Below are 70,842 nucleotides of genomic sequence, written 5' to 3'. Positions count from 1 at the left end.
GTACACATACACACCAGATGGACAAGGGCATACGGGTACAGGACAAGGGCATAAGGGTACAGGACAAGGGCATAAGGGTACAGGACAAGGGCATAAGGGTACAGGACAAGGGCATAAGGGTACAGGACAAGGGCATACGGGTACAGGACAAGCTTATTATCACTTATTTTATCCTAGCTCGCTACTGCGTGCAGCTTGGTTCTCTAGAAGTTCAACCTTTGTAGAAGTTTCTCCACCAGGTACTATTTACGGAGAGTTTATCGTGTAAAGTTCAAATCCAATCCTGGATAAGCTCCAGAGCTGGAAAGTACATGGCTGCATACTTCAGATATTGCAGAGCTGTTCATACAAATCAACCAGTCCTCCGTCACACTTTATGACTGTGCAAAACAAATTTCAACGATGGCGGCTACGCTCCCTGCAGTCGTAGCTCAGTGTGACATACTATTCTATTGGCATTTGAACACGAAGACAGCTTAGTAGCGCTCTTACATCTATCATGGACTGTCTGCCCAGGCTGTTGGAGCTTGACACCGACATAGCTGTCTGGTTGGGGTAGTGTGACGACATAGAGTGTTGCTGCTGCATTGGTTGTGACATCGGCGGTGGTGGCGGCTGATGCTGATGCTGCTGCTGCATGGGCTGCGAGGGAGGTCGGTCTAGCATCTGCTGGTGCATGTGCGTCGACGGTGGCCGATCTCCCAGCATGTGCTGTGGCGCACCGTTGTGCATCTGCTGCTGGGTGTGCTGATGCTGGTGATGGTGCTGCTGGTGGTGCTGCTGCTGATGGTGATGGTGGTGATGTTGGTCGTGATACATGCTAAGATTGGCTGTCTGGTGGTCATCGTCCTTGGATGGCAAACTGATCGGATCGTCGTGAAGAGCACTGCCATGGCTTCCTAGTGGTGGGCAACAGTAGTGTGAATCGTCAGCAACCAAACACATTGGATGCGTTTAGCAACAGGTGTACGCAAAAGCCCGCACAAGCACCCACTCACACCCACACGCACACACCCACACACACTTGTGTGTGTTTTTTAAGTGCATGCAGCATGCATTGAATCCAGACACTGCATGCACGGACTACAGTAAAACCGGGCGCCGTAGACCGGAGGGCCCGGGCTCAAGGCGCAGCCTGGCATTGTTCTAAAAAATTTCAGATTATAGTCGTTTTGTTCTTATTCCGCGATCATGGAGAGCACCATGCGATGCAATCACACCATGTATAAAGCAGTACAGGTGTTCTTAGATCTGCAGATCTAGCCTGGATTGTTCTTCAATTCGTGTCATTCTCCAGCCTAAGTGTTCGTCGGCGAAGTGTTCTACGGCGCCCCTGTATGTGCACATGGACCAGTTCTCCATATTGTACGGTTATACAGTGAGTGGCACTGGCATCTTGTTAGGGCTGCAGTGGACTAGGCTGCACATCTACAATACACAACAAGGACACGCTATTAAGCAAATAGACACATGCATGCATACCCCTGCACACAGAGATGGAGTCACGGTTCATAGTGTCGAGCGCATACCGGTATGAAGGATCATAACGTGTCAGGCATGGACAGGTTCAATCATTGCTTTGTTTATCAGTATAGAGTGCTTTCCAGATTGTGCCATGGTGTTTGCACGTTTACTGACACAGGCTGATCAGAACTTCTGAAAGACTGGTATGCGACTCCATCTCTTAGAGCGGGGAACTGCATCTACTCGAACATCCCCAGTGCGTCCTTGTCATGCATGGTAGATTCTGACTACAGGAAACAAAGCTCATGCGTGTACTTCAAAGCCTTTGCAAAAACACCGTTGCGTGGCTATGTGCCAAGGCTGCATCAAATCTGTGAATCTTGCTCTGCACTTGTTTAGTCATCTCCTCTTCATTCGCTTCTCCAGAATGGTGTCATTGTCATTATGCCATATGCCTGTTCTCTCTGGTTGCCACTTTAAATAGATACAAATCCGAGATACAACGCTTGCTTACGTTCCAAGCAGTCTGGTGACGGCGAGCTAGGGTGGCTGCCATGCATGCTGTTCTCCGTCGTCATCATCATTCCAGGACCAGCACTACCCATGCTGGCAGCCCGGTTGTGACCACCACCTCCACCACCACCACCTCCACCACCACCGGTGGATTCACTGTACGTCGGATCGGCACCGAAGAACGATGCCTGGCCGCTTGCCTGAGCGCTCATACTGCTGGCTCGACCTGACTGTAGGTGGTCGCTACTTCTGAAGCTGCTAGGCCGTGCCCACTGTATTGGAATAAGCGAACACAAACCGACATCTCAGTTGAACTTCAGCGTTTTTATCTCCTAGTATGCTCCAGTACATAAAAAATTAATAATTATTCTCTTTAATGAGCACATACAGTGTTCAAAGGAGGAAGAGCACTATCACTCGAGACGTGGAAGGATGAATGGATTATATTGCATGGCAAAGTTCACAGAGCAAATGACCTCTATGCCATTGAAACCAACCATTGTCCACTATTTAGAGGGAATCGCTAAGGCGACTAGTGTTCTCCTTACCGAATGTGTACTTGGCATACCGGACGCGTTCGAAGTGCTGAGCATCGGCGGGAAGTCTGGCTGCTCCGGACCCAGGTGGTTGGTAGCCGAATCTGGTATTACTAACGGTGCCGGGCGACACTTAGATGGTGAGAGAGCATCACTTGACACTGAGTGATGGGACGTCAGCTGACTGTGAGATCTCTTCGTTGCCTGTAGTGTTTGACAGAGAGACAAAGCACATAAGCAGTTATGAGAGTGGCTACAGTTGCCTACCCTATGCTTTGGCATCGAATAGTTATGTGTGTATGTCTGTCTGTATGTCTGTCTGCGTGGATGCGTGTGTGCATGTGTGTGTGTGTGTGTGTGACTTGCCCATCTGGGCAGTCATGCTGCTAGTATTAGTAGTGTGTGTGTGTGTGTGTGTGTGTGTGTGTGTGTGTGTGTGTGTGTGTGTGTGTGTGTGTGTGTGTGTGTGTGTGTGTGTGTGTGTGTGTGTCCCATATGGTGCAGTGGTATGTGCAGCGATTTCCAATCGATAGGTTGCGGGTTCGATTCCCGACGATTATGGTCACACACGTCTTTCTTCTCTTTCTCAGACTCTTCCTGTCTTTTCTTTCATTCTCCTGGGTGGTTACCAACAGCCAGTGCATGCCGGAGTATGTGGTATGATGTGTGTGCGGGAAAAAGAAAAAGAAAAAAAGACCAAAAAGTAGGGATTCACTGGCCAGAAAAAGCCACTTCATAGCTGTGTGGTGTAGACCAGGCTGAATAGTGGCGGCCAATTCTTCAGCCTTGCAAGCTGTTGAATGGTGCAATCCCAGCACAAGTTGCTATGGCTTCTGCAGTAGCATCGCTATCATCGCCTCCGGCGATGGGCGTCCAATGGTCCAATGGTGTGTGTATGTACATGTGTGTGCGTGTGTCTGTCCATGTGTGGTGTTTTGCTTGTTATCCCTGCTTACTCTTGGTGCTGGCCATCGCGGCTCGGGAGGAAGATTGGTTGGTGTTTGGCAGTGCATACACACTCCAGGGGTTGTCAGCCGCTCATTCAGCAATGAGAAGATGTCCTCCTGAAGAAAAGCAGGCAAACCCAAAGAACCAGGCCACTCCGGTGAGTCCTAGCTGCCACAGTATACCGTATACGCATGAAGTGTGGATTGTGAAAAATTCAACAGATACTCTCGTTCAAATCACCTTGATGATACAAATTTCCTACTCCAAAGTAGATTTGACATATACTGCAACAATCTCTCCTTCTCTTCTCCTCCATGCGCTCTCAGCCGAAATGGCTACCCTCGGCAGCCATTACACACTTTATTGATAGATTTGACATCTCTGAAACTGTGATATACGAGAAGAACATGCATGCATGCACCAGGGATAAGGATGCATGCATGGGTGTAACTAGATTGTCCAGGGCTCTGATTTGCCAAGCAGTGCCCTGAAGCCGGTCGTCCGCAGTCCCACTCCGCGGTCTTATAGCTCACCGTTGTGACGACCGTGTGGATGGGAAGTGACAGCGCTGCACGGAGTCGATCAGTGACGCACTCCATGTTTGGTGCGGGCTCTACGTGACCAAAAAAACACCAACGCGTGGACACAATGCACGAACGCATCGTAATATAACTTAGATAGTTTGTGCTTGAATGAAAACGTCCATTCACACCGGGGGCATTATAGGTACTGTACAGTGGAATTGAAAAGTGAATGTTGAGTGGTTGTGTTTCAAGGCAGAGATGTAGCCAAAGCAACAGCATGAGGCGCAATCCCCACCCCCTGCTCCACTCCTCCTCTCCCCCTTCACGTCGTGGCCGCCCCTTTTTCAAAATCGACCTTGCCCTAATCCAATGCATGATTTGACTTACCAACATCCCTATGAAAGATGCACTGTGTGTGTGTGTGTGGACATCAAGGACTAGACTACTGTGCTGACTCACTGCTGTCAGTGGAGTAGAAATTACAATAAGGGACCTACATTACCGCTGCAGATTTGTAGAGCTATACACAAACCGCCCAGCCGTCCCTCTGCCGTTTCAAGCAAGCTACGACCCTGCAAAGGCTGTGTCTTAATGTAGAAGAGTGTCCATGACTTGTCACTTTGGCAATGGTTTTCTTACCCACATAGTGGAAGTGTCCTGGCTGTGTGGTGCAGCTTTGTTTGACTTTGTTACCCTGTCTCTGCATCAGTGTGATCTCCACCTTGCCCTCTTGAATCACAGAGGGTGTGTTCACCAGCAGAATACGACTGTTGTACATCTGAGTGGCGAACAAGCGCAGTTGTTCCCACACGTGCATGTGCACACACACACACACACACACACACACACACACACACACACACACACACACACACACACACACACAAGAACACACACGCATGCACGCACACACACACACACACACACACACACACACACACACACACACACACACATACACACACATACACACACATACACACACAAACACAAGCACACCCGACGAGTCAACTACAGCCATCCATCCACATCTTTCAGTACAATGTCTGATGCATGCAGTGACGAATACAGGTCAGTTGACATCCAGTCAGGTAGCAGGTAATAGGTATCAGGTAACTGGGATCTGTACTTGGGCTTACCTCTGCTTCAAGATGATGATGACCAAACACAACTTGCATGGTCTTTGTGAAGTTTTCGCCGATAATGGCAACCCTCTGTCCGCCGCTTGTCCAGCCTTCCTTTGGCCATACCAGCGCTATGCTGGGAACATTGGCTGCACACACAGAACAGTAACACCACCGCAGCAACAGGCTGATCAAAGACCAGTCTAAAACTGAATGTATTACACGGTCATAAGTCAATCAGAGGCAGCTTGGGCATGTCCACTAGGTCTAGGATGCTTTGTGTCATGCATTTCAATGCAAACTGATAGATCCCGGGGTAGAAATTACACTTCTATCGTGGGACTGCTTTAAAAAAACTTACCATCAGGAGAATGTTCTCCAGTCCCAGTGTTGGATCCAGCTTGTGACGCCCCACACGTACCTGCCAGGAGGAAAGAAATCAAAGACATGATAGTGATGGTAAAGAATGCAGCCACCGCAACACAATCAACGTAACGTACGTCCTTTCTGCAGACGTGACACACAAGTTGAATCTCCAAAGACTATGATAAGCTGCTCAATGGTTGTATTTGTAGACTGTGTTTGTATTTGCTGTGACGTAGAAGTCTTCGGGAGCACTGCAACAAAGGGTTCAAGTTGCTAATGACAGGGCAAACTCGAATGTCTGCATCCAAATTCTGTGTAGAGTGATGGCTTATGCAGACATTGCCCTGCGGAATCATCAACCAACTCTCTCTCTGGCTTTGAAGAGTCTCCCCGGGCAAGTCGGTAAGAGAATATGATGCTTTTGGAGTTGTCACAGTACATTCCATTGTTGTTTGTATACCACAATCTTAGCCGGGATGATCATGATCATAGACCTCCTTTCATGTAGTTCATCCTACTTGTGCTCGAAGACAGACTGGCTTCTCTTGCAGCCACGGAATCGATTGGTACGTTCACAAGGGTAGTAAAAAAATAAGCACTCAGCTCGCACCTGACTAAAGTAAGCTAACGCATCACACTGCGTAACACGATACACCAAGCATGTATGAGCTAGACAAACAGTAATCAGAGCAACAGTGCCAAAGCCTGCCGCAGTATGCATTCTATCAATTTCACCGTGCAATGCATACGGTTTTCCTCACTGTCGGCCACGGCATTGCTGGATGGCGACTGCTTGGCGACCACGGGACGGCCATGCTTGGAGTTGTTATGAACAAATATTTCCTCGGAGATACCGAGCTGGTGATTCTGAGCCTCTGTGGAGTTTTGTCCAGTGCTGAGCATGAGCTGTGAGGAAAGAAAAGTTCAAAACGGCCACCATCATCATTCTTTTGTGTGTTCTCAAGAACGCTTAGAGTGGCCTATGATGCCAGTCAATCCTCGGTAGTATAGTGGTAAGTATCTCCGCCTGTCACGCGGAAGACCCGGGTTCGATTCCCGGCCGGGGAGGACATTTCTTTTGCTCTTTTTGGGTAGCAAAAGTTTTTTTTTAAATAGAGTAAAATATGAAAAAAAGTGGAGGATATGGGGTTCGAACCCATGGCCTCTCGCATGCAAAGCGAGCGCTCTACCACTGAGCTAAACCCCCATCTACGAGAGAATAAATTGTAAATCCATCCATCATCTTCATCGAGGATAGATGAACTCAACTCCGATCTGAAATGTACTCGTGTTGATGGTGCACAGCATGACTATTCTGCATAAGGCAACTGCTGAGACTGCTCTCACTTGCATGTACACCCTGAATTGACCTGTAACATAGAAGCTTGAAATTGCCGGGTGTCTATTCCATTGATTTGTCTTGTGCAACACAATCATCGGAATGTAATTAGGATCTCTGCAGTGTAAATGTACCTTGAATCGACGTCCTTGCTTAGGGCTTCCGGGTGTGCGCAGGCAGTTCTGGTTGCACTTGACATAGAATATCAGACTGCACCTGGACAAATGGGATACAATTTCAACGGGCCGCATGGTGATCAGAAACTTGTTGTCAAAATGTTATTTCTATATCACAAATGTAAGAGAATGAACACATGGAGAGCCCAAAGGCAAAGAGCCAGCAGCCTGGTCGCAAGCATATCATCATGTACTATGAATTGCATTTGTGAACGATCGCCGGTATAGGTGATTATGCACGTGTGCTATGTCTGTTTGGGATGCCAGATTCACACGGTACTCACTCTCCATTTTCCTTGTGGATGGTGGGGTCAGAAGGTGCTGCCGTCTTGTTTCCGCATCCGGTAGCATTGTTGCTGCATCGGCTGCAAGGTGACAAAGCCGCAAAACACAGAAAAGCTGGCACCTGTTCAATGAGCCCCGGCACAGCACCATGATTCTGTTCACCCATCACTGGCTTATGTGTCTTCACTGGTATCAGATCTTGGATGTGCTGAAGCAGGTATGCAGGTTTTTGCTAAAAAGCCGCTGGATAGCAAAATTATACTGTTTCAGAATGAACTCGGATGGAGAGCCAAGGATAAATTTATACTGAAAAGAAAAGGACCAAGGAACTACGCATTCCTTGGAGTGCGCATCCTGGATGTGCTAGAGCTGTTAGCCAATTAGTTGTAGAATGTCAGTACCTTCGGTCAGTGTCGTGCAATGTTATCGCATGAGCTGATTGTTTAGTAACTGGTGATGTTAGTGGACGTTATAGCGTAACTTGAAGTTCCTTGGTCCTTTTTCTTTTCTATACTGTTTCACCTTGAAGATACATAATATATTATAGGTCATCCTTGAAAATTTGGTAAGGTAGGAAAAAGTCCGAATACAGATCCTATTCATTGGTTTGAGGGAAGGACGCAAATGGAAAAAGTCTCAAGAAAAAAATTTCCTGTCACCACCAGGACTTGAACCAGGGACACAAAACATGCAGAGACTGTGCAGTGTTACTGTGGAAACTAGCTATTGTGCTGCATTAGAGTGTGTGAAGTCTTAGAATGATGCTGGACCCTACATCAAACAAAAGCTATCATTGCACATGCTTACTGTGCCATTCACGTGGGTTTCGGGAACTGACCTGCATGTCACTTCATGGGTTAGGAGAACGCGGCGCATTTCCGGATTGCGATCCTGTCCTTCATAGTGAACGACCTACGTGTACGAGAGGACCAGACAACAGAGACAGCCTGCTGTAGCTCACAACCATTCCATAGGCATAGCTATTCCATAAGCATAGCTATCTTACTGACCAAGCTACACGTACATCCAGCCATACTCTAGATGTTTTGTGCAAGCTGAATGCTTTGCAGGCACATTTCTGCCATTCTGTGACCAGTACGTTGAGTGCATAGCTGCAGGCATAGCTGCACATGCTACTTCACATGCCATCGCCTTCTCTTGCATGTGAAGCCACAACATCCACTGTGACCGGCTCACCTCAAAGTTACGGTTATCCACAAGGCACAGGTACAGACGCTCTCTTACAATCCGTCCTGCACAGAAAACACACGAGCAGAAGCGGGCAGCACATTAGCACAGTGTTATATGTACTAGTTAGCCACTAGGGATCACTTGATTTCATAAAATACCCGGTTCTACTTCTCCAACAGATGTAGCCGAGTAACTCCACAAGACCTACAGTGAGCCAGCCATTCAAGCTGGGTACCCGCTGACATGCATCACATGCATCACTGAAACATCGTCCTTGATTCAATGATAACAGAAACAAGTGCCCGCAGACACCTGCAAGGCACGAGTTTGTACAGCTACATTGAAGCAGCCCACTGTGTATAGTGCCCTATCTACAAGCGCATAAGGCCATCCGTGATATCGGTCCAGCCATTGCCATGGTGTGCTGCACACCATGGAAACACGGGCCAACAGCATTGTGACAAGACTGACTAGCTGCTATCAATAACAATAGATATCATGTTCCAGCAGGTCATTCATCGCACAGAGACAATGTACATGACGTGTACAGGTATTCCGGCACAATGAATGCATTATGTACTCACATAATCATTGGTCATGATCAACACTGTCCCCAATACAATGGAAAGGAATGTGTAGCGTAACAGTGATATTCACGCTACCGTACAATCTAGTAGTGATATTCACGCTACCGTACTAAGATCTAGGTCTAAATGGAGTGTTACCATTGATGGTTGCCTGTTGCGGCTTGCTGTGAGCACATTCATTGCTGCTCAGTGCCACAAAATGAAATGTACATTGCTGTGTTACCGCTGGGTATTACATTGCATACCACTCACTGGCCCAGCTTCTTTCAAATGAGAACCGCCAGATAGAGTATTGACCTTCACCCATGCATGCTTTGTGAGCGGTGGGAGAATGAGTGGAATTCATGACAACACCTGTGTATTGGGGTTCTTCGGCTTCAGATGCAATACTGTTTCAAATTACTGCTGGGAGTAGTGTCAAGACGGGATCTGCTACATGATTGTTGTTGTTTTTTTGTAAACAAAGCAAGCATTCCTGTAATGCTTTGCCTCCATGGTGCAGAGGAGAATTCATCACCGCTGCGACAATGTTCTCCTGGGGAAAGTCCCATCACTACTATTACTAAAGTGTTTGAGGTATCCTGATCCGACCTGGGAAAGTAGTTCATGATTGCTGTCTCAGCAATGCTTTCAAGGCAAGAACAAGGTGTGAAATACCGTCCCGGGCATTCCTAACTGCTAATAGAGTTTGCATTGTTTACTTGTCATTCAATAAGAATGTTGTGTTCAGTGGTGGAACGTCATGTCTTGTTGTTTGAATCAGACATGATAGCAGCCTTCCTGTACCTTCCTACAGCCATTGTAGTGTGCTAGTAGCCTAGGGCGTGGAGGCCTGCATTCTTCACGAGCAAAGGCAACGCCAGTACACTATGCGTTGCCATGGCTCGTGTTCTGAATGGATGGGCACACTGGCTTATCTCCGCTACAGTGTTGTCAAATGCATGCTGAAACCTGACACCCAGGCCAGTTAAATGTCAGCACCGCACTCCACGCTGTGCAATGAATCCTGGGAAAGTGGCCTCAGGAGTGCAAAGAGATAAACTAGCGCGGCACGGTGTTCTTAATTTTACCAACAACTACTGTTCGCACCGTGCTAGATCAATTCCGGGGAATGTTGTAAGACACCGAATAAGTCTCAACTGGCTCACGCTCTCCTATAACTTTGGTGCTAATCCACAGCATAGCTTAGACTGAGCAGAACATGTTGTACTGTTTATTCCTGTCTCCTCTCATCCTGACTCGGTGACAAGTGGAACTTTGTGTCCTGCGGGGATTAGTCGGGGGTCTTCAGTCCGAGCTGATCAACCAGGGAGTAACTGTTCCAGCACTTGGAATGTTGTAGATCTGTCCTTTCCGCTGGCATTACCATTTTAGTGGACTAATGCTCCTTGGCCCTCCTTTCTCCACGGGTGGCCGAGGAGCTATGTTCTCGATTAAAACTCGGCCGACAAACGAGACTCTCGTCGAGCAGTGCCGAAGCTGTCAACCTGTGTGTGCGTCCAGCCCTACAGCTGTCAAGCCATGCTCGTTTGTCGGCTTTGGACGTGTTGGACACCTGGTGATGGCCGCACGCTGCACAGAGAATGGACCTTGTCTGGCAGGCCCAGCCAAGCACCACTGTCCAGTGCATCTGACCTACCATGCAGCACCCATTGCACACCAACGGACCAGCATGTGTAGTCTAAGTGTGCATGTGTGCATTCTAGCTGTAAACTGGGCAATTGCTGTAGAATAAAGCGCATGACAGCAAGCCTGTCCGTGCCAGCAACCAGTAGAAACCCTCCCCGGGGACGCGCCAAACGTATCAGTGTTCGCGCAAAAACCTCTCCTAAGCTCCCCCTGCTGTTTTCTGTTCAAGTAGCAATGGACACTTGGCAAGCAACTCTTCCGCACCTTAACCACATGTCCATGTCTTCTGTAAAGCCCTGCGGACATACATACACTATGTTTTTACCTAAGCAGCTATTGTAAGAAGGCTGAGAAACGCTCTATGCAGCTGGTATAATGACCGCCACCAACACTAAAGTCATCTGCCACCTACAGAACCGCGCTGCTGCTCACTCCCACGCTTTTGCCTAAAACCTTTCCGCACATGCACACCTGCGTGCGCGTGTGTGTGTGTGTGTGTGTGTGTGTGTGTGTGTCGCAGCTTGCCACCAAGCACATGTGCACCCATTACCTTCACAACAACTAAGCCGGTTCTTTGGGATCATAGTGCATGCACTCACATGTGAATCAAAGATTCCCAGGCCCGTTCTTCCTGCCTAATGTACTTTGACAAAGTGAAGTATTAGCCACTGCTGCAATATTTGAGCAACTTCATCCCCAGCTTGGTATGAGATGCCGCACATGCAGATACAGCCCCTTGTTTGACTAGAGATATTTGACAGCTAATTTTCCATGTATTGACAAGTCCAGTTTGTCATAGTGGTGCGTACCATGGTTTACCATGATGCAGAGCACAACTGAAGTCACTACTGCATTGTGGCACGATTCTGCTCATGTCGTACAGCACTACCATGCCGTTCGAACAACCGATGTACAAATCTGACCACTTCACTACATACATGATGTGTCTGTTAAGTAAACTACAACTAACACACATTCCCTTGAAGGCATACAGACTACAGGATACAGGGTCTTACCATGTGGGTGTTCTAGCTCAACTTCATACTCGATGCCGTTGCTTTTCGGCGGCAGGAAGACGGCATGGTTTGCCGTAACTGGAGTTGCCGCTGTAGGCGGAGATGCACCGTTCTGCAGCTGCTTGCCGTTGCCAGCGTTACTGGCGGCTGCCGTCGACGGATCAGCATAGCCGCTGTGCTGTGAGAAGAGTCCCGGTGGTGGGCCGTCGCCTGTCACCGGTGTGCCTGCCTGTACACTGGGTACTGAGGAGAACGCTGCTGCAGGGTGGTCCTGTGCAGGTAGTGAGCATGCACATCAATACGGATACATGTATTATACAACCTGTCCAGTCAGTGCACACAGCATACATGTACATGTGCATGAACGTCAATATGGATAGAATCCGGCCTGGATCACTTCACACCTCACCAAGTCAATTTTTTTGACTTCTTTTTGAATGAACTAAGGCAAAGTGTGGCATTTCTTCTTGGGGTGGAGGTGTTCCTTGCGCAAGAAACTGCGTATCTGTGTTCAAAGGCTACATCGGAAAAGGCTGATTCTATTCTAAGTTCAACGACTTCCTAGGTGTTTGCTAAACTTTACACATTCAATTGTATATTGACTCGGTCATGAACACCTGCTCAATAGTAGAACTGCCTTGGACTGGTAACTAAACTAAGATTTTCTACAAAATTAGAAAATGGGTAGCAGTTTCATCATGAGGATGTAGTGCGTTATTCATCAAAGGTTTTCCTTGCATTGTATCATGAAGGGGGTTGAGTACGTCCTGGTATGGGGCCGCCCTGCTGTACCTCTCAGCCTATCGAAGTCCATGCATCAATTCATTTTCTTGACAGGCATTCGGAAGCAACCTCTGACAGGGATATTGCACAGGAATTAACAATCAAAAACGTCCTCTGATTTCGGTCAACCAGCAGGGCAGGTTTACACATTTTCCGGATCAAGAAGACTGAACTGAGTCAGAGAGTTGGATAGCGGTTGGCCCACGTAAACCGTGTTTGTCTACGAACTGAATTTCCAGATCATCACACGTTACTCACATGCATGCGCGCGTTCTCTTGTTTCACAGTCCTGCTGTTGCGGCGAGATGACGGTCGTGGCCTCGTGCTCTGCTCGCTCGTTTCAGACATAGGCGGTGCTGGCCAGTCGACCGTCAGAAAGTCAATGAACTTGGCAGTGCGAACGCGAAGTCTCTGTCCCCCGCCATCGTGCAGCTGAACGGTGAAGCTGAAGAAGTTGCTCTTGCGCACGGTGGGCGGAGGTTGCTTGTCGAATTGGACGCAACGGATCGTACCAGGCCATGGCAAAGTGGTCTGCAGTGGAGGCGACTGCTGCGAGTTCATCATCTTCGCCAGCAAGAACAACAGCACACAATAAGAATTGACAATGGAGGACAAACTGATTTGTATTGCTCGGGTAACATTGGGGCAACTGAAAGATAAGTTCGCGGTTGCTCGCTTTTATCTTGTCAAACTATAGCTTGTTGGACTTGATCAGTGGATGGATGAAAGCTCTCGCCCATTTTGGCCGTCCACACAGCATACCACACTTATAATTGCTCAGCCAGATGCAACCTAAAAACGAGGAGAGTCCGTCAGAGGCAATTGCGATCAGCAGGGTGTATTCGCCACGAAGCGTGACAAGTTTGAAAATAATTGCCTGCACACTGCGCAAACACAAATACGCACAAATTCGCGGACAGGCGCGCACATGGTGCCGTCCCACGGGATAGGTCTCAGGAGGATTTCACTCTGTGACGGTGGTGCGCACTCCACCACCCCGCTGACCAACAGGGTAAACTCATTGTCACACGACTCGAGCTGCTCGGCCACTGATCCTTCTCCCCAGATGAATTTGCCATGGAGCGTGGTGGACAGGTAGTCGGCAAAAAGCGGAACACTCGAACAAGCTCCACCTCACACAACACAGCCGGCATTGGGCAAGGAGCGGAAATGATGATCCATTCGACAGAGACCTGAGGCTATCGAAGACGCCTACGCTGTTACCTGTGCCGAGAGGCTCAGCATCCTAATTCCTATTCAAACTTACCGTTTGTCTGAATGAAGTCCGCAGTCCGCAAGTCAGTTACTTCTTAGCCAAGATCCTCTCAGCTCACTTCTTTCGACGACTTCTCTCGGTTAGTTTGCAGAGCGAAGCACTGCGCCTCTTCTCACAATCCGAAGCTGTATGCAGTTTTCTTTTCACCGCCCGTGAGAGCGCAATTCGACTTGCCTGTTTTGTAGCGCCGAGAAAATCCGAAAGCAGCAACGCACTCTGTCAGTCATTCCACTCGACGACCACCGAGCTCAGCGCTCGTCCGCTAATGATGGGTGCACGCGCTGGAAATCGGACAGCAGCTGTACTGTTGCGGGCTGAAGATGACAAGCTGTGGCTTTGTCAGGTTGAGCCTCGAGTTTGTGGCGCTAGGCCACGCCATCCTAGACTAGAGTTCGACAGAGTGCAGACGTGTATGCTGACTGCAAAGAAAGCTCATCTGGCACTGGTAGAGGCCAGTCTATGCCTTCAATGGGGACAGAGTAGAATCTACAATTATTGTACAAAGCCGTAGACCAACCGGTAATCACTACAACTAATCAATGCTTGCTTTGCAACGACCAAGGTGTGCCTGGACTGAGGCCATGAGGTCGGAGATTCTACTGCCTCGTAGTCGCATACAATTAGAAGTGTCAATACAATAGTCATGTATGTATGTACGAAGTAGTGGTTGCGAGCTCCGGTGTGGGGAGCAAACCTTTCTTATGTATGTATGTAGGTAGCAAAAATGCCCAATGTTGTCATAGCATACATATAACTAGGGAATAGGCCACTGTAAACTCCGGATCTGCGAGTGTGATAAAATGGATGACCACGCGTGGATTGCTTGTTGATCATTAGGCATTGTCAAAATTACACAGTACACAAAGCACCCAACAGGGAACGCTGAGGAAGCTCTGCTCTTTGCGGTATTGAGCACTGAGTCTGTGTGCATGGACAGCTGTGTGGACTGTGTAATACTAATAATTCTATTGTGCACTAGTAGTGGTAGCTGGTCATACAATGTCATGTAGATCTACATAATTATGATGCAATCCATGTTCGTAAATCATGTGAGCACAAAGAGGAGGAGGAGGACTGCACTGCGCATGCGGAGACTGCAGCGCAGTCGGACGGAGTCAAAACAGCAATGCCCATCACGCTGTACGTGTAGCGCCAATGGATAATCCGTGTGACTAACCTGGCACCTGTGTGACAAAACATCTCGCAGGAACACTGTATCACAACTACCACTTACCAGGTACAAAAATGAAAGATTGACACACTGACACTGACACTGTATGAAGGTAGATCTACAATCATGTATGTAGCCTAGGCTGTAGGTTGGTGGTCACGTGTTTGGCAAGCGAACAATGGTCGTGATATTACTACTTGCACGTGGTTGAACCAGATGGTAGCACACGAAGCGTCGTGGAGAGGACTGTGTAGTCTTTCTCTCTTTCATTGTCAAAACTCAAAAGTCTAGGAGAACTCTGTGACCTTTCGTGCGCCGACGAGAGAGCATCCGGCGAACGTCCATGGGCATCCTTGGTGACGTTGGCCTGGTGAACACCCTTGCTTTAGGCGAGCCGAGATGAAAGACGGGCCTAACTGTCGCCGACGCCGAGAAGTCTACCTTCCTTTGTATACAGCCCCGGCCTGCATGAATCTTATCGTTATTCTTGTTCCAGATTGATAGTGAAGAATCATGTTCATTGTACATTGTACATCGTAGTCGCCTCATTATGAGTCTATGACTATCACCAGGGAGAGCTCCACTGTTTATACATGTACGTGACGGTGTACTTCAAGTATAGCCGGTGCAAGTGTAGTCACTGGCAGGACTCTTCAGTCGTCTTCTACGGACTGCTTATTACGATATTAGCGATAGAATATTGAGGAGTAACGCATGCACTAACCCGGTGCTGGACGCTCGTAGATCAAGGACACTTGACAAATCAGACAGCTATGTGGACAGCAGTACTACGCGTGCACATTTGCACTGTTTAATGCTGCGACGCTGCAGCGCATGATAGTCTTGATAGATCTACTTGGTAGCCGGCAATGACTGGATAATAATTATGATCAGATGATGGGATCGATCTACCCCTCTAGGCTCTAATATCTCAAGGTAGAAATTGCCATGGAAACGAGTGATGTGGAGCAAAAAGACACTTTTAGAACTTCACCTCACTGGCGCGTACATGTATGCTTGATGATACGATTGTAGGCATTGTCCGTCCCCAATAGGCTCCCCGGTTCTTGAGTCTGGACTCCGGAGTCCTAGCTTCGTGCTGGATGACGGATGGAAGACTGCATTGCTGGCTTATCATGCCATGTCATGCTCCATGTTTACCACGGTGCTATCTCCTCTTGAAGATTTCATCTGCATGTACAGGTATGTGGACATTGTCATTATGCCACCATCTAAGATGTCAGTGTATGTAGCTACATGTGCCGGTACATGTACATTGAAATCCAGCCTCGTGAATTACATACATGTACATGACTGTCCGCAGATTGAGTGTACATGACTGTACTGTAGCTAAAAGACGGTGTAGGATATGCAATGCGCGCTGCTCTGCTTCACTCACGGGACCGGATTGTGTTTCCCACAGCCATGCTATCCCTTGGAGAGCTCCGATCACCTAGGCTAAGGATTGGGTTGTGTCCCAGGAACCTTTCAGTGCTTCCTATCACTCCGTGGACATGTCGCGAGATTCCAAAACATTTCAACTGTGCCGGTTTACAAGAACGGCGAGCACATGCACACTGTTGTTGAGCTTCTGTCAAAGTTCTGATGTAAAATAAAAATGAATGACGTATGATGCAGTGCAGGAACACACCATACTCATAGTCCATACACGCCGTGGCGTCCTCCTGCACTGCTGTCATGATACAAGCAAGCTGCATGGAGGGACCTGGTTTCAAGGAAAGGAGGCCTCGTTAAAATTGCGCTAGAGAAAGGCTAAATCAATGGACTAATAACGGGGAGGGGCCCTAGAGAGAACGGCGGTGGTGTGGTGCCTAATGCCTAAAAGTGGGCACACATTTTAATTATGCTACAATGTAGTGTTTAGGATCACAAGAGAATTATGCTAAGGTAGGTATTGCAATGATGCGACTGAGAAATCTCGCGGCGTGTACACGGGTCAAGCCCTAAAGTGTACACAAAGTCAATGGAATGGGGCAAGGTCAAGGGCTCTATGGTAGGAATGGCTATAAAGAGGTTGCGTGACTAGTCGTAGGTGTTGTCATGCAAGCTCTGTCATGTCATGACATGAATGTACTCTGCCTGCCATGCAATGTCCAACTTCAGTACGGCCTACAGATGTCAGTGAGTGAGGCAAGCATTTCCGTACTTTCCAAAACCACATGCCAAGAGTTGAGCAATGGCTTCAACTTTACATGTAGTTACACGTAGTTCCAATGAGATCAAGCCAACCCGACCCGTTCCAGCGTTCCAACTAGTCAAGGACGGTTTAACTACTTGTGCAGAATATGACGTTTGGGGGGCAGAACTAACAACCCCAGCTACATCTGTGTAGCGTGAGGGTTGGGCGTCAAACATGTACAGTGTACAATGACATAATGACATAATGTACATGACGAATAATAATTATGCTGTCAAACTAAAAGCATGTACATGACTGGCTGTACACTATCCGTCGTCTTGCCTGGATTTCGACCCAAGATACACCCATACCACTGATTAGCTGCATCATAATTATCAGTACACTTGCAAAGAGTGACCGGTGATATCAGTACAGGTTGTATAGCCAAGTTAACCATTTTACTCTTGGTTACGGGTCTTCCCCCCCTAGCTTCATTCCATTTCAATATCACGCAGAGTGCGAGACGCCCTAACAAAATTATTCTCCCTAAAGCAAAGACCACATCAAAATCGTTGTTTCTCTTCCAAACCTCCCTCTTATGGAACTGCCTCCCACCAAGACTAACTGCAGAACCATCCATTATTGTTTTCCAGACTGAGCTTCGCAAACTCACTTGCAAACATAGTGCTTCGCTCTCCGGTATGCCTACGCCATGTACATAACCCCCCCCCCCTCCCCGTGTGCTCCCCAATGCATTCACGCTGCACAACTTTTCACTACTTTCACTTTAGCTCATACGTGTACATGTACATCCTTCAAAGCGGTGAACCCCTTGATAGGCGACAAGCCTCTGGGTCATCCTAATAAAGATATTATTATTATTATTATCTGTCTGGAATACTCCGAATAGCACCCTTGCAATCATCAGAGGAGGTTGACCTACCTCATCGGCACGCATGCCACGCTCCTCTGTGTTGTCAAAGTTCGCTTGTCCACTTTTGTCTACCTCCCCTTTTATGTTGCTGGCCAGTGCTTTGTAGTAAAAAAAAATCAAAAAAAATCACCACGTACATGTCCGTCGCCCGGGTACAATGCCCGGGTACAATGCCCGGGTACAATGGGCAAACAGTTACGGAAGGTGATGAAGTGATGGCATTTGAACGATCTCAGGACTTACCCCATGTGTAAGGCGTGAACACTATCGCCTTAGTTGGACACCTACAGTAGCTTAGTGCTCAAGCGACTGTGTTGTCGATATTCAGTACAAAGGGTGTATCTGCACCGTGTACGAAGGTAGTATTAAAACATCTTTGCACTCTCTCAGTCACCACAACCATTCGACTGCCTCGTGCATTCCTCGCACCATTCAAATCATATTGATAATAGCAGTATAGACTCGGATGGGGAGCCAAGGATTAATTTATACTTCAGTACAAAAGAAAAAAGGACCAAGGAACTAGTTGTAGAACGTCAGTACCGTCGGTCAGTGTTGTGCAATGTTATCACATGAGCTGATTGTTTAGTAACTGGTGGTGTTAGTGGACATTATAACGTAACTTGTCGTTCCTTGACAATAGCAGTGACAGCCTTTTTCTCAGTACAGTGTATATCCACACCACGACATTCCCTTTCTATAACTATGGACATGAATTTCCTATCTCTTCCTTCAGGCTTCACATGCGGAAGTGCGTCTCTCACTGATCTCGCGCTGTATACTGGCTTCGACATGTCCCATAAGTTAGGCATAACGAGCAGTTGCCGGTATGCCCACACGCACAAGGAGATGCACGAAGCTCGAATCGTTGGCTCTTCCCCAAAATAATCTTACTCGTAACTCCTTTCAAAATGCTACTTGCTAGTAAGGGTAGGTATGGTGAACTGCCGCCAAGACTCGGCCAAGACTCGACCAAGACTCGGCCAAGACTCGGCCAAGACTCGGCCAAGACTCGGCCAAGACTCGGCCAAGACTCGGCCAAGACTCGGCCAAGACTCGGCCAAGACTCGGCCAAGACTCGGCCAAGACTCGGCCAAGACTCGGCCAAGACTCGGCCAAGACTCGGCCAAGACTCGGCCAAGACTCGGCCAAGACTCGGCCAAGACTCGGCCAAGACTCGGCCAAGACTCGGCCAAGACTCGGCCAAGACTCGGCCAAGACTCGGCCAAGACTCGGCCAAGACTCGGCCAAGACTCGGCCAAGACTCGGCCAAGACTCGGCCAAGACTCGGCCAAGACTCGGCCAAGACTCGGCCAAGACTCGGCCAAGACTCGGCCAAGACTCGGCCAAGACTCGGCCAAGACTCGGCCAAGACTCGGCCAAGACTCGGCCAAGACTCGGCCAAGACTCGGCCAAGACTCGGCCAAGACTCGGCCAAGACTCGGCCAAGACTCGGCCAAGACTCGGCCAAGACTCGGCCAAGACTCGGCCAAGACTCGGCCAAGACTCGGCCAAGACTCGGCCAAGACTCGGCCAAGACTCGGCCAAGACTCGGCCAAGACTCGGCCAAGACTCGGCCAAGACTCGGCCAAGACTCGGCCAAGACTCGGCCAAGACTCGGCCAAGACTCGGCCAAGACTCGGCCAAGACTCGGCCAAGACTCGGCCAAGACTCGGCCAAGACTCGGCCAAGACTCGGCCAAGACTCGGCCAAGACTCGGCCAAGACTCGGCCAAGACTCGGCCAAGACTCGGCCAAGACTCGGCCAAGACTCGGCCAAGACTCGGCCAAGACTCGGCCAAGACTCGGCCAAGACTCGGCCAAGACTCGGCCAAGACTCGGCCAAGACTCGGCCAAGACTCGGCCAAGACTCGGCCAAGACTCGGCCAAGACTCGGCCAAGACTCGGCCAAGACTCGGCCAAGACTCGGCCAAGACTCGGCCAAGACTCGGCCAAGACTCGGCCAAGACTCGGCCAAGACTCGGCCAAGACTCGGCCAAGACTCGGCCAAGACTCGGCCAAGACTCGGCCAAGACTCGGCCAAGACTCGGCCAAGACTCGGCCAAGACTCGGCCAAGACTCGGCCAAGACTCGGCCAAGACTCGGCCAAGACTCGGCCAAGACTCGGCCAAGACTCGGCCAAGACTCGGCCAAGACTCGGCCAAGACTCGGCCAAGACTCGGCCAAGACTCGGCCAAGACTCGGCCGGCCCGTTGTTTCGGTCGAGAAACTAAGCTGCGAGGCACCAGAACTACACCAGACAATAGTAAAGTAAGAGCTTCAGCTGCTGCTGAGCCTCTACTACTGTACTACTAGGCTCTAGTCTAGCTCTACTACTACTGCGATACTACTACTGCGATACTACTAAAAGTACTAGGGCGAGGTCTCCGGCCGCAGTTTGCCAGGCAGGGGCAGTCACCCGAGTCTTCACTGAGGTGTCGTGCTTGACCGGCAGCGGGCAGGACCCGGAGAACGACGAGGTGACCGTGTGACCATGGTGACAGGCGAGACTGAGTGAATGGGAGAGGCTTTCGAAGCCTCTTGACTCTTGTCAGCAGCGGGCAAGAGAATGAGGAGACCATGTACCAGCCTAGTCAACAGGAAAGAGTGCCGTTTTGAACAGGCAATCGAGATGTTCTACAGTAGCTACGATGTGCATTGCCCAGGACCAACATGATTGCTTCATTTCCAACTGAGTCTCACTACTCTCCTCTACTCCACACCTTGTTTTTGGAGGTTTTTGGTTTTTACACAGCTATCTCAGCGCACAGACGAAGACAAAAATGCATATGGGAGCAAAGTGATGGTGAGGCTTTTTGCCCTCAGCCGAGCAGTCGCACTTCCCTCCGCACTGGCACGGTTCCTTTGGCGTTCAAGCTGGCGACCGTTGTACCGCTTTACAAGACCGGGGACCCATCAGTCCCCACCAATTATCGCCCTGTTTCCCTCCTTCCAGTTGTCTCAAAGCTGGTGGAGAGAGTGGTGCAGCGTCAGCTAGTTCGCCATCTAGACTTGAGTAATGCCCTACCTGATTCTCAGTTTGCTTTCAGGAAGAAGTGCTCAACTGAGGATGCCCTCTGTGTTCTCACGGACAGCTTGCAGAAGGCGAAGGACAGTGGTCTGGTAACAGGGCTGTGCCTCCTCGACATGTCCAAGGCTTTTGACAAAGTCCGGCATAGTATCCTCATCCAAGACCTTTTTGACGTTGGTATCTCTGGTGTCGCCATGAAGTGGTTCGCGAATTACCTGACAGATCGCAGGCAGCAAGTTACAGTCGCTTCGGCCACAAGTCGTGCTCTTGACTGCACCTGTGGTGTGCCCCAAGGCTCCGTCTTGGGGCCTGTTCTCTTTAACGTCTACACCCGTGATGTGAAATCGGTCTCATCGCCAATACCCAGCGTGCAATTCGCAGACGACATTGCCCTGTATGATTCAAAAACTTCCGCTGAGGAAGTCTCCAAATCCGTCTCTTCAGCTGTCACTGATCTCGCCATATGGCTTAAGTCACGCGGCCTAATTTTAAATGCCTCCAAAAGCCAGGTAATGACTATCTCACCGCAACATGCCGGGCCTGAGGTCTCTATCGTGTGCTGCGATACCTCTCTACCGATAGTGAAGTCTGCGCGGTATCTTGGTGTCTTTCTTGACAACCGCCTGAGTTGGGATGTGTTATCAAATGTATGCCGTCTATATATGGGTACTGTACTCTACGTTACTACTCTACTTTATCACACTCTTTACACGGCAGCACGGAATGTAGGTTATGATAACAGTTATATTCACTGAACACAAAGAGGACTAAAGTAGAGGACTCGGGGGCAATTATGAGGAGAAGACAACTCGGAGGACTACCAACTGTAAGAACAACTGGGAGAACGACTAGGAGAACCCACTAGGAGAACTACTCGGAGAATCAACACTGCGCAAGCGCAGCCTTCTGGTTATATCTAAAGTTGTTGAGGTAAAAAGGGGTGCATGCAGTAAGTGGCAATAGGGTGAGCGGGAAAAGGGGTGCATGCAGTAAGTGGCAATAGGGTGAGCGGGAAAAGGGGTGCATGCAGTAAGTGGCAATAGGGTGAGCGGGAAAAGGGGTGCATGCAGTAAGTGGCAATAGGGTGAGCGGGAAAAGGGGTGCATGCAGTAGGTGGCAATAGGGTGAGCGGGAAAAGGGGTGCATGAATGTGTAGGGAGTGCATAAACGTGTGTAGGGAGTGCATGAACGTGTGTAGGGGAGTGCGTGCGTACGGGAATGTGTACGGGGCTAAAGGACTCATGCAACAGATGTACACGTCAGCGCCATAGTGACCAAAGTTGCGAGGAAGATAGGCGCCTTGTGGCGAGCCCGTCGATGCCTCTCCCGCAGCTCGCGCAAGATATATGTAAAGGCTATTGTCATGCCGGATATGATATATGGTGCCTGCTGCTTCTCTGCAGCCCTCCGCGTGACCCAACTTCAGCGTCTGCAAGCCATGCAAAACCGGGCGATCCGATGCATTGATGGCAGCCCGCCATGTTCCACGATGCAGCCCCTCCTGGCTGCCAGCTCGATTTACCGCGTCACTGAACTTTTTAAACAAAAGCTCCTGATCTTCATCTGGCGTTGTCTAAATGACTCCACTAGCCTTGCTCTAGCCCAGCTTCTCAAACCAGCAGCATGCAGCGGCAGAAGTACGCGCCATCAGCATGCCAATGGTCTGCTCAGCCAGCCAGCTCGCAGTCGGTGTGGCCAAACGAGATTCGCCACCGCAGGAGCATTGCTGTGGAACAGTTTGCCTAGAGAGGTGCGCACCGTATCCAGATTGCAAGATTTTAAGCTAGCCTGCCTTGTTGTTGTTGTTGTTGTTGTTGTTGTGTTTATTTTAATTCGCAAACCAAACGGGCAGATCTGCCCAATGAAAAGGTGGCGAATGCAGATAGAAAGCAGGAATAAATGAAATTGGGGACTGATGTAATTAGGATAGAGGTGGAGAAAAACTAAGCCAGCTGATCATCCAACAGGACGTTTGGTACTCTAGGTGCTAAGGCCAGTAAGTGTGTGCGGGATCATGCTGGCGCGGAACTGGCGGAGCGTGGAGATGGCACGTATATCGCTGGGTAATGTGTTCCACAGCTGGGCGCCCCGGAACGCGAGGCAACCCTTGCCGAACCTGGTGGAAACTGGCGGTTGGCGCAGACCCATGGTGGAGTGCAACCTAGTTGCCTTCCTTATGTATGCCTGAAATAGGTTGTGTTTCGTCAGGGTTTGACATGTTCCTTTCTTCTCAGTATTCTCGCTCGCATAGTACTCCACTTCTATGATAATATTGCCTATGCTGTTGCTCATTAGGATTTTGGCAAATTCGATCCTTCGCTTTCATATAACTGGGCCAGGAACCCGTTTGAACTTGCGAAGTAAAATAAAATCAATCAATCAGCTGAGGTCTCGCCGTCATGGGGATATAAAACGCACCAAAAAAAGAATTCAAGTCGGCATGAAAAGCGCGAGCTCCCATGTAGGGAACAAAACGCAATTCCCCAGGTATCGCCGAAGTCGCACCAACCTCTTCTTCACGCTGTTGTCGCCAGCACGGGCGTGCGAATTGGATGGTTTGGAGGCAACAACGTTGTGAATGGTCAACGGTCCTCAGTGTTTGTTCAGCACCTCCACGAACGACACTGACTCACGCTCGGCTATCTGGTGTTTACGACTCACGAGGTGTTTGTCGCGCTGGAAACGGAGCGCCTCTGTAAGTTGCATCCCTGGTGATTGTTTGATCTGGAGAGCACTATAACTAGTACCGGTATAACTGGTGCTCTTCAGACACATCTTCCTTCCGCTCAGCCTACTCAAGCTCAACTGATGAGGGGTGAATTCCCCGAAACACTGTGTATTGAGCAGGGAGTGAACTTTCTTGCAGATTTGCAGAGTGGAAGGTTGATGGACTTCTTGTGTGCTCTGCATAGCAGTCGTGAGTCAGTGGGCTCGGCAAGGAGCTGAATGTGCTCCAAGCTTACCCACCAATCAAACTAGAAACATTGCCGGCGCAAAATCCTTTGCAGACGACTTCAGTCAAGTGAGAATAATTCAAGTCTGACAGCAGGAAAACCATGAAAACCACGAGCTCCCATGTAGGGAGCATGCAACACACAGTACAGCTACAGAAGAAGAAGAAGAAATGAGAGAAGTGACAGGTACGTTTTTTAGAAGTGACAGGTACATGTGGAAGAATTTTTTGGTGCCAAGACGTACCGGTATTACTGAGTATTACCAAGAGTTCATAACCCCCGGGGTTATGAACTCTTGCTATTACTTCAGTATTAGTTTTGCTGGCAGGTCACCCGCAATTCGCGCAACCCAGAGAACACGATGCGTTCGATCACGATGGATGATGATGCATTCGGTGGTTTATGTACTCGTACTCTTGATTCGATGATGCGTTCGATTGCAGGTCGGAACAGGCTGCTCAACGTCGGATTGACAGAAACCATGGAAACCGTACAACAAAGAAGAAAGTGTGTACGGGATGGTACGCCGCCGCTGTTGCCCTGGCTTGCTAGCTGCTGCACGCCCTCGCGTACACATCCCTAGTGTGTACAGCTAGTGGGTACGTTACCGTATACGGTACGGGGAACGCACCGAATTTTCAAATTTTCACACGGGATCCTTGCAGAATTCTATTGAAGGTTTGCATGAATAATGATAGAGCAGGGAATTGGAAAGGCAACGAGGAGGAACAAGTGTGAACGCACAGCCGAATACTTCACAGGCAGCAGTGCAGGCTGCAGCAGCAGCACATCTGGTGAACCGGCATGAGCTGCTGCTGTGTAGTATTTGGCCGAGCAATTTCTTTTCGTCAAGTTTATCTATTGGTCTTGTTACCGTTGTTCTGCTTGCTAGGACGAACCTCTGGCACGGTTCTAGCTGAGAGTCGGCTGGTAATTTGCTCACAGGACGGAACAGTGGACTATTCGTCTGATCCGACGGGACAAGCACAGCCTACCGATAGCCTGAGAACATGCAACACTAAAATTATTCTTGCTCTTGCCCTTCGGGGAGGTCAGGTGAGCGAACCGTGATGTTCTTTGGATGTTGTACGTTTGTATAATTATGTACGAGTACCACATGTGACCTTCGCCTTCGGTAAAAATGCTGGCATTCTTCAAGCCCGACACGCAACCGCAATACTGCCAATAGCGCTTGCGTTATCACTACACTTGTTGTGATTATTTTGTGTGTCCTACTTCAGAACGGTACTGAGACAGTTCGAGCCGAGGTAAAGGAGGTTATCAATGGCACACGAAAAGAGACTCTCAAGCAGCCGCTTCGCATCATTCTGCGCAAGAGCGAGGTGGAGGTGCGCTACAACATCTTCTACCAGGGGGTAAGAAGGAATTGTACCGCATGGCAGTGTGCAGGAGTCTCCAGTACAGTATTCCGTGATTCATACACACTGACAATGACTATGACGTATAGAATCAGACATGGATGTCAGGGCAGTATCGTTGATTCAGGCCCGAGAGCGGCCCAAGGCCGAAGGCCGCGGGCCGCTCGAGGGCCGGAATCAACGATACCTGCCCTGACATCCATGTCTGATTGTATTTCACACTGCCACCCACGCAGGACAGCACAAGCGAAAGCCACAACGCTCTCCTCAGGAGAACGTGCACGTGCAAGCGCACCCGCAGCATGCTAGCAGCGCAAACAAAGCCACTGTACTGCACTAATCTACATAAATCGAACTTGAAATACATCAACTAGAAACACCGAGTGCCTGCCTTCCCAAGTTCTCAAGTCCTTTATGGCATTCGTTGCACAACAATGGCAGAAACTCACAAGCTGAAGTTCCACGTCCGTGCGCTCTCGGGCAAGCCGTCGAGCGCACGGCTGAAGTTTCGTTCTGAAGCCTCCGTGCGCTCTCGGGCAAGCCCTCGACCGCACGCACGGTACGGCTGAAATTTCGTTCTGAAGTTTCAGCTCACAAGGTTTTAGGTCCTGAAGTTCCAGCTCCGTGCGCTCTCGGCTCTCAGTTCTGAAGTTTCATGTCAACCAAGGTGAAGTTTCATCTTTTGTTGATTCAGGTCATCTCACCAAGGTGAATTTCATCTTTTGTTGATTCAGGTCATCTCAAGGAAGGTGAAGTTTCAGGTCCGTACTCTCTCGGGCTTTGTTGATTCAGGCCCTCGAGCAGCCCTCGACCGTCGACGAGAAAGAGTACGGAGCTGAAGCTCACAAGCTAAGTCCTCCACGTCCCCGACCACCACCCCTAGGAGTACCTTCCTTTTATACCTTCATCCCGTCGTACTCAGACTGACTCAGTTTCACCTCCACACGCTCTCGGGACGTGCTGATTGGTCAAAGGCCTGAATGGCACGGCATGTATGTCGAATATACCATGTGTGAATATACCCATGTGTGAATATACCCATGTGTGAATTCATTCATTCATGCCCTACCATGTGTGAATGAGTATATTCACACATGGTAGGAGGGCATGAATGATCACGTGATGGGGTGTACAGCGCGGTGCATGGTAGTAGACGTGGCTGGCAGGGCATGATCAGAGGTTCATGCCCAGCCTGTGACCGCTCTGATTGGGTCAAACCGTGGCAACGATCACGTGGCAAGTGTGAAATAGTCATTGTCAGTGTGTACAGGTACCGAGGCCGCATAGTGGTGCAGTTCATGCATACACTTCTATATCTGGAGCAGGCACCGGCGGATAATGCCGGCAGAAAAATTGGCAGAATTCGGTACTTTTTCTGGTAAGTTTCATGCATGTTTGGTATGTGGATAAAGAAATGGAGCAGAATTCGAGGAATTGCCTGCCATGAGGTTTGTATGGTTCTGCCAATTTCACTGCTTTTTGAGCGGAATCTGCCACCTTTTCGAGCATAATCCGCCGGTGCCTAATCTGGAGGCAATGCCCGGGATGTTGTGGTAATTCATCTAAAGCACATTGCGACATCCTATGATGTATGCAGTGTCTAGGACACCAGGCAGGTGTGTACATGAAGTTGAAGTAGACGTAACGTTGTTCCCTGCGTAGCTTACTTGTTGCCTAAGTTACCCAGTTAGGGCGCGTTAAGACTACCGTGAATCCCGTCAAAACGCGAATGGGGATAAACCGTGAAGGACATTCACACTACCGATAAACTAACGTTACCGGCAGGGAGTCATATATACTACTCCCTGGTTACCGGTACGTAAGTTTTGCAGCTCTCACCGCGGCACTGAGAAGGGATTTTCCCTTTTCCCAGCCTGAGCCCTCTTTTTACTGCCGGAAAAGTTCTACTGCCGCAGCAGCCGCGGCAGTAAAACTTTTCCGCCGGTAGCGTGCCAGTAACGTCACGTGATCAAATCATCTTGGAAACTTTCCCATTCCGTCTCTTTTTATCGGTAGTCTGAGCAGAGCGAGCGTAAAATAATTTATGATCGAGGCAAGCTGAATATGGTACAGTACGTGATGCTGTTGGCCTGTACTGTACAAGGCCACACCTATATTAGGGAGGTTTCGCTCTACGTAATAACGTATGAAAATCCGTATGTCGTAAGCGCCGGGGAGCGAGGGCAACTTTCCTACGTAAATCTCTCTACGGATTTCCGTAGGAAAGCTGTTTCCTACGTTGCGTCCTCCGTAGGACTTTTTGAAATATTTTTCGCATTTTCCGGATTTGTCCATGGCAACGTTCAAGCCGCGCGAAACACAAGGTACACACACCGTACACCACGTGCAAAATAAAAATGGAAAACACGGTTTCTGTTCGTAGTGCATGAGGTGGGCGCATGCAGTCAACGCGTCTCCAAAGCAACAACGCATGTTTTGCAGTCGTGGAGAAATCACGTAGTGCGAAACCCAACAGCTCTGATTTTTACGTATGAAAATTCCGTGCAGTTCCTACGTTATTTTGATACGTAATTCCGTAGAGCGAAACCTCCCTATTATTAGGGAGGTTCCGGAGTACGATTTTTTTCGTGCCAAAATCCGTAGAGGCGCTACGGATTTTTTATACGTCGTTTTCGAGCAGTGAAATGTTCCGGAGTACGGAACTTATGTGTTTGCCGTCATTGCCTAGGTTACGATCGCAAACACGTCACATTCCCGCGCTATGCCTTTTTATTTTGAAAATTTGTACCGAAATCAAAACTTCCCGCGGAAAATCGATGTTTCTCGTACCAAATTTGTACGCGAAAAATCTTTCTGCACCCGATGACGCAAAATCTCCATACGAAACATGGTTCGTATGAAAGCCAGTCCACACGGATTCTCCGTGCCGAAAAATCGTATGGAGCACGCCTGGAAAAAATCCGTAGCGCCCATACGGATTTTGGCACGGAAAATCGTACACCGGAACCTCTCTAATGTTGTATGAAGTGTGTGGTTATATTTTCAGCTACTCCTGTTCTTATGTACTGTGCGCAGTCAGCCTGGAATGCTCCGTCTGAGCAGGTCGTCCGAAGAGACCACCAGAAAATTGGCTTCATCGTTAATAGCCCCTGCCTGGACGGCTACTGGGAGGATGAGAACAGGGTGGCGTGTGGTTTCCGCTTCACGAATCACAACGGCCGGCGTCAGCGCATCATGTACAGCCAGGTAAGAGCAACGTAGTATGCCCTCACAAACTTCATTGGCACACACACACACACACACACACAAACAAACGAACAAACAAACAAACACATTGCACGACATGCACAGCGATAATCGCTCTAATTGGAGACTTAAAAGCTCATACAGTCAAGTAAAGCCAATATAGTAAGCAAACGTTTCCGTTCCCTTCTCATCATGGGTAAGTCCCTTCTCATCATGGGTAAGTACTCATCATGGGTAAGTACAGAGAATAATGGAAATGTCAAAATACAGCAACTTTTTATAGAGCTGAAGCAAAAGCATAGCTCGAGAACCTCACACTATACGTTTGGAAGTTTTCATTATGTTTTAGTCATCTCTTCACCTTCACCCTGTTTTTGACCTGTTCAGCTGAATTTTATTTTGATTCCACACTTATAGCGTGAGGTTCTCGATCTATGCTTTTGCTTTAGCTCTGTAAGTTGCTGTATTTTGACATTTTTTCCATTATTCCCTGTACTTGCCCATGATGAGAATGGAATGGAAACGTTTGGTTACTATATTGGCCTTACTTGACTGTGTGGATTGCGTCGGTGCTGATACTTCTTCCGAAATTGGATACGTCTCCAATTTTTTCCTCAAAGCTCATAGGAAGAGGTTTCTTGAGCAGACTCGCTCTTTCCCATTCAATGGAAATGGGAAAGAGCGAGTTTGTTCAAGAAACCTCTTCCTATGAATGAAGCTGCAGGAAGCCTCACCACTGCTACTTGAAAGCTCTTCGCAGGACAAAATGCGTACGCCAATCCATCACAAAGATCTTTAGGCAAAAAGGACTTTGATCATACATGCCGACATTTAGGAAATGCTTACAGTGCAATTAGTCATCCTTGTGGCTATATTAAAACTGCTGTCTCCAAAATGCTTGTTTGATTTAGAGAAACAACAAATAATCAAATTACACTTGATACCGAAGCCAAACCATGCAAAAGTGTCACTGAGAAGCAGCAACAGCTGATGGAAGCTGTGAGGACCTCCTATGATAATGTTTATGAAAGGAAGACAATGATGACCAATCACCAGTCCTGCATCTGATGGTGCCAACATGTCTTTGGCACCATTATAAAAAGCAGATGGTCCAAGGATACTGTGGGAACCAAACTCACCGGTATCGATACTGGCATCATTTATGACGGAACACACCGATCTTGCCACTGTATCCACAGAAACCGGCTGATGGGGTGCAACAGCTTATAAGCAGCTGATTGCTAGAACGCATAGTTTCCGTATAGCTACATGCAGGGCCACCGGAACCGGTCCGGTTGGTCAGGTTTTCACCAGAATAACATTTTAGCCATCAACACAGTCATGTTTGCTACTACGGAGGTCATGTGTACCCGCCATATCATACACAAACTGTATGAAAGGCAATGAAACTACCGGACCTATCAAAAACTGCTTCCGGCGGTCCTGACATGTACTATGCAATCTCGCAACAAAAATGCAGTGCCCAAAGGATCAGATGATCAGATACTGCAAGTAGAGAAATGACAACATACGGACGTTGCCGAGCAACCTTGAGGTCATGAAACACAAACCAATATGTAGCTGAGTCTAGAAACTGAACATTGACACCAATGTGTGTAATGGAATGCATGCGTTGCAACGATATGCAAGCCGTAATAGTAGCTAACCTAGCGAAAGAAAACAATCTTGGAAACCTTGAGACTTACCTTCCCTTGTGTGTGGGAGTAATGAGTACGCATATTATTCTATTCAGTATTCATATCATAACTCTTAAAAGTAGCATAGACTTTAAGCCCTGGCTATTGACCTAACAGCCCTGGCTATTGACCTAACAGCCCTGGCTATTGACCTAACAGCCCTGGCTATTGACCTAACAGCCCTGGCTATTGACCTAACAGCCCTGGCTATTGACCTAACAGCCCTGGAAATGCAAAAGCAAATCATTTGCATCCAAAAAGCCTGGTGACTGGGTACTTTGGCACAGATTTAGGTAAACTTCTTACACCTAGGATAAATCGGCGGACAAAGGGACGCTCTTTTAAAAACTAGACCCATTGAAGGCCAACGTAGAAGCAATTGTGAGTTTCGAAGTCTGAAGAAAATGTTGAACGGTCTCTTCTGGGACGACAGCTACACCATAGCTCAGTGGTTAGAGCATCGCTGGCCTCAGGCGAAGGTCCCTGGTTCGATTTCTGGTGGTGACAGTCAATTTTTTCTTCAGACTTTTCCCGTTTGTCTCTTTCCCTCAACTAGTGAATCATTGCACGTCAAGCCAAATCTGTGTTAGACTAAGAATAACTGCCATTGTACATGACATGCTGGCCAAGAAATCAATCCATGAGCTTACAGAGGGGCTGTTGTGGAAGAAAAGGATTCGCTACTTGGTAAGACTTGCCGTGCTCCTGAAACTGACGCAGATATCCCGTGGCAATGCCGCTCTATCGGGTACATCTTCAGATCAGATCCACATTGCTCCAAGATCACCTGCTTGGCCATTGCTTGCAATACAGGTGTAGCGGGCCTGGAGGCAAAACAACCTAACAACTCGAAACTAACTTTATTAACAATTCTCTCTCTCTCTCTCTCTAGAACGGCAAAACTGCCTCTAGCAGTAAAACTCTGAACTCATTGTGAAAGATAAAATAAACGCAATTTATGGAAAATAATCACAAACAGTGTAGCGGGCCGCAGTCTCAGGGAGGGACGGTCACAGCAGTCTCAGGGAGGGACGGTCACAGCAGTCTCAGGGAGGGACGGTCACAGCAGTCTCAGGGAGGGACGGTCACAGCAGTCTCAGGGAGGGACGGTCACAGCAGTCTCAGGGAGGGACGGTCACAGCAGTCTCAGGGAGGGACGGTCACAGCAGTCTCAGGGAGGGACGGTCACAGCAGTCTCAGGGAGGGACGGTCACAGCAGTCTCAGGGAGGGACGGTCACAGCAGTCTCAGGGAGGGACGGTCACAGCAGTCTCAGGGAGGGACGGTCACAGCAGTCTCAGGGAGGGACGGTCACAGCAGTCTCAGGGAGGGACGGTCACAGCAGTCTCAGGGAGGGACGGTCACAGCAGCGGGAAGCGTGCATAAAACGGGAGTAGCGGAGAGCGAAGCGGCATGGACAGGCATTATCGGCTGATGTGACCCTGTCGGCCACATGACCAGCAAGTGACAGGTGTGCGGCCTTGCGTCTGCGGGGCCTGTGGTAGTTGGTCAGGTCGGGACCGACGAATTGGTCCTGGCAGACTGGCCTCCAACGTAGCCAGACGGTCTAACACAGCTTTCAGTTGGTCTGTCACCGTGTCGAGTGGCTGGGAAACAGCAAAGGCAGGGATCGGCACAGGTTCCGCGGCGGGCAGTTCGGCAGCTAGGATTGCCTGGTGATGGAGCGCGGCCTGGAGGGCCCGTCTGTCGTTTGCGGGTTTAGCTCCCGAACGCGGACCCGCATGCCCCGTGAGTCAAGCCCGGAGATAAACTGGCCTTTTGTCAGGCTGTCGAGGTCCCCCGCGACCATCTGGGGGTAAGCTTGCCGGGCCAGGGAGCGAACCGCCTCACAGAAAGTACCCAGTTGTTCGTCTTTTGCCTGGCGACGAGCTTGAAACGTTGCGCGATGGAGGTCAACGCGCTGCGCTGGATCAAACCGAGCTTGCAGCGCCTGGACTAGCTGTTGGCGGCCTCCGTTCCTAGTGGCCGCTGGGAGTGATTGGTAATACAGCTGGGCCTCGCCTTCCAGTGCGAGGCCCAGGAACTGCGTCTCTTGAACGTTGTTCCAGTTGTTTACCGCGGCGACCTGGTCGAAATGCATCAGCCAGGACGCGAAGTTGTCCTGCAGGCGACCTTTGTATTTTTCGGGCTGCACATGGTACGCCCCTCTCGGTGGTTGGGCAGGAGCGGGCGGAGCTGGGGCTGCAGCGGGCGCAGCGACGGGTACCACAGCAGGTACATTCGGTTGAGCCATCGGATCGGAGAACGTGTAAAGTAACAAAGTTATGTATAGAATGAAACAAAAAGAATTTACCGCTGCCACCAATTTGTTGCGGGCCGCAGTCTCTCGGAGGCAAAAATACAAGGGTCTCAGTACGCTGAGCGTATACGCAAATGCTGAGCTTGTAGCGTGACCAGCGCTACACAGGCACCATCTTACTTACAACCACGCTATACTTGAAGGTGCCTACCTCACTATTCTCAGTCGTAATGAGCATGGCCCACACCTCCACTTCTCTGCAAACACGCACAACGCATTGGTAGAAAGACTCTTCTGACCGCTGCTTGTCTGTCAGCAAAGTCTTCCACGCTTTGTCCGGCGTCTTTCCGAGCGAGGCAAGCAACTCTCGCTTTGCTTCCTCATATGTATTGCAGCCAATGCAGGTCCTTTCCGCCGTGCTACCCGATAGAGCAATACCCAATCGCAGCAGCCATTCGTTTTCTTCAAACAGGTCGAGATAACACTCCAGTGGCTGCTTTCCATCGTATGTGGGGACTTTCATCAAATGCCTATGCCCACCGTTGTGACAGGGAGCTTCCACTGTACGTCCCTTCGACCTCACCCTGGCTGCGTCACCATCACCCGCATACGCCCTGGCGATGCGCTCGTTCATCTCCTTGAGCTTTTCGTTAACCTCGGTGCGGAGCGCATCCTCTTACCGTCTGGCACTACGCTCCTCGCACTGTCGGAGCCTCTGCTCCACGTATTCCATCAACTATCGCCTTCCAATCCACACCGAATTCCGTTGGCGATAAATTTGGCTTCCAAATTACATAGTTCCTGTGCCATGCTCGCTTCGTATCCTGGCGTGGTCACCAACTGTTATGAACCCTTTGATTCTCTCATGTGTCAGGAACGAACGACCACACGGCACAACAGGGGCGTAGCCAGGATCATGGTTTAGGGGGGGGGGGGGGGGGGTGCCCATAATTTCTTCCATAAACGTTCTTTTGAGGAATCTTGTATATGCATGCTAGTGCGGTGTACACCTTGAATTTATGTAATATGAATGTCTCCAGCTTCCCATTCCAACAATCTATATAATTACACATTTGCATTGCACTGTCAACTGTTCTCTATGTATCGTCATGATGTGAAGAGAGCGAAAACATTCAATACAAATTTGGGCCTCTTCTGTGTGACAGCTAGTGTACTGTATACTATGCTATTATTAAAGTGATAGTTTGGGAGTAGATATCCGATACTAATGATGTATTTAGAGCAAGCAAAATTAATAGTATGCAGGTGACTGGTGACTGGAAATCAAGTCAGGACCCACAGTTCAAGCTGAATCTGGTGCAGCAGCTTGAGGTGTGGTGGCGAAGATGTTTGTCAGGTGCATCCACATTGGATGGCGCCGCGCGAACTCATCTATGACCGCATCGATGCTCACCGGGATATCACGGTGAATGTGCAGCAGGGCGAGGCCGGTCAAGCGCTCATTGCCCATCGTTGACCTCTGGCGATCCTTGATCCTCTTCAGAGCACTGAATGAACGCTCGGATGAGCAGGACGTAACGGGAAAAGTGCAGAGCGGCTGCAGTATGGCACGGATGTTGGGAAACATCTGGCTGGCGTGAGGTAATGACAGGGCAGCCGAGGTAGGAATAGCAGGCTCGCCATGTTCATTCCAAACATTCGACCACTTGGTGGGCCAGCAATGCAGCTCACTCTTCACGCTGGCTGCGGATGTGAAGTCAACGGAATACGTCCCAACCAACTTGTTGATGGCTGTGTTTGCTTCGGCAATTGACGACGAGAGCAGGATCGAAGGTACCACACAGAACGCCTGGAGAGCAGTTCGATGATGGCTTGTAAAGCGGCTTTTCATCTCTCCTGCAATGTTATCGCATAAGCTGATTGTTCAGTAACTGGTGGTGTTAATGGACAATATAGCGTAACGTGTAGTTCCCTGGTCCAGTTTCCTTTCTATAAATCTATCCTTGGCTCTCCATCTGAGTCCAAATATTCAAATTCTTTGCCTTTTGATTTTTGAAGCGCGGGTCTGAGACTACTACATACAGAATAGTAGTATACCTCCAATTAGAACGATTTTCACTGTGCATGCACAGTGATCATGAGTGAGGAGAGGAGCGCAGAAGAAACCAGAAATATAGCCTATCACGTTCCTGACTGATTTCACACTGATACAGCCAGACCTCGCTTTAATATCCCGTCCTCTTTTATCCGGATCCCTCGCCATCCGGAAGAAAATCGTTGGTTTAATACCAATTTACAGCATATGTCATGCCCACATACAGTGTGTGTGTGTGTGTATTCGATTATCCGGTTCCTCGCCTATCCGGATATTTTTTACGTAAAACTGATGTGTGCGGTTAAGCGAGGTCCGTCTGTATCCTAAACGAGTGTGTGTTTAAAGCAAAGCAGATATGTGCACGTGCAGAATCAGGAACCCTGTCATGATAAAGTACGCAGGTATACGCAACAATCACTATGCGTTCAATCTTGTGCAGGCACAGGAAGTCTTCTGGGAGCTGACTGCAATGGCGTCGACTTTGATTGGTGAAATTCTGATTTTAGGTCATACTTCCCGGGAATCCCCATTTATCCTCCACTGGCCTGTCATACCTTGATTCATGAATTCGACCATACATCCCGCAACATCATTACGATCTGCATCTGCTGACTTGTCAAGCTTTGCTCCACTTCTGTCTCAACTGCAGGGCTACTGTTGCAAGTGCACTGCGAGTGAACAGAGGGGTGACCAGCAGTATGACCGTGCAAGAGACCTGGTCAAGTGCGCCGTGTTTGGACTGGGTCAGGCCGCGGCACACTGCTTTGACCCGGACGGGGAGGACCAGCTGAAGTAAGGTGTCAGACTCACCATCTGCCTCTGTAAGGGGTCATTCCTGAAACGAACATCGTTCATTCTTTTTTTTGGGGGGGGGAGTGTACGGTTTGAAGTGTACGTTGAGTGCAGCCTAATTAGAAGTTATCCAGGGAAATGGTATTGTAGTGAGTGATAAGCATTGCGTCTGTGTGAGCCTATTCGGATTCCAATTTTTACTTGTGCTGTTCCTTTCCTTCCCCTCTCACTGTACAGATACGATGTGTTTGATGTTGGGCCTCCGTTTCTCGTGTTTACTATCACGCTGGATGTGGAGGTGAAAGTGGATGCTGCACAGGGCGGTGGTTGGGCGCCTTTGTCCAAGATCACGCTCTCGCCATCATCACCGGTCGGCAGGGCTGGAAATGGTCGGGTACGCTTCTATCAACTTCTGAATGGTATTGCGTAATGTTGAACATGTTGAGTATGATGCCGTTCTCATGCAACCTACTTTTTCCTTTCTTTCACGTGCTGCACATGCGTTGCCCATCATCAATGTTTTGCCTGTTCCATTCTTATAATTATACAAGTACAGTCAGACCTCGCTTAACTGCACACATCTGTTTTCCACAAAAATATCCGGATAGGCGAGGGAACCGGATAATCGAACACACACACGGTATGTGTGCATTGCATGTGCTGTAAATCGTGGTCAACAATTTGCTTCCGGATGGCGAGGGATCCGGATAAACGAGAACTGGATAAGCGAGGTCTGACTGTACATGTAGTGCATCACTACTGATAGCTTGCATAGACCACGCACAGACATGCTATATGGCTTGTGTTCGAACCTAACCTAAAACTGGACTCTAAACTCAGGGTTGAAGGAGTCCACAAATTTCAGAGGTGGTCCTACAAGACATAGTATCAAATTCCATGGAAGCAACCCTTGGCAACGGTGGAAGTGGCGTATAGAATTTTGCACTCCAATGTCACGGCAAGCTAAGAAAGACAATATTTGAACGTCCTCACCATGAGACTCCCTCGATTTAGGCTAAGGCCTGTGGAGAATCCATAAATACAAATACAAATCTGCCATGGCCAAAATTTACATTTGACATAGTTGCTAGCGCTCTAATGTAGCATTGCACATATGCAATGTCCGGGACATAATCTTGCATCTTGCGCCATTGGTTTGACTTTCAAAGACCTCATCACAACCATTTTTGTGGGGAAGTTGTCAACAGGAAGCGCTTTCGCGGGGTGATTTCTTGGGTCCTGCCGGCAGGACGGCATTGTCACGGCATGCTAGCTATCACTAAGTACGTGGACGACTCATGGCTACTGTTTTACACCGGGCGTGCCAAATATCCATACAAATCATCACGACAGTGAAGGCACATTGTCTTGTGGACACTGATCCGTCGAGTGTCTTCTTCTCTGTGTGATCTATTCTCGCGTGTAGGTGCTAGCTGAATTTCTCGGCGACTTGCTAGTGCCGCAGTCGTTCTATGATCTGTCCTACAAAGCATACCTTGCTCCCCACTATGAAGACAAGTTCAAGGATCATCTTCAAGTAAAGGTAACCATCACAAAGGTTCTTCCACTAGTACTAGTACAGTGAGACCATCAATGATCATACAATCTCAGTGTAAACTGTGCTGTTTTGTCTGGTATGTCACATGGATGCAGCGATTGGGATTTTCGGTCTTTGACCACTTTTGTCATGGGTCTGATCTGCTCACCTCCCACCGCTTTAGGAGCTGCATCTGCGTCTTGATCATTGAGGGTGATGGCATTCCTGCGGATGCGGGCCTGAAAAGTCTCACCGGGGCTCGTGCGAGCTAGGAAATTTATTCTTCGTTATTTGCCCACAAGGACAATGATGAGACATGAGAGAATGAAGAGGAACCATTGTGAAGATATTATTTTTATTGGGGAATTGTGTGTTGCTCCCTGCATGGGAGCTCGCGGTTTTCCTGCCGACTTGAATTCTGACTTGACTGACTCACGACTGCCATCCAGAGCACACGAGAATTCCATCGAACCGTCCACTCGGCAAACCTGCAAAAAAGCACCACTCCCTGCTCAATGCACAGTGTTTCAGTGTCTCAGTTTTCCTGAAGATTTCCAGCTTTTCCTTGAGTGAGATGGCGTTTCCAAGACGACAAGTTAAGTGGGTTTTTTTTGTAGTGTCACGGATCCTTTTATTGCAGCGAGGTCATGCACCAAACCATAATTACGCTGTATGCAGCCAACCCCGCGCTGTCAACGTTAACAATTTATGCCAACTACCATGATGAAAAAATGGAATAACAATGTGTACACCCAGACTCAGACGTTTTTCTTCAATGGTCTTCAGAGAACCTGCATTGAATGGTGTATATGATACAAACAAGTGGTAGTATGTCGGCATCAATTGTCATACTTCAAAATATTTATAGGTAAAGTGTACAAAGAAACTCCTTTTTCTGAGACGCCTATTTGTTTTACACAATGTTTTTATAATCTGTTTCTGTGTATACTAGGGTGGACCTAAAGAGCACATGTTTGTGGACAAGACATTTGTGGACCTGAGTGGCTTGACCTGCGACTCCATAGGAGTATCATATCAAGGATTTTATAAGCAGCCCGGTCGCTGTTTTAAGCCGTTTGGAAGGTGAATATCTACTGTGCAACAATGCTTGTGATGTACTGTAAAATCAATGTCAGCGGGGTTTTGTGGCAGAATTTGCACGGCTTTGTGTTGCTTACCTCGAATGATGTATATTAACCTTCACACCACACCGGAAAGGAAACCCGCTGGGGGTGTCTCAGGCATCATAGTTTACGGAGACGTCAATGATCTCGAATATGCGATCGGTAAAACCGAGTGTGACGAAAAGTGTCATGTGTTGCTCTAGGCCAACTAAAGCCAACAGCCTAGAACTCAGCGTAACTAGATCATACAACAACATCGTACTGTGTTAGCATATGACATCGCAGGCATGCATTTTAGTAATTTAGTAGCGACCCGCTGGTCTATACAGCCGTCGAGTAGCTGCATATGCTATTGTGTTGCTATGGAAACAGAACACTCACCGCACATAAGTGGTTCTATTTTCTGCCAGGGCTGATGTGCGTGCACTCTCAGTCGGTGCTCATCAGCAGCACCCATGCCTCCTGATACATATACCCGGTACTTCAAAGTACATGTACTAAAGGTTGGTGTGGGAGGGTGGGAGGGTGGGTAAACAGTTTCTGCAGCAAGCTGGCACAAAAAGGCAACTCGCGAGTAGTTTTTTGTTACCCTGCGAAGAGCATTTTCTTTCGCATCTGCATTATTATTCAGCCTGTCGGCATATATGGCGTACGGTGCGTGCAAGCGTGTTCATAGCGGAGCCCCGGCGCATTGGGTGTGTATGTGTGTGACCTGCCGCGGTACTGGCATAATTATGATGCGACTACTAAGTCACTTGGCATAGCGGCAGGGCGCTAGGGCTAGGATGTCTCCCTGGTGGAGGACATGGCCCTCTGCCTGTGGCATGTTGGTTAACTTAACTACGGTTTGCACAATGCAAATCAATGTGTTGTGCTATGCTCTATTATGATCTCTATAGTTGCCTGGACAACCAGCCCAGCACGTTCTGGAAGAAGGACAAAGAGCGGCAAAGACGGGGGTTACCTCCATTGTACTTCTCCTCCAGAGTTGGACAGCTGTCCAACAAAAACCGGCCCATCTCACCTACGTCGCGCTTGCTATCGTACAAGTTTGACCTTCGACATCAGAGCCTGGTTCGGCTGGAGTTGGATGCTGACAGCATTAGCTTTGTCTCGAATGTGTAAGTTTACCTTGTGAAGCGCTGTGTGTACTATGTATGTACTATGTGTGTACTATGTATACACGGCCCACACCAGTTTATATTAACTTCTGTAACACTCACATACGGTATATGATCGGGTCTCAAGTTTATCCTTAGGAAAGCCTGGCGTGAGAGAGCTGCAGCTCAGGCCTCTTGATAACTTTGAACTTTCACACCAAAGTTGAACTCGAGTGACAGGAGCGCGCCCAAACAGGCTGTAAGTTGTACCCTGCAGACACGGTGACCAGGTGACTGGTGTACGCATGAGCACGTGACCGACTATTCAACCATGTGCGATTGGGAATAAGGGCCGAACGCTGCATCGCAGCCTTCTCGGACCAAAACCAGTCGACTCGGTATCCAAAAGACTACAACGTATTACGGGCCAATCTCTGTCATCCGTGCTTTATAAGAACGAAATGGCGCTTTTAGTGACATTTTGCATACAAATCCCCATCTAGTAAGGCACAGTAGTTTTCATCTCATCGCTGCTTAGCATAACTAAGTACAAAACTGACAGACTACTGCGACATTCAATGACCTCACAACAACTGAATGCATGCAATACTGTAAAACGGGTAACGTTTGCGACAATAAATGTTTGCGTTTTACAAATTGAGACTGGTTTGCGCTGTTTAATGTTTGCGAGTCGGTCTACAGTCGTTCTACACAGTCGAGTCAGTCCTTGCACTGAACTTTACATGGCGCGAGTTTGCGTTGTTCAAAGTTTGCGATGCGGGGCCTCTCGCAACATTCGCAAACATTTTTACGTCGCAATAGTTACCCGTTTTACAGTAATACTAAGAAGAAAGACACACTTCAGGCTCTTCAACAACATCTTGAGAGTTTTCACGAGTATGCTTTCAAGCCTTCTCGTCAGGTGAAATACAGGCAAAAGCAAAGGAGCAAGAACAGTGGATTAAGTACAGTAGAAAGGTGATAAAACAGCGCAAAGAAGAAGATGGCTGAAACAACAAAACAAAAGTGCGTGACCTGTACATGTAGAAAGGATGACACAAAGGTGCAAGTGTGAGAAAACCGAACAAGCGTGAAGTGTAGTCTTCATTGCCGGCTTCATCCTCGACTGACGGCGTAGTAATTATGTTACTTCAAACCCCAACACAAGTTTAACATTCTCCGGACAACCAACACCAGGACTCGGAGTTTCGACGTGAGCTGCGAACTCACTGGGAGTCACACTGGCGGAAACACTACAGTCGGACTCCCTTACCTTCGCTATTGGACTCCCTTGCCTTCGCTATTGGACTCCCTTGCCTTCGCTATTGGACTCCCTTGCCTTCGCTATTGGACTCCCTTGCCTTCGCTATTGGACTCCCTTGCCTTCGCTATTGGACTCCCTTGCCTTCGCTATTGGACTCCCTTGCCTTCGCTATTGGACTCCCTTGCCTTCGCTATTGGACTCCCTTGCCTTCGCTATTGGACTCCCTTGCCTTCGCTATTGGACTCCCTTGCCTTCGCTATTGGACTCCCTTGCCTTCGCTATTGGACTCCCTTGCCTTCGCTATTGGACTCCCTTGCCTTCGCTATTGGACTCCCTTGCCTTCGCTATTGGACTCCCTTGCCTTCGCTATTGGACTCCCTTGCCTTCGCTATTGGACTCCCTTGCCTTCGCTATTGGACTCCCTTGCCTTCGCTATTGGACTCCCTTGCCTTCGCTATTGGACTCCCTTGCCTTTCTATTGGACTCCCTTGCCTTCGCTATTGGACTCCCTTGCCTTCGCTATTGGACTCCCTTGCCTTTGCTATTGGACTCCCTTGCCTTCGCTATTGGACTCCCTTGCCTTCGCTATTGGACTCCCTTGCCTTCGCTATTGGACTCCCTTGCCTTCGCTATTTTCGCTGGCGGAAGGGAGTCGAACTTACCGGTAGTTGACACAACCAAATTATTTACATATTCATCAGTTTGCAGGCTTTGAAGCATTTACATGTGTAATAGGTAGCCGAGTAGAGGCACGGTGCTTCCAATTAACTTTGCTTTCCGCTTATCGGTCGAGGAGAGTAGGAGGATACGCAGAAATAAATTAAGTGAAAGGCTGCACTAGAGATGGGGTTTGAATCTGACAAAGTTTTAACCACCGCTGCCACCAATGTAATAGGTAGCCGAGTGGAGGCACGGTGCTTAACACTAATTAACTTTCAATCAGACTTCCTCAGGTACACACCTGGATTATTATGTAATAAAAATTAATGAAAACAGAAATGCGCAGCAGCTCAGTTTTATAGGAAACAGACTACATACGCTAACGTACGGGATACGCTACAATCAAGCAAGGCAGGGATACTACAGTAGTCAGCTACAATCAAGCAATGCAGGGATACTACACATGTAGCAAAACAAAACAAAACTCGGTTCATGACACAGTAAACACATGCATCAGAATTTTGCTCGCAATCCACAAGACGGCAGGATGAAGTAGGTCAATACAGCTCTTGGATTTCAGTGTTGATGTCGTCATCATCATTGCAACAATCACGGCGAGCTTCATCCTCTGAATCCTCCTTACTAGCGGCAATGCTCTCGGGTGACCAAACCCTTCCAGCTGAGGCAGTAAATATAATGTCTTGGCAAATGGCAAGAACACGACGGTGAAGGCGTGGTGAAGATGCGTGCAATTTATCTCCAAGAAGATCACATTCAGTCTCAGGTACAGCACCACACAGAGCAGCCACAAAGTTGAAGAGAATATCCGGAACAGTTTTAACAGACCGCTCCTCCGATAAATCTGATATGTCAGATGGCCGAGGCATGGACGGTTTCACTTGCCCGGTGACAGTTTTTAAGAGGCAGGTGGCTTCATAAAGCATTAAAAGCACACATTGCGGCTCATTTGATGAGCTTGCGATCATGGATCTCAGACTGAAAGGAAATGTCTTCAACGTCTCTTGTTCCGAATATGAACTGCGTGGCGGAATCACGCTTATGCTATTTCTAGTAGTTCTACGACAAACTCCAAACGACTTCTTTCTTCCATTTCACTTTGTTTCTCTCTCACGACAACTCCCCCAAGCAGGGAGCAACAGCAAAATACAAAAGCAAAGAAAGCGCCGCGCGTACGGCACATGCAGGGCCATATGCGCAACCTACGACAAATTAGCAGCAGCGCTGGTACAACAGAAATGTACAAACGCCGGAAACGTAAAGGTCATGAACCCATGCGACCCCCTGCCGGCGTGGACAGGGTGGCTACAGCTATAAACGGACTCATATCGAGCCAAGAAAGATACGCGACAGATACAACTCAAGCATATAGAAACAAGAAATAATTAGTGCACTGCAAGTGCCAGCGTAATCTGGCATAATGGCAAATATTGCATAGTAGTGAAGGTGAGTCCTGAACATCTCTCGTGTGTGCCGCCTTAGACTTTCTATACTGCTCAATAAACGGTCCTGCAGATGCTTCCGAGCTGTAAATCAGTTCTGGTTCTCTGTGGGATGCAGGCCAATGGAACTACAACCGGTCGCCGAAGTGTTCCATGAGGCGTTGCTTCACCACGAAGGATCTCTGAACATGACCAATCAATCCTAGTTCGTCCAGGAATCGACTGTAACGTTTACATACTTCAGTCATATCTGTCAGTGCGGAGTTACTCTGAGTCAGGACACTAATTTCAATCCACACTCAAACAATTTCATGAATTCCTGCGCCTTCACATCGCCATTCCGGGCCAGATCAGAATCCACTGCATCATTAGCAAGACGTCTCAGACTTCTTGTTTACGTACAGTGAAAAACAGGTACGGTGATACTTGATCTCATTCGCTATACCATCCTGATTTTCGAGTTCGTTCAATATTCTAGCGTGGCTGCGTGTACGAGCAGCATCGAGCAGACTAAACTCTGCCTCGTATGTGGCGCACTGAGTCAATTTCTCTGCCAAGCGCATGTTCTGCGCGTCAGGTTTATAATCCCGGCACACCACACACTTGCTCAGACCAGTCGTGCCTGTTGCGCTTCGGGTTTGCCTGCCTGATTCGGGTCTGCCTGCCTGATTCGGGTCTGCCTGCCTGATTCGGGTCTGCCTGCCTGATTCGGGTCTGCCTGCCTGATCCGGGTCTGCCTGCCTGATCCGGGTCTGCCTGCCTGATCCGGGTCTGCCTGCCTGATCCGGGTCTGCCTGCCTGATTCAGGTCTGCCTGCCTGATTCGGGTCTGCCTGCCTGATTCGGGTCTGCCTGCCTGATTCGGGTCTGCCTGCCTGATTCGGGTCTGCCTGCCTGATCCGGGTCTGCCTGCCTGATTCGGGTCTGCCTGCCTGATTCGGGTCTGCCTGCCTGATTCGGGTCTGCCTGCCTGATTCGTGTCTGCCTGCCTGATTTGGGTCGAGAACACTCTACAAAGTAGAGCAAGCTTTTCTTCAAACGTCAAAGGCTTCTTGACGGACTCTGTATGCAGAAACCCACTGTACTCTAGAATGACTGGGTTTGAGTACATGTGTAGTGGTGGCCGAGTGGAGGCGCGGTGCAATCAACACGAGTTAGCTTTTAATTCAACTTTCTCTCAGGTACACACCTGGAATATATTATAAGTCTGCAATGTTGGTCGATGTAGTGTTCACACATACAAAGTCAAAGAAGAAGCGGCAAACGAGAGAGCTTGGAAGCTCAGGGCCCTACGCTATGCTTTTTTGCCTTGATGACCTAGACAAAAAAAAAGCATAGGGATGTTATAAATTCTTTAAAAAATTCCTTTTTTTTTAAGACATAACCTGGGATTCTAACCCGCACTATCGCGCGCCCTGCATGCATCCCCCGATACACTTCGCATACATACTAATTCTTCCAAGTTGTTTCACATTGTGATCTTGCATTTGAAAGCCCTATTTGAATATGCATTGTGGCCAGCCGTCTTTGATGGCACGGTACGTTAGGGGATAGGGACGGGACAGGTACGATCGAGGGTAATACGACACCGTCTCCCGTACCGTACCATCAAACACAGCTGGCCACATACAGCTGCCCGCAATATTCAAATAGGGCTTTCAAACGCAAGATAATAACGTAAAGCAACTTGGAAGAATGGGTATGAATGCGAAGTGTCTGGGGGAATGCATGTAGGGCGATAGTGTGGGTTCGAATCCCAGGATATGCCTGAAAAAAAAATAGGAGAATTGAAAAATTTATAACATCCTATGCTTTTTTGCCGTCAGATACGGATAGCGCCAGGCGTGACACAAACAAACAAACACACAAACAAACACCAAATTAAAGCTGTGTGGACCCTGGCTAGCGCCAGACGTTACTGAAGTAACGTCTTCTGCATAGCTACGGGAATAAATAGAACTTTCTCTCCGGTGCACACCTGGAGGTGGAACAGCTCTTCTGCTCGGCTTTGTCGTTGTTATAAATTCTCATGAAAACAGAAATGGCAAGCAGTGTTTATAGGCAACAGACTACATACGCTAACGTACGAGGATACGCTACAATCAAGCAAGGCAGGGATACTACACATGTACAATTTCCGTATGCAGCGGAAGATCGCCATATCTAACAAACGGACAACTGTACAGACTTGCCGATACTTTTATCGTCTTCAGCAGCCACAACTTAGTCAGAAAACAGCTCTAAAAAATTGTGAGCTCCTACTTGCCACGAAACTTCTAAAATAGGACTGTTTTAGTGTTTTCCGAAATGGGACCCCGCACTATTGGTACTTCTCCGTCGACTTTACTGCCACCACCACCACCACCACCACCACCACCACCACCACCACCACCACCATCGTTGCGCTCTGTGGACGATCGCATACACTTCCCACAGTAGCAACAAAGGGTTCCTTCGGAGTATTGAAATATTATTCCTTCTGACAGCTGTTTCGGTCCTTGATTATTCATTAGAATAAAACATGGCATGTATGATTGTGGAAATATTCACCGCACCAGTGTAAATTACAAACTATTATATGTATCACTATTTCGTTCTTCTACTTTCCGTTTACCTTGCAGGGGTCCCGGTGTGATCGAGAGAGTAAGCATTCCAGACTTTGAAGCACTTACCAGCCATGGAAACCTTTCTGTTGTAATTCGCAACACTGGTGATATCACCACAGACTACACGGTAAGTTCAAGCATTGGCGTGTAGTTGCTGTAGTGGATGCACATCCCACTGTTTGTCATTGTATCCTTTTATGTGACATGTATGCATTCATCCGGCCGCGCTGTCCGGCATGCCAGCTGTACCGCACACACTTTAGCCGTACCTGCCTGCCTGGCTTTTCCTTTTCATCTCCCTGTCGTTCTCTGTATTCCCACTCACTTGGGATTTGTTGTAAACGAAGCTGGTTGCAAGATGTCTTTGGTGCGTTTGTAGAACCGCTACATGGTGTCAGAAGTGGGATTCGAATCGTTTGTAGAACCACTACAATTGCTGTTGTTTCTGGGGTTTTCAAGTTTTACCAACAGTGTAACCCCAAAGTTTTGGCGGAGGGGGGGGGGGGGGGGGGACTACTGCAAGGTAGATCTGTAATCTACCGGGCCGAGAAGAGAAATCTTTCATAAGGGGTCGTCCGTAATTATCGAAAAATTAAAAAATCCGTCCTCGTGCAAAATTGTCTCTGACCCACCCACCCACCCCCCATTTTTTCCCATTAATTTTTTGATTTTTACCGATGCCCAGCTCGAAAATAAGAACTCCTGACCCCACGTTCACTGATTCAGTGATTGCACCTACATGTACATGACGTATGTATGTCAAGTACTAGTAGCTAAGTAAAGTGAGTAGGTCTACCGAAGGCCATGCGCATCCTACAACCACAAAAAAAGTCATGTACCGGTATATCATACTGGTGTTTGCGATCCTACACTACAGTGCATTTCAAAACTATAGACGCGTAGGGTTTTTGAAATATTTCAAATTTGGCTGGAACTTTTTGAGAAAAGTTTTCGGAATATTGCTCAGGATCGCTCCACAATTACTCTCATATAGTTTCTAAAGGATTGGATAACAGACGCCCAATTTGGAAAAAATTATGCACAAAGTGATCACAGATTTTATGTGGTATAGATGCTGGCATAACGGTTTTTGCCTAGGTACGCGTCTATAGTTTTGAAATGGACTGTACAGTGCACTACGAGTCAGTGCAACGAGTGTATGAGTCACTGACGAAAAAAAAAAAAAAAAAAAAAAAAAAAAAAAAAAGGTACGAAAAATCAAAAAATTAAATTCCGCCAGCACTCTTGACCACCCTACCCCTTTCTGCCTGAGGACGGATTTTTTAATTTTTCGAAAAATACGGACGACCCCTAATTGGAAAATCATGTGAAACTTATCAAAGTGATGAGTGGTCACAACCCCCATTTCCTTGTGAAGTTCCTGGGTGTGTGCCGAGTGGCTGCTGTTTCAACAGACACATACTGTTCCTGCAGAGGAATATGAGAACGAGGTCATCGCACGGGTTTGCCCCTTGAAAAGGACTCCCCTTATGTTGACTCTTTTCGTCTGATGCTTTCTCATCGGCTCAAAGAATGGGATGAGTTTTCTGCTGCTGTGACTGTTGAGTCGGGCTCGCTCAGCTGCAGCCGTCAGGTCCTTGCCTCCCTCTTGCAACACACTCTTCCGGGCCGCTTTCACAGACAGGCCACGTGCAAACAAATGTACGGCGACTGTGCCGAGTACATCTTTTAGGTCAGCTCCTGGAGTGAGATTTCACACTCTCATCTCTTTCTCGATTCAGACCCGAAACGCCAGTGACCCGCGAGGCCCGGTGGCATTGGTTTGCACTATTGGCATTAGTTTGAAATGTATCATTCTATGCTTCAGATTATTACTGCAAACTGTGGTCTACGTATTGCTGAAGTGCCAGCCAAAAGCCTGACGCTTGAGCCAGGCCAGTCTGGAACACGGCTATTCATGATCTTCACACACGACCCTCGCGGAAATGACTACCAGTGTCGGGGTAAGTCTGAGCATTATGCGTCCGAGTGCATTGTAGTATGACAGGCAATAGTGTTTCTCACGTATATTCGAGTCATACTTTAATGAAAGGTGCTGGCACAGTTCAGTCATGTCAGAGATCATTTGTACACTGATATCAAAGAGGAGGGGCAGAGTTGCCACTTACACAGGCACTCATCCCCAACCTGGATGGTCCTCTCCCCCCCCCCCCCCCCCCCCACACACACCCTCCTCTTTGCATACACTGTTTGATGACGCCGACTGGTAACTGTTAGTTTTTAGTAAAGAACAAGAAACCGGCACTCATGTGTACATGTTCTGCCCATCCCACCCAGCCAGTCCAATGGCCTGCCCATCCCACTCAGCCAGTCCAATGGCCTGACGTAGCTGACTAAGTCCTCGACTCCGGTTGCACACTGTTCAATTTCTGCTTAGCAGTACACTGCATGAACTTTCCTAGAAGGTATGTGGCAAGAGTTCCCATTGCTCTTCTTTCCTTGTGTGTTCTGTGCTGCTGCTGCTGCTGCTGCTGCTGCTGCTGCTGCTGCTGCTTTACAGTTGAGCTATACAACCAGATTAATGAACTCATTGACTCCAAAAAAGTGTCTTTCAAAACACGGGACACGTGCTTCTGCTTGGGAGTCTGCGGTTGTACAGTAAGTACATGTAGTATGCAACAGCTCAGTCTTGTGTGAGACCTGTACCGGCAATCAAACCTGCCATGTTTGGTGCTCAACTTTCATGCATGCACCCCTTCTCTAGCCTAGCAGCTTGTTTCCCGTCATCGAGTCTACTTACTAGCCATATTCTGTATAAGCAATTCCTTTCTCTTCCTCTTGCCTCACACCTATTGCATACACCAATGTATTTCAATATCATACAGGGTTCTAGCCAGGTCAATATAGTAGGGGGGCGGGCATGGGAAAAAGTTACCCCATGGCCCATTTTTTCCATTGTCCAAAATTGTCTGGCCATGCAAAATGTAACATACAGGGTGAACCCCCGACTTCACCCCTCACAAATGTGCCTTTATGAACCCTCTAGTAGTGAGTATTGACTGTATTATCGTTGAATGGCGTGAAAAAACACAAAAATCGGAAAATGAGTAGGGGGGCGGCACTTTTTCACAGGGGGCGCGCAAACGGAGTAGGGGGGGGGGGGGGGGGCGCTGCGCCCCCTACCCCCCTTTGGCTAGAACCCTGCATACTTATGAACCCATATCACCGGTATGAACTGCCAGAGTGAACCCCAAATATTACCAAGAGTTCCATACTCCAGAGAGAATGGATCATTCCACTCAGAGAGCAAGTTACTGTCCTTTGATTGCTCTTTGTGTGTGTGTGTGTGTGTGTGTGTGTGTGTGTATGTGTGTGTGTGTGTGTGTGTGTGTGTGTGTGTGCCTGTGCCTGTGCATGTGTGGTGTGTGCATTGCTTAGTGTTGGGATCGTGGGGTGAAGTGCCCTACGTTCACGCCTCCGAGGAAGAAGGGTTTCTTCGAGCGTCTGTACGATCGCTTCATCGCCTTCTTCAGTGGCAAATACGGCCCGCTCATTGCTGTGGGTATCGTGCTAGGCCTAGGCTTGGTCCGGTCGGCCATCACTCAGCTTGGCGTGTTCCGCCTGAACAAGAATGTAGCAGTGGAGAATGAGGAAGACGAGGCTGTGCGTCTGAATCGATTACTACACTTGGATATGAGTGGCAGTCCAGCTGTGGAAGAAGAGCCGGGCCCTACACGGTAAGCATGGTCCCGCTCAGGCGCCGGTCACACATGCATGGTGCTTTTGCGACACCACCAAAGCTGCACCACAAAAGTTGGGATATCCCCGGATCACCATGGATACTGCGCCTGGCGCCACTGGCGCCACGGCGGCAATCTCAAAAGCGCCACAACCAAAAAATTGGTGGCGAAACACAAAAGCGGTAGTGCAACTTTTGCGGCGTTGTCGTTGTTGGATCTCTTGGATCTTGGAAAAATTAGTTTTTCATCTCTCGTCATGAAGTGGACTGCTGACCAAGAGCAACTGCTCCTCTCCCTCTATTTCGAGGTCAACCATCCGACATGGGACTCGACTCAGGCGTCCACCGATGCTCAAGGAGCTTCCGCAAGATTCAAATGAAGAGAAATTGAACAACATGAATATTGAGGCAATCTCCATAGCTCTCCGCAGTCGCTGGTCACGACGTAGTCGGCGATTCTGGGCGTTTCTGCGATCCATACCAGCGCAGGAAAGGAATTTTGAGGCTACAGTCTTTTTCAGAGAAAAGTTTTACGACACCTGTGGAGACCCGTGAAGCTGCGTGCGTACCAAAGCCTTTGCATGTGTGACCGCCGGCAGAAAAGAGCCGCAAAAGCGCCCACTGCCAGCGTGTTGGAGGCAGCCGCAAAAGCGGTGTCGCCGCCTGCATGTGTGACCGGCGCCTTATGCATCAGTCCAGTACACTGTACTAGCGGTACATGGAAGTATTCTGGTGTGTGTGTGTGTGTGTGTGTGTCTAATGACTTCTATAACTATTCTGCATGAACTCGTCAGCCTATGCTCGGCTTGCTGTGAACTCTAATATTCACACTGATTTATTTTTATTTTTCAGGAGCGCATGCACCCCCCCCCCCCCCCCCACACACACACACACTCGCACATGCATGCTCCTCTCCGAAAGAACCTTTACATTCTGATTTCAAAGCAGGATAGGTGCTTTGAATCGTGGAGAAACACACTTGTGTAATGTTACACGTTGCTAACGCTATTTCTGGTGACAGGCATGTGGTGATGTTTTATTCTCTTGCTTTGCTCTGGACTGCAGGCGTCAAAAGGTGATCAGCGGAGCAAGCTCGATTCTATTCTTCTTTTACGCGCCCATTCTGTTTGTGTTGCGACTACTACTGGCTATAGTTCTTGCAGTGAAGAATGCCGTCATTAAAACCTGGGAGCTCATCCAATGGCTACACGTGGCCTGGCGCAGGTACCAATCTCGGCGACTTGCCAGGCGAATAGCAAGCCACTCGTCCATGTTGCTGGACAGATCACGCGAATCAGTGCCACTGCGGCAGTTGGATGCCACTGGTCCACCGGCGCAGCACTCCACGGATGTGGTACCTATATCAGGAGTACTGGCGGACACTGATTTGGCACATTTAGATGCTGGTGACAATCCCGACGACACGGTGTTAACTGCACGCGGCCAGAGTAGCGAGCAGCAAGCCAATGTTGCTCAAAAGGACTCGGTGCCTAGTCCAGCTGCCCCGTTGCTTGCGAAGTCTAACGATAGCCTCCAGCAGACGGCTGACGAGCAGTCCAATGCTATCGACGGCTCCTTCAGCCCTGAGAACATAGTGGTCTCACAGGGCGGTGACCATCGTGCAGACACAGCTGCTGTTGCTAGCGAGGAGCACGCACATCAACAGCATAGATATTCAGATCAGACAGTTCAAGACAATGATATCAAGGATGCACCCAGTCCAGCTACCCCACCGCATCCAGAACTACTCAATCGCCTCCAGAAGGCTGACAAGCCGCTCAGTGCGATTGACAGCTCCCGTGGAAATGAGGACTTGGTGGTTTCGCATGACCACGGGCACAATTCAGACACAGCTGAAGTTAATTTTGCTAGCAAGGATCATGCACATCAGCAGTCTAGTGAAAGTCAAGCAATCCAAGATAATGATGTCAATGATGATGTCATTGCCAGCCGCCACTTTGAACACAATGATGTCAATGCACATGTTGTACCAGAACTGACTAGTCAAGATGCACTGGAGACTCCGGAAGAACAACCTGCTAGGGTGCGTGGTGAAAGGCCTGCTAACACTGGGTCAAAGTCAGATACCGGATCCCATGAAGAAATTGAATATGATGCCCATCTGCATAGTCAGGCTAGCATGACCAGCGCAGGTGACTATAGTGAACTGGATCTATGCATGGAGGAGGAGAGTTTTTTGTAAAAATCCAACAGCCGAATGGTACCGTTCACAGTTTATTGGATCTACCAAGTGATAAAGATTAGCATGTTGCAGGCCAACTTGAAACACCAAATGATCCGGTAGTTGTTGATACACCATCTGGAGCCAGAATGCAGTGGAGAGAAAGATTGATCTACGTGTTTATACAGGTTCTGGTGGTAGATACAGAGCTAAGCTACAGCTGTGTGCATCACAGTCTTCCCGGTTACAATGTTACATCTGAGCCACAGCCTGGTGTTGTGTAGTGCTATATCCTGGTGACCAAGCTACATCACACTTAAAACACTTTCAAGTGGATGGTCAATAGACTGATCATGATATCTGAGAACATCGACCAGTGAGTGAGTGGCAGCCGGGACCACTCTCCTGATAGCAACACACGGTGTACAGAAGTCACTTCGTGCCATCCTTCCCCTAAACAAGTCTTCAGCTGACGTTGCAAACACGTATGGTACCATTGATTACGCAATGCTGATGAGCCGGTGTCCACTATGGCTTGCTGGCGAGCATAGTACAGGATCATGTCAACACAGTCACTCACATTGCTGTCCCCCCCCCCCCCCCCCCCCCCCCCCGCTGCTGCTACTATCCTGTATAAGACTAGTGCTCTCGTGAGGCCTTCACCATTTTCGAGGCACATGTGCACTTTTATAACGTCTCGTTTTGAAACCCCCACTCCCTCTCGTAATGTCCATAGAATTTCCTTTTCTCTCAACTTTTTTTCTCAGGGTCTTCCAGAAATTATTTGTTGAATTGTCTCAAGTTAGGCTTAGTCACTCTTCCTCTGCTTTGTGCGGGCAATGCTGTCAGGCGGCTCTGCAGCCTCAGCTCTCGCACATGCCAGACTGCATTGTTTCTGTAACAATGTATTTCCCTGTATGTTTGCAATCGAGATACACATCCGGTACAACTCTATGTTTCCGTCAACAACAGTATTGCTCTGACTCCCACCGTTGGGCACTGCAACTACCGCTTAGGTTCACAGCGCTGAAACGGTCGCGCTCACCGGCCTGGTTGGCGCTGAACTCGAGGGCGTTGAAATGGCATGGAATCGAAGAATAAAATACAATCGTTGATTCCATGCCATTTCAACGCCATAATTATTATTATTATTATTATGATTTGCATGATGTCCACCACTTTCTGAAATTAGAATGCGGCGATTTTGGGGCAAATGGGAGAAGTGACTTGTCATTATGCCGACAGATCGGCATACTCGGGAGGACACATGGTCAGCATGGTAGGACCAACAGAGGGCGGGATCTATGACAATGACAAGGTGTTTATGATTGGGGCTCTACAGAGATAGGTGACAAGGATTGTCGGGAAAGTGTAAGATGGGCACCGGATCTGAAGGAGGGGGGGGGGGGGAAGGAGGAGGAGGAGCTCGGTTTTCTTGAGGTACCGTATTTTTCCGGTTATAAGTCGACCTTTTACGACTGAAAATAGCAGGAGAAAAGGTGGGGGTAGACTTACAACCGGGATTCGACTTATAACCGGGAATTATCGGTATCTTCCAAAAAAGACCTGCTCTGAATACACGAGTGCACCATGTGTATGCATTTTTGCCAAGTTTGTTTGCCTTTTTCAAGGATTGGGATGTTTCAGAATCCAATGAGGAGTGTTTATGTGATTTGTTCATGTGTTAGTAGCAGGGAGCGGTTAGCAGTGCTTCGTTGGGCAAACACTTTAAAAACATAATTAAGACTTCCGGATACGGGGGGTCGACCTATAACCGGGGTCGACTTATATTATGAATTGCATAGGGGAGGTCATTAATAATTAAGGTACGGGTATGTGAGGAAGAGCAGGGCACCTAAAATGGAGCCCTGGGGCACTCCGGTCGTCACAGACTCGGTATCAGATAAAGTTCCATTCACTGTGAAGTGCTGATTTCGGTGGAAGAGAATATCTAGTTATCCAGGCATACACATATTACACAGCAATGAATCAAACAAGTCTCATAGTTATCCAGGCAAGTAGGGAGCCGGAGACACCTTGAGCACGAAGTTTGGCGATGAGGCCTGGGTGCCACACGGTGTCAAAGGCCTTGGAGAGGTCAAAGAAACAGATGCAGGAGAACTGCCGGCTGCCGCTTGTCTTTTAGAGAGCAGAGGTCTTGAATTATGCGGGACAATTGCAGGGATGTGTTGTCCTTGCGACGGAAGCCAGATTGTGAGGGGTGAAGAAGAGGGGAGAATTGGTCATACAAGCGGTCGTACACTATTCTCTCTAGTCTAGCACTTGAATTTGGAGACACAGCACAGGAGGGAGATTGGTAGACGGTTTGTTCTTGTCGCCTTTATTTTTGTACACTGGAATGACAGTGGCTGACTTTCATCGTGACGGGAATGTGCCAGAGGAGGGGGAACGGTTAAAGGGGAAGTTAAGGCAAAAAATAAAATTTCACCAGTTGTAGTCTTCGGGGTGCTGAGTCGAATGGTCGTGGTCCGAGGAAGCTGAGACGCTCCCTTCCTACTTGAATCCCAATCGAACTCGCGCACTTCCACCGAAACTGGGTGACTGCGCCCTACTACTACGAAGGTGTGTCCTTATTTGCTGACGATACTGCACTTCTCCGGTTCAATGAGTGTTTAGACAGGCTGCGAGACAGTCTCCAGCGCGGTATCAACGAAGTCCATCAGTGGATGACTACCTGGAGACTAAGCCTGTGACCTAATATCGCCAAGACTGAGATATTATTCCTGCCGAACTCAGAGCCAACCTATGCATTCACTCTTCCCGGATCCCTCACAGACCTCAAAGTGGTAAAACAACACAAACATCTTGGTTTGGTCATTGACTCAGACTTATCGTTTAGTAGACATGTCGACTATATCTGTAGCAAAGTCAGTAAAGCTGTTGGCTACCTCGTGTCTCACTGCTCCCACCTACCGCTTGAATGCATTCGCCTTTTTTATCATTGCTATATTCTCCCCATTTTCTCTATTGCTCAACCGCCTGGTCATCCCTACTTAGTAAATCGTTAATGAGTACCCTGGACGTCCACAATAAGAGGATACTCAAAGTCCTTTCCCGCAAACCATCATACTTTCCTTCTGCCGAGCTGTATGATATGTTTAACACCTTCCCTATCTCTAGTCAAGCGGATCGAAAACTGTGTATTGTTGTTCATTCTATTCGTCTTGACAAAGCCCCGCCACACTTGCGTAAATATAACTGGTTTCTTCCCACTCGTCCTACGCGCAATCCCTGCACTTTACCTAAAGCCCGAACCTCAGCTTATACCAGATCTCCGTTTTTTGCTGCCTATTCTCTCTGGCTGGCCCTGCCTCTATCAGTAAAATCGTCTTGTACGCTAAAGGATTTCAAGGCCAACATGAAGCTCGTGTTCTAATAACTGCTAATTCTTCTTTCAGATTTGTTTCTCTTTGCCTCCAGTAATGTGTAATATTTATTTATTTTTGCTTTGTTTTTGTTTACTGCCATGGCTGGCTACCGCCCCCCTCCCTCCATATTGGCCTATATTCTCTGGCCACGGGAAGGTGAAATAAATAAATAAATAAATACTAGATGGGAATTTGTATGCAAAATGTCACTAAAAGCGCCATTTCGTTCTTATAAAAGCACGAATGACCGCGATTGGCCCATATATTGTAGTCTTTTGGACGCTGAGTCGACTGGTTTTGGTCCGAAAAGGCTGCGATGCAGCGTTCCCCCTTTATTCCCAATCGAACATGGTTGAACAAGCGGTCACGTGCTCCTGCGTACGCCAGTCACCTGGTCACCATGCCTGCAGGGTACAACTTACTAGCCTGTTTGACCTTTTTTGGGTGCAGTCCTGTCACTCGAGTTGAACCTTGGTGTGAAAGTTGTCGCCTGCTGGCGTGGTGACCAGGTGATTTGGGCACCCAGGAACACGTGACCGCTTGTTCAACCATGTTCGATTGGGAATAAAGGAGGAACGCTGCATCGCAGCCTTTTCGGCCCAAACCAGTCGACTCAGCGTCCAAAAGACTACAACATATGGGCCAATCGCGGTCATCCGTGCTTTTATAAGAACGAAATGGCGCTTTTAGTGACATTTTGCATACAAATCCCCATCTAGTAGGGCGCAGTCACCCAGTTTCGGTGGAAGTGCGCGAGTTCGATTGGGATTCAAGTAGGAAGGGAGCGTCTCAGCTTTCTCGGACCAAGACCATTCGACTCAGCACCCCGAAGACTACAACTGGTGAAATTTTAATTTTTGCCTTAACTTCCCCTTTAAAAAGAATGGAGAGTGGGCGGACAATACGGCTTGAAAGTGCTACGTCACAGCATAGCAACAATTTAAAAAATTCAAAAACTGGATCCACTTGGATCCAGTTTTTGTATGGATCCAAGCACATTTCAAGCGGTCTTACCCACAGCATGGTGATGTAGCCAGTGAAATTGACTGATTTGGCTACTGGGGGCGGGGTTACAACTGGTGGCGACATGAAAGTCACACCTGCATGCGACATGAGTGGGTTGCTATGCACCCACATACTTAGGCAATAGCAAAGTCACACCTTAGTGGATCCAAAAATAGAAATCTGACATCAACTTACTACTCCCTGGCCGTTTTGATGTCATCACTTTCAAGCCCTATTGTCTATTGAGTACCTTACTTTCCTGAGGATCTCATTGTTGATCCTATCAGCTCCGGGAGATTTGTTCAGAGGCAGCCTTACAAACAACAGTGCTTGTAAACAGTCGATGAGGTAATGATCAGGGAGTGCAATGTAGTCTTGTAGATCTACATGTACATGTAGTTTTGAATTCTCACTTGACTGACTCACGACTGCCATCCAGAGCACACGAGAAGTCCGTCAAACCGTCCACTCGGCAAACCTGCAAGAAAGCACCACTCCCTGCTCAATACACAGTGTTTCGGGGAATTCACCCCTCATCAGTTGAGCTTGTGTAGGCTGAGGAAGAATGTGAATGTGCCTGAAGAGCACCATTATAGTGCTCTCCAGGCACAAACATCAGTGCTTGTTCAGCACCTCCATGAGCGACACTGACTCACGCTGCTATCTGGTGTTCACGAGGTGTTTGTCGCGCTGGAAACGGAGCGTCTCTGTAGGTTTGTATCCCTGGTGATGTCTGAAGTTGTGCCTGGAGAGCACTATTATAAGTGGTGCTCTTCAGGCACAATCTTCCTCAGCCTACTCAAGCTCAACTGATGAGGGGTGAAATCCCCGAAACACTGTGTATTGAGCAGAGTGGTGCTTTCTTGCAGGTTTGCCGAGTGGACGGTTCGATGGACTTCTCGTGTGCTCTGGATGGCAGTCGTGAGTCAGTCAAGTGAGAATTCAAGTCGGCAGGAAAACCGCGAGCTCCCATGTAGGGAACAACACACTCGTCCCCTACTATCGCCGACGTCGCACCAACCTCTTCTTCACAGTACTGTAGACGTGTAGTCGCTGGTGGAAGTACTGTGGGGAGGAAATAGTGCGAGTAGGAGCATCAGGGTCAACCTGTACGCCAGCACTGACGAAGTGGTGGTTCAATAACTGAGCTACGAATGGATGACGGAGAGGTGCTTGTTCGACCATTGGGGCCCAACATCTTCGAAGGTATGACCCGGGCGCTGGTAGGGTTTCGTAGTTGACGAATGAGCACATGGAGGGGTGGGAGGCAAGGGTTTGTGGGAGATATCGTGGCACGGAGGTTGCGGATGTAACAGCGATGGCAGGATCTGGAAAGGTATTTTACGTAGTGAAATACGTCGGTAAAAGGTTATACGATGATCGCAAGGCACACTACGTAAGAGAAAGAGAGGAGTTGTTCAGACTTGCGAACTCGCTTGTGGATGCCACTAGGACACACGCCATATTCTAAACAATGACACATTAAATGCAATGTTCCAACGAAGAAAGCGCTTACATAGCACAGTGTTCAGAATAACTATCTGTTCGGGCGTGTATCTTCGTCTAAAATAAGTGAACAAGCGTTTCGGAGACAGCAGCGAGTTCGCAAGTCTGAACAAATCCTCTCTTTCCCTTTCGTTGTGTGCCTTGCGATCATCGTATATCATCTTACACAATCATAGTCATACAAGTGGACATTTAGGAAATGCTTACAGTGCAATTAGTTGTTCAGTTACGTTGGTGTTTGTATTTGTTGAAAGTTGGTGATGGATATTTCCGGTAGATGCTGTAGAGATCACTCTTGTCTTGACTTCAATGGCTGATTTCAGTGATGCAGTCATCCAGGGGCAGGGTTTGTGGCGTGATGTCCGATGAGGAGGTGAGGATCTTCCAATAATTATTATTTATTTATTTATTTCACCGTCCAATGGCAGAAGCCAATGCAAAGGAGGGGGCGTTAGCCAGCCATGGCAAGAGAAGAAAAAAATGAAGGAAAGAAGATGATAATCGGAAGAAAATAATGCATCAGCGGTGTGAAATGTATCACTATGTTGACCATGGTGGAGAGCGGCGAGATAAGCTAGCAAAAGAGGCGAGCGAGCCTACAACGTGGCATGACATTTAACATGGTCTATGAACTGTCTAATATTGGATACCGGGGTATTGTCTTCATTTCCATGGGCAGCTTGAGCCAATACGAGTATGCAGAGAAGATAGGAGATTTGGTAAACATAGTTGACAAAGCTCTGGGAAGTACTATGCCATTGCGAGTGTCCCGTGCGAAAGTAAACCAATTATACTTGGTGAGATGTTCAGGGACAATGTTCAGTTTAATACGATGGACCAGAACGCATGACTGTCTCTGCGACAGGATAGAGATGGGGCTGGTGGAGGCCAAACTATATAGATCAGTAGAGGGGAAAAGAGAGGGTTTACGAAAAATAATTTTCAACACACGTTTATGATATATTTCTAGTGTCTGTACAGCAAATTTACTAAGCAGGGAATGCCAAGCAGTGGCGCCGTACAGAAAGATAGGAAGGAGGTAGCATTTATAAAAGAGACGAATACATTCGGGGGACAAGTGGGAGCAGTGAGACATCAGGCAACCTACAGATTTGCTAACTTTGTTGCATACAAAATCTACGTGAGAATTCCAGGACAATTGCGAGTCAAATACAACACCCAAATACCTGTGCGTATCTACAATATCAATGTTAATAGCCGAATCAAGTCCGGGAAGGGTAAATGTGGGAGGGTGGTCTAGTTGAGGGAGAAAGACTATTTCTGTTTTCAAGATATTGGGTTTCAGACGCCATGACAACATTCATTTATGAACAACATTGATTCCATTCTGAAGCTTCGTACACAGGTTTGCAATGTCAGCGTCAAACTGAATGAGGGCTGTGTCATCAGCAAATAGTGACAAACCATCTATACAGTCAGGTAGATCGTTTATATACAACAAGAATAGTAGAGGCCCTAGTATAGATCCCTGGGGGACTCCCGACTTCACAGGCAGTGGGTCTGAGAGTACCCCTTCGACTGACACTGATTGCGTTCTATCTGTTAGGTAGTCCGTAATCCACGCCAGAGACGCTCCGGAAACATTGTACATCGCAGATAATTTAGCTAGGAGTCCACGGAACCATACCCAGTCTCTGCTCCAGCGCCGGGTGAGCCGGGTAATCCACCCGGTTGGGCGGCGCTTGGACCCGGTTGAAAATATAGTACCGGGTCACCTGTGACCCGGTTGGTACTTTACACTTTCGAACTTTGAAAGGACTGACTACATGGCTTGTATGTGTTAGATACTTCTTCTTTCGCAATTTTCTAATTCCTGTCCTCTCTTTTTTAAATGCGGCTTATCCATTCGCCTTTATATCATTGGGCCTAGTTCCCGTTTATTGTCCGAATTAAAATAAACCACCCAACCAGTTAAAGCATGTGACTCGGCTGGTGAGACAGCGCCAGGTACATTATGTATCCGGCTCCGACCCGGTTGAAATGGTTGCGCCAGGTACACGTGTACCCGGTTGTCCTACAATCCTAGAGCAGACACTGATACCGTGTCAAACGCCTTTGCTAGGTCGAAAAAACACATACCAACATGTTGGTGGTCATGACGAAGGGTCACAATGTCCTGCACAAGGCGTGTCAGCTGCATGGTGGTTGAGTCTCCTCGTCGAAAACCAGATTGGACTGGGGCAAGGGCCGGCGACACATGAGCATAAAGCTTATCAAAGAATAATCGCTCACATAGTTTCGATACACAGGACAACAAGGAGATAGGACGGTAATTGCTGGCTTGTGACTTGGAGCCTTAGCTCTTGTAAACCGGAACAACCTTCGCGAGTTTCCATGCTGCTGGAAATTCACCCGTCGAAAAGGACACATTAAAAATACGGCCGGGGGGGGGGGGTACGATATCGACGGGGCAAGTTTCTTCAGGACATCATTCGTAATGGTGTCCAAGCCAGGACTGCGGCGAGACTTTAGTCGGGCGATAGCCTTTCTAACATCCGCAGTGGTGGTGATGACCTGAACAAATGTTTCATGAAGTTGGCTGTGGGCACGAAGAGCTGGAAGTGATAACGACGGATCATCCGGCACAGCAACGGAGGCGAACTGCTGGTTGAGGACTGTAGCCTTGTCGAAACTGCCAGAAACTGGATGACCGCCTTCATCAATGAGGTGAGGAAGGCCACGATCCTGCTGACGATTCCGCTGAGAACGAACAAACTGGTACATGTTAAGGTTACCTGACGCCATGCTGGCCTGTATTATGCCAAATAGTCACGGTGAAGAGATCGAGATAAGTTTCGTACTCTGTTACGCTGAACTTTGAAGGCAGACTGGTTAGCTGGGGTTGGGAACTTCCTATATCGGCTGTAGAGTTCGTACTTCAACTTAATGGCAAGTACTAAATCTCGATTAACCCACGGAGGATATTTCCTAGATACAGCTCGCTGGGTGGAGGAAGAGATTTTCCGATAAGGCGACAGGTAGTGGGAAAATGCATCATTCAAGGAAGAGGAGAATCTGGCTAATGCGTCGTCGACATCTGGTGTGTCCATGAGATCATACCAGTTGAGCGAGGAAAGATACATATTTACTGCTACCCAGACAGAAGGTGGCACTTGCGCAAAATTGTATGGAGTGGCTGGGGAACTACGGGCAGGATAGCATGGTACTTCCTTTGCAGGCGTTCGGGTTACAGTTCTGTAGAAAAGGGTGGTAACTACCTGTGAATGGTCGGACGCACCAAGCGGGGCAGCATCGTCGACAGAGAATACTGATTGAGGACGATTGGTAGCGAGCAAGTCTAGGCACGACAGGGTTCCGTTAGGAGAGGTGTGAGTGGGAAAATCTACCAGCTGGGAGAGACCGAAGCTGGAGAATATATGCGAAAGTTCCTTTCCAGCGCGTGATGTAGCGTCACCGCTCCACCAGTTAGAGTTGTGAGCATTGTAGTCACCAGTGAGGAATATATCAACGGATGAGAGGTCTACAGCCCGTAGGGTATCCGTCATCATGTCACAAAATGAGGTAAGTTCAGGTAGGGATTGCGAAGGAGGGCGATACTGACAGCCAATGAGTATAGGATTATAGGTTCAAGGCATCTCAGGTTCAAGGATGTCAGTGAATGCGGAGACAGCCGTGTCGACGCAGTGGGAGGCAAGTACCAGGGTACATCATTTTTTTTACATCTGCGAGAAAACATTCATGGCATTTATGAGAGAAGAAGGAAAGAGGACTAAAGAGCTACGAGTTAGTTACCCTATAATATCCACTAACACCACCAGTTACTTTACAATCAGCTCATGCGATAACGTTGCACGACACTGACCAACGGTCCTGACGTTCTACACCTAACTGGCGATCAGCTCTAGCACGCCTTGGATGCGCACTCCAACAGCCTTTACTTCCAGCTTGGAAGGTTCTAAGTTTAGTTATAGAGCTGATCGCCAGTTATTATACTATTTAGAGCGTCACTTATAGCTCTTTGGTCCTCTTTTCTTCTTATGAATTTATCCCTGGCTCTCCACCAGAGTCTATAACTATTCATGCATTCCACATGTTATCCTTGGCACTTCAGACATTGGATCTACATGTATGTGTAGATGGTGGGCTACGACATAACAGGTGCTGGCTGCTGTGGGGGAAGACTGTTTATAAAAATCACTTTGAGGAGGAGAACTCAGCCATCAAGACGGCATGGTCTGATGTGCCAAGACTGCAAGAGGAGGTTGAATGTGGTTGAGTTGGTTACTGAGGGATGCTGCTGCCTAGTAATTATGGTAATGGTAAGGACTAGATCCGTCTGGTCAGTTGGCATGGTTGGGCACCACTGCCAGTCTGCCACCAGCCGTTTGGTTGCAGAAGCCAGCACTCAACAGGTCCCTTCTGTACGACTGACTGACAGTCTGTACTCTGTAGAAACTGTTCTGAACCTGAGTTCTGTCCAGCCCCCCCTTCCTTCGTTACAGACAGATCTATCGTTCGTACATCGTTGTCTAGCTCGTATGCGCGCGCCCGGCCGCCCTAACAACACTTCGTTGCTCTAGCTACGTCATGTCATGTCATTTTTTTACTTCGATCTTTTTTTGCTAAAACAGTGAAAGAAGCATTCTTTTGCAAAACACAGTCAATTCAAACTGGAAACATAATTCCGATGATCTTGAGCTGGGCTGCACTGTGCTGTTCGACTTCGAGTTTCCATTTGACTTTGTGATTCGACCCGCATATGCCTGGTGCTTCAGGAGTACAGTATTATTATTTGTTAGGATAGCTATTCCTACCGCAAACTCAGGTAATAAAGGTCCTTCTTTTATTCCAATCGTGTATCGTCAAGGCTAGAGCGTCACCACCTTGGATGTAGCTGTAAGGCTGCCTGTAGTGGTTGAAGATGGGAAAGAAAAGCTCGAAGAAGAAGATGATCGGCTCTCCTTATGGACAAGGCGGCTTTCAGAAATCCCCAGGCTCTCAGTCATGGCGTAGAAATTCTCCTGCAGGAACACCGCGTTACCAGCGGACAGTAGGCTTGAACAAGGCCAGTACTAAGTCTCCTGGGAAGGCAGTAATCACACCTCATGCTGCTAGTCCCGGCGCTATCGCCACTCTGCAAGACCATAAAGTTTCTTTCAGAGATGACTCTCAGGTTTGTACAATGCTAGTTTTACAACACTGTCTTTCCCTAGTATTAAGACTCCAGCACTATGATTGTACGTCATAGCTGTCACTGCTGTCCCTCATTTCTTAGTATTGAGGATGACCAGAACGAAATACAGTAAAACCCGAAACTAAAGACCACCGTGACTAGCGACCAGCCTGGTACTACAGACCACTTAGCCAGGCATGGACGGTCTCACTTTCATTATGGTTGTGCGGTGCGAACCTCTAACTAAGGACCACCTGCCACTAAAGACCGCTTCCTCTGGCCCAAAGGGGTGGTCGTTAGTCACAGGTTTTACTGTATTGAATGTTTGGAATGTCAAGGTCAAATAAATCCGGAAGACTTGAGCGTTGTGGTGTACTCAGGCGGTTCGCGATGGCTTGGAAGCTAAAAGGAGCATTCGAATGTTTTCTTTATTATTAGTCGAGGCTCTGCATCATTGTGTGTCCACGGTGACACCGTGGTATTTAAGGAGATACTGGTTCTCGTGTCGGCACTTAGACACCATTTCCGAGCGCTTGTTGAGGCTGGATGGTGACCCTAGCGTGTTCAGGATGTGGTACTTTTCTCTGGTACAGAGGGAACACCACTTTGTGATGTTGGAGTACGCTCGGGCGCGGTCTTTTATCCTCCATTGAACTTCGTACTGGGCCGAACAAGGATCTCCTCAAATACCACAGTGTCACCTAAATATGTCTCCATAGCCTCCTGCCTACACCATTCACACACCTTGCTCATAACACCCTGCCCACACCAGCCATATACATGTACACTGCGCTAATATCACACAGCTAGCTCTGACATTACCTCTACAGCCTCCTGCCTACAACATCCGCACACCTTGCTCACTACCTCCTGCCCACACCAGCCACACATTCTGCACTAACATTGCACTGCTAGCCCCCTGCCTTCAACAACCACACACCCTGCTCACAGCCTCCTGCCTAAAATAACACCGCTAGCCCTGAAACCTACAGAGCCCCCACAGTCTCACACAGCTTTTCATACAGCGCTGCAAGACCCACCCTCTCCTGGCATATATACCGGCATGGTCGGCACCCCATCCTCAAGTTGCCTGATAATTGCGAGAGCATGACACTTGAAGTAGCAGCAAACCGGCCTTGATTGTCCTTGTTGTTCTGTACCGTTACATCTAAAACTGTGCGCTACAGTGATATGGACCAGGTCAGCTTTTCTTCCTCACAACCCGTTGAATGGTGAACATCTTGCACAAATTGCCTTGCATTCTACTGTAGCGCTGTTCGCAATGGGTGTCTAATGTGTGTGTGTGTGTGTGTGTGTGTGTGTGTGTGTGTGTGTGTGTGTGTGTGTGTGTGTGTGTGTGTGTGTGTGTGTGTGTGTGTGTGTGTGTGTGTGTGTGTGTGTGTGTGTGTGTGTGTGTGTGTGTGTGTGTGTGTGTGTGTGTGTGTGTGTGTGTGTGTGTGTGTGTGTGTGTGTGTGTGTGTGTGTGTGTGTGTGTGTGTGTGTGTGTGTGTGTGTGTGTGTGTGTGTGTGTGTGTGTGTGTGTGTGTGTGTGTGTGTGTGTGTGTGTGTGTGTGTGTGTGTGTGTGTGTGTGTGTGTGTGTGTGTGTGTGTGTGTGTGTGTGTGTGTGTGTGTGTGTGTGTGTGTGTGTGTGTGTGTGTGTGTGTGTGTGTGTGTGTGTGTGTGTGTGTGTGTGTGTGTGTGTGTGTGTGTGTGTGTGTGTGTGTGTGTGTGTGTGTGTGTGTGTGTGTGTGTGTGTGTGTGTGTGTGTGTGTGTGTGTGTGTGTGTGTGTGTGTGTGTGTGTGTGTGTGTGTGTGTGTGTGTGTGTGTGTGTGTGTGTGTGTGTGTGTGTGTGTGTGTGTGTGATTGCCAACCTGTCGGAAGGCTACCTTCTTGCCAAAGCATTTGGAAGTTGGACTAGTTCCGGCTCCACAATCCAGTGTGTCGTTACTATAGCTTTCATGGCTGAGGTTGTTGGTATGTCTGTTGGCTCTGGGTTCCCAGTACTCTAATTTCAGAAATTTTAGGTGATCAATATTTTCGGTGTGAGGGCAAAAGGCCAGGTTAGGTGAACGGAAATTTTCGGTACAGAGAAGCAGTTCCCTATTGGATTAGGTGTGTCAGTGTTTGTTCGGTGTATTGATATTTTAGGTATGAAACAGATGCACCGAAAGTACCGAAAATAAAAGTACACCGAAAATTTGTGAAATTACAGTACTCAGTAGCCGAGGCTGGTTGGTAAAGTAACTCCAATTTCACTTCAAGGTACCAGTGCATCTAGTGTCTGCTTCTATCAAAGCAGCGTGCTGTCTTTACTGGTTACCCCAGCAAGTGTAGGGTGTGCATAGGTAACTGTCTTGGCCGTTTTATGCCGATGTACTCCGTGTGGTGTAGACCAGGTGTGCATTGGTGGTCGATTCACATGGCTTCGCCAGTTGTGTGGATTAGACAGTTATCTGGCGCAAGTCTTGATCTGTCTCATTCAGATCTTGTTCGCTATCGTTGCTATAAGAGAAAATCTGTGGGTGCACATCCAGTGCATTTGCAGATTTGCGTGCTTCTCTTGCGACGGGCGTATACATGGTACATGGTACATAGTGTGTGTGATTATGGTCGCACACGTCTTTCTTCTCTTTCTCATTCTCCTAGCTCTTCTTTCATTCTCCTGGGTGGTTACCAACAGCCAGTGTATGCCGTAGTATGTGGTGTGGTGATTGTCGAAAAAGAAAAAATGGAAAAATGAAAAATAGGGATTCACTGGCCAGAAAAAGTCACTTCAATCAGCTGTGTGGTGGATACCAGGCTAAAAATAGTGGCGGTCAATTCATCAGCCTTGCAAGCTGTTGAATGGTGCAATCCCAGCACAAGTTGCTATGTCTATCATAGCTGTTCGCTATGATCGCTTCCGCGATGGGCAGGTCTGAGGTGTGTGTGTGTGTGTGTGTGTGTGTGTGTGTGTGTGTGTGTGTGTGTGTGTGTGTGTGCGCGCGCACGCTTGTGCACATGTGCATGTACATATTTCTCATGTAGGGCAATGCCGACGATACACATCCACTTACAGACCTTCACCTCAAGCCAGTGGGCAGGGCGGCTGACCTGATGACGAAAGTTATTGTTGTAGAAGGGCCTGCTAAGACAGCGTGGCGGCGACTCCCTCGTGGAACACACAGTCGTAACAAGAAACTGTCTGCAAAGGAAAGACGTTCGCTTGGTATTGGCCGCTTTCCAAAGGGTGAGCAAAGGTAAGGCTTCACTGAAGTCTGTTTCACTGTACTCTGTTTGCAGACAATGCACCTGTCAGCTAGAGGCGAACCTTGCTCCCATGACACGGCTAGTGGCTTTTGCGACAGTAGTAAATTAATGGGAGTAAAGAAAGGGGGGGGGGGGGGAGATGTCAACTGACAGTTCTGACGATGGGTGATTGGCCGGAAACGTCAATACTTTTCAACATTACTATAAAAAGGTTTTTAAATGCAGCGCATGCGCAGACTGTGAATAGCAACTGAATAGAACGGTTGTCAGTTGGCAAACCCCCTTTTCTTTATAATGTAGTTGCGTGATGTTCACAACTTTCTTAGTACTGAGAGTGTCACTTGTTAGACTTTTATCGCTTCTTGTTCAGCTGAGCACTGGTATTTGTCGACTCATTCATACGAGTAGTATCAGTATGAAGTCGTGCTCCTATAGTGTCGTTGGATGTTATAATTTCTATTTGTGAATAAGATTACTGCTCCCTGTTCCTTAGGGGCCATCCGGCATTATCGATAATTTTCACAGAACGAAAAGGTTTAGTTATGACCCTCCCCCACCCACCCATCCCCTTCAACGAAAAATAATATATTATATTGACTTGACAGCTAGAATGGATTGATGTTTCAGCTATCAATAGTTTTCAAAACGAAACTCTCCTCAACCCACCCACCCATAAACGAAACTTTTTTTCTCTTCGTGAAAAGGATCGATAATTACGGACAGCCCCTAATATGAAGTTCGTTTGGTTTCCTATTTGTAAGCTCCTATTCTCGTGCTTGGTGTCTCTGGAGAGAATTGCTTTGTTGTTTCACATCAACACTGTGCTCTGAAAATCCTTTCTGCAGATATTCTATACAAAATGTGTTACACCGGGCAAGTACTTGTGCGGTATAAGCTAAGCGGCTTGTATGCTAGGTTGCTGTTGACCGAACCTTGTGTGTGTGTGTGTGTTTGCGTTGTGTTCAGATTTGATCTGTTTCTCCCACTGCACGACCTATGGCGACAGTATATAACAGAGCTGCTCTCGCTCAAATCTTCTAGGTAAGGTAGTCTGTTGGTATTATGTGTGATGGCATCATTCAGTAGGGATTGAAAGTGCTACTTACGTCATACCAGGCTGGAGTCGTGATAGCACTGACTTTTGGATCCACGTGGATCGAGGCATGTTGAGACCATTCTTGGTCTTTATAGCAGTTTAATAGTAGATTTGAATAGTAGATTTTTTAATTTTAATGAGGTTAGACTGTACTACAGTCCATTCAGAAAAAAATGAATTTCTAGCTTTTGGCCATAAATGGGTCAAACGTTGAGTTTTTTTAGAATTTTTTTCTGCAATCCCATATGGAATCCTCTTCCAATTATGTTTCTGAAGTTTTTTTGTCCAAAAAGCAAGCCATAGCAAGAATAGGATTTCGGCCAGGTTTTGCCCCAAAAGCACTGAATTGGGAAAAACCATCAAAATCCAGGCCGTTTGACCCCGCCTGCAACAGTGCATTCTGCGGTTCGAACCCCAGTTCAGGCACCCTTTTTGGACCCTTTTTCAAATTTCAAAGTTCGCAGCACTGCACTGTGTACGATGAAATCACGAAAAATCGCCAAATACGGGAGCTCGCCAGAGCCAGGACCCATCTTTTTATGAATGGACTATAGTATTCGTGATTGTTACCGGCACATACATACAGTAAATTACAGTAAATTGTGTAGAACCTGTCAGCTGGTAAGAAGTCTGAGACTGCAGTGTAGGACGTGGCCTGGAGTAATTGCTCTGCACTCGCACTGTCTTTGTGCACAGGTTCCCGCACGTTCTCGAATCGAAATTGCAGAAAGCCGACTACCACGGATGTCTTGTTACTGGTAAGTCATTGGCGTTGGTGAGCTGATGAGAGACTGACCTGTGCTCTAGCTACCTTGCTCTATTCTCACAGCACGTCCAGTAGCAACAGTGCGTGTGGAGTCAGCAACTGTATCTTCGGCTTCTTTTAGTCAGACCATTGTAGTGGTGTCCTATTGATGCGAATGCCTTGAGTGTTTCTCAACACTTTTGTCATGGAGACATAAATCCGCCTAGATTTACTTCAAATGCGGTCAACAAAGCAAGGGCCCACGAGCATGCTCTCTCTCTCACTCTCTCACTCTCTCTCTGTCTGTCTCTCTTTCTGTCTCTCTCTCTCCGTGTCTCTCTCTCTCATTATAGTCCTGCGGTATGAATATAATGTTTATGTATGGTAAACATATGAATGGCTTCACCCATTGCGCAATGACACAGTTTGTACTAGGAACACCCTACACTGCCACCTGGGAATGCTTGTCTAAGGTGTTGAACTGTGCCATCTTGCTCAGTGTACTTACATGCCTTACTCATACATTCCATTGGCAATACACAATGGTCTTATTGCATTGGCTCTGTGTTCTTGATTCCTTTACCCCCAGTTGCCAAGTCTCGCTGCCCAAGCTATGTTGGGACCACGGGCATTATCTTGCAGGAACTGCAGAATGTCTTCAAGATCGTAACGAGGGCAGACTGTGTCAAAGGTGAGGTGTGGTTCTGGGCTTTATCTTCCTCCATGTGATTCACCTACTCATGGCACCTCAGCATGTGTGTATATTTAATATGCCGACGTGTATGACACTGTATGTATACATGTATGTGTACGGGAGCCTGAAGCTTCAAAAGAATCGAAAGTACTTGTTGCACTGCAGCATGTGTGTACATGAATACTAGTATGCCGATGTGTATGACACTGTATGTATTTGTGTACGGGAGTCTGAAGCTTGTTCTTTTCTTGAGTTTTATTGCATTTTGTCTCCGAGACAACAAATTTGGCTGATGCTTGCTTTTTTGTTCTCTTTCTTGTTGACAGTTATCCCGAAGGCACACACTGTGTTTACATTTGAGCTAGGTGGCTTTCACATGACTCTCTATGGCAATCAGCTGGGCTCAAGGGCCAGTGAACGCTCAGCCAAGAAATTCAAGTCCAAGCCAACTATTGATCTGTAAATGCGAGCAGAACGTGCTGCTACAGGAGATCGTTGAGCACATAGACCAACACAACTGCTTGGGCTGGCCGCAGTATGAAAGGTAGCCGGTATACGCACGGCTGGGCAGCTACGGGGACGGATCGCTTCTAGTTAGTTTTGAATGCCTGCACTGCTTTTTGCACCGCAGTACCAATGTATCACAGTACCAAGGCATCGCAATACCAAGGCATCTTAGTACCAAGGCTTCTTGTGTGCCAGGTGATACGTGGCTTGTAGTCTTTGTTCACTGTCCCGACTTGTCAGCACAAGGTCCACACACCAGAAGGCCACAGTGTCAACAGCCATGTCCAGCCTGTATGTCTTCAATCACTCAACGCAGCCAGCCACCTGTGCTCAAATGTCTACTTTTGGAGAATGTGAGTACGACTGCTAGTCAAATGTTTACTCTCGAGTTTCCGTGGACAGCATATTACATCGTGATAGTGTATTGGGTTCTCGGCTGGGCTGCTGCTGGACTCTCAGGCGCGGGTACATCATGGAGATGCTTGGTTGCAATGATCATGAGTACGATAAGCCGGGTAGCAATGTTTTCCTTCGTTGCTACACCAGTGCCTTGGTCCTGGCCCGTGCTGCGACCCGTGGACTTCAGTTCATTGCCGTATTTGGCGAAGTGATGACCGTAATGGTCAAGTACAGTATTCTACAGGCACTGATGTCAATGCAACCGTTTCCGGTATTGTCTCTACGTAGTCCCGTCATCATGCGGCTCCTACAAGCTCTCTCTCTCTCTCATGGAGGTAATTATTTGATGGCAAACCACTTTCACCTATCTCCAATTCTTTGTTTTACTCCTTCTGGGCCATTCCAGTGTACTTCTCTGCCTCCCTTGAATGGATCCTAGTTTTGAACCACATGCAGGTCATGTGATTTGTGACAACAAACCTAAAAATGACACATGGGCTGTGTGTGTGTGTGTGTGTGTGTATGTGTGATGTTTGGACGGGACAATACTAAGAAGTTAGTAGCAGTGTTTGCTCTGCCTCCTTCATAGATACGGTAGTAGTGCAAGTAACAATTATAATGATAATAAATGATTGCATGTAAAACTGGCCGATCAACACACGAAAAGGGAGAAAACACACATGCGTTCTAGCTGGTAAACAAATCAGGTCACGCTGCGTAAATAAAACAAACGGATGAACAAACATACGTCTAATGACACTGATGTGCAGGCAAAATAAGTTGAGAAGCTAGTTTGTATGGTGTCTAATGACTACATGCAGTACAAATTCAAAAACCATTATTTAAATTCCACTTTCTGCCGCTCCTACTGAAGATTCGATCATCATAAACAAAACGTGACGATATCATTGGTAATAAAAGGTATAAACAAAATAAAATGATTGAAGTGACATGGACAGTGCAGTGAAGACATTCGCATAAGTATGATACATGACTCTATGGATGAGTTAATTCATTAGCATGCATTTGTCAGGTTGATGATGGCGTACCGCCATGCTATGAAATTTGTTATGAATGTTTTGAAGGTCATGCATGGTTTTGGCTGGCATGTGCTATGCACTGCTTTGAAGTCTAGTTTGTTAGGCAGGGGATACAGCAGAGGAGCCAAATTCACTGATCTATGGTCTGCCATGCATTGCCGATAGTTGAAGCTGGACGTCCTGCTGTCACTGTGGCAAAGCATGGATGTGTGTAAGAGTGTGAAGTGATAAAGCACGCACACACCAGTATTTTACGACTCCCTGACGCACACAGGCACATCGCAGACCTATGAAGAGCATTGGTTTACTTGTTTCCTGGCCATATCTGGACTAGTCCAGCCACTGCTGTCCATACTGTCGTTGAATGAGGTGTTGCAGCTGTGCGTGGGACTCGGCGACTGCAAGTGAGCGTTTCTAAACTTCTTCACAAGCTCGGCGTTGAAGAGCGAGGCGGGTGTGTTACTGGCTGGGCGTGTCATGGCGTGCAGCTTTGGTGTGCCTCCAGGTGATCTGTACCAAGGACATAGAACACGCACACACACGCACAGAAAGAGACAGACAGCGAGACAGAAGATAATGAGATGCTTCCACAGGTAAATCTTGTTGGAGAGTATGCCCAACAGGTGAAAGAAGATCTACCGAATAATCCGTATATCATGCATGTCTAATGTTGACCAGACAAAAGGGAAATGTGATATTTTCCAGCTTACCACTACTCTGAGATCAAAAACAAGAAGAAGTCCACCTTGAAGAAAAACAGCTATGCTGCATCACAGCACAGCTTGAACACGTTGCATTGCATGGGTGCATGCAGACTTACAGGTGTGATTGCATGTACATGTATTGTTGAAGGTAGGAGCTTAGTGGGTGCTACTTACCGGGCCTTTGTTGCACGTTTGAGATGCTTCTTGCGATTTACAATGTCCGCAATCAACAGTCCTGACAATGGAGGCCGACCAGTCTCATTCGCTGAGCTGTTGGCTGTTGCGCTTCGCAGTGCACGAGTCTGGGCTCCGGCACTCGGCGAGGGGGATTTGGACATCAGGC

The 70,842-nt window shown here is 48.1% G+C and overlaps 4 protein-coding genes and 2 non-coding genes across 7 annotated transcripts in view; 3 read left to right on the top strand and 3 right to left on the bottom strand.

Annotated features, from left to right (window-relative positions):
* The window catches only part of LOC135814133 (uncharacterized), a 17,496-nt gene extending 3,583 nt beyond the window's left edge, over positions 1-13,913 (bottom strand). Inside the window, exons 1-16 of one of the 2 annotated variants that reach the window (XM_065327199.1) lie at positions 13,749-13,913; positions 12,740-13,045; positions 11,699-11,969; positions 8,473-8,528; positions 8,114-8,187; positions 7,275-7,355; positions 6,949-7,030; positions 6,237-6,381; positions 5,471-5,530; positions 5,125-5,258; positions 4,625-4,763; positions 3,995-4,074; positions 3,470-3,577; positions 2,526-2,717; positions 1,979-2,249; positions 493-899 (exon numbers count right to left, since the gene is read on the bottom strand). In XM_065327199.1, the coding sequence (XP_065183271.1) occupies positions 493-899; positions 1,979-2,249; positions 2,526-2,717; positions 3,470-3,577; positions 3,995-4,074; positions 4,625-4,763; positions 5,125-5,258; positions 5,471-5,530; positions 6,237-6,381; positions 6,949-7,030; positions 7,275-7,355; positions 8,114-8,187; positions 8,473-8,528; positions 11,699-11,969; positions 12,740-13,045 (2,406 nt within the window). In that variant the 5' untranslated portion in view covers positions 13,749-13,913. Of the gene's footprint in view, positions 1-492; positions 900-1,978; positions 2,250-2,525; positions 2,718-3,469; positions 3,578-3,994; positions 4,075-4,624; positions 4,764-5,124; positions 5,259-5,470; positions 5,531-6,236; positions 6,382-6,948; positions 7,031-7,274; positions 7,356-8,113; positions 8,188-8,472; positions 8,529-11,698; positions 11,970-12,739; positions 13,246-13,748 lie in introns of those variants that run through there. The other variant, XM_065327200.1, reaches the window with a different exon arrangement.
* On the top strand, positions 6,472-6,543 carry Trnad-guc (transfer RNA aspartic acid (anticodon GUC)). The gene has a single exon. It is a non-coding gene; the product is annotated as a tRNA-Asp (tRNA).
* On the bottom strand, positions 6,611-6,682 carry Trnaa-ugc (transfer RNA alanine (anticodon UGC)). The gene has a single exon. It is a non-coding gene; the product is annotated as a tRNA-Ala (tRNA).
* A 10,877-nt stretch (positions 13,914-24,790) lies between the features above and the next one.
* Positions 24,791-51,592, top strand: LOC135813386 (hapless 2-like). The gene is made up of 13 exons (XM_065326484.1): positions 24,791-25,042; positions 25,228-25,362; positions 28,402-28,572; positions 35,234-35,376; positions 35,614-35,770; positions 36,803-36,919; positions 37,866-37,996; positions 38,937-39,158; positions 45,142-45,253; positions 46,955-47,090; positions 47,648-47,745; positions 48,526-48,824; positions 49,892-51,592. The coding sequence occupies exons 1-13, from the start codon at positions 24,791-24,793 to the stop codon at positions 51,027-51,029; spliced, it is 3,111 nt and encodes a 1,036-aa protein (XP_065182556.1). The 3' UTR covers positions 51,030-51,592.
* A 9,955-nt stretch (positions 51,593-61,547) lies between these two features.
* LOC135814132 (ribonuclease P protein subunit p29-like) lies at positions 61,548-69,245 on the top strand. Its single transcript, XM_065327198.1, has 6 exons — positions 61,548-62,063; positions 65,093-65,304; positions 66,281-66,355; positions 67,107-67,168; positions 67,745-67,846; positions 68,176-69,245. Exons 1-6 carry the CDS (start codon positions 61,812-61,814, stop codon positions 68,310-68,312), a joined length of 840 nt encoding a protein of 279 aa, XP_065183270.1. The 5' UTR covers positions 61,548-61,811; the 3' UTR covers positions 68,313-69,245.
* Positions 69,246-69,318: 73 nt separating this feature from the next.
* The window catches only part of LOC135814131 (uncharacterized), a 3,461-nt gene continuing 1,937 nt past the window's right edge, over positions 69,319-70,842 (bottom strand). The window contains exons 4-5 of the mRNA XM_065327197.1: positions 70,674-70,842; positions 69,319-70,305 (exon numbers count right to left, since the gene is read on the bottom strand). The exon at positions 70,674-70,842 is cut by the window's right edge and continues 170 nt beyond it. Coding sequence (XP_065183269.1) covers positions 70,083-70,305; positions 70,674-70,842 — 392 coding nt within the window. The 3' untranslated portion in view covers positions 69,319-70,082. The remainder of the gene's footprint in view (positions 70,306-70,673) is intronic.

Source organism: Sycon ciliatum, chromosome 4 (assembly GCF_964019385.1).
Source record: "Sycon ciliatum chromosome 4, ocSycCili1.1, whole genome shotgun sequence".
NCBI lineage: Eukaryota > Metazoa > Porifera > Calcarea > Leucosolenida > Sycettidae > Sycon > Sycon ciliatum.
This window is presented reverse-complemented; position numbering and strand designations above follow the sequence as displayed.

Coding starts and splice junctions, on each gene's coding strand:
- LOC135814132 (XM_065327198.1), top strand. CDS start 61,812: ATGGGAAAGAAAAGCTCGAAGAAGAAGATGATCGGCTCTCCTTATGGA. Junction 65,305..66,280: donor TTTCCAAAGGGTGAGCAAAG/GTAAGGCTTCAC, acceptor CGTTGTGTTCAG/ATTTGATCTGTTTCTCCCAC. Junction 67,169..67,744: donor CCACGGATGTCTTGTTACTG/GTAAGTCATTGG, acceptor CTTTACCCCCAG/TTGCCAAGTCTCGCTGCCCA.
- LOC135813386 (XM_065326484.1), top strand. CDS start 24,791: ATGAGCTGCTGCTGTGTAGTATTTGGCCGAGCAATTTCTTTTCGTCAA. Junction 25,043..25,227: donor TTGCCCTTCGGGGAGGTCAG/GTGAGCGAACCG, acceptor GTCCTACTTCAG/AACGGTACTGAGACAGTTCG. Junction 47,746..48,525: donor TGGGAGTCTGCGGTTGTACA/GTAAGTACATGT, acceptor TGCATTGCTTAG/TGTTGGGATCGTGGGGTGAA.